The sequence below is a fragment of the Cyclospora cayetanensis genome, unplaced genomic scaffold (assembly GCF_002999335.1).
Source record: "Cyclospora cayetanensis isolate NF1_C8 unplaced genomic scaffold, CcayRef3 CcayRef3_contig_103, whole genome shotgun sequence".
NCBI lineage: Eukaryota > Apicomplexa > Conoidasida > Eucoccidiorida > Eimeriidae > Cyclospora > Cyclospora cayetanensis.
In genome coordinates this window covers 1-69,067 of record NW_020312041.1, presented here as the reverse complement: position 1 = coordinate 69,067, position 69,067 = coordinate 1, and the positions used below count along the sequence as shown (strand labels likewise).

The 69,067-nt window shown below is 47.3% G+C and overlaps 6 protein-coding genes and 1 pseudogene across 6 annotated transcripts in view; 2 read left to right on the top strand and 5 right to left on the bottom strand.

The window, feature by feature from the left end:
* LOC34620123 overlaps nt 1–5,706 on the top strand; it is a 6,534-nt gene extending 828 nt beyond the window's left edge. The window contains exons 2-12 of the mRNA XM_026338413.1: nt 1–529; nt 1,147–1,392; nt 1,602–1,776; nt 1,904–2,035; nt 2,209–2,389; nt 2,867–2,978; nt 3,534–3,822; nt 4,199–4,309; nt 4,630–4,784; nt 5,175–5,304; nt 5,429–5,706. The exon at nt 1–529 is cut by the window's left edge and continues 578 nt beyond it. Coding sequence (XP_026194198.1) covers nt 1–529; nt 1,147–1,392; nt 1,602–1,776; nt 1,904–2,035; nt 2,209–2,389; nt 2,867–2,978; nt 3,534–3,822; nt 4,199–4,309; nt 4,630–4,784; nt 5,175–5,304; nt 5,429–5,706 — 2,338 coding nt within the window. The remainder of the gene's footprint in view (nt 530–1,146; nt 1,393–1,601; nt 1,777–1,903; nt 2,036–2,208; nt 2,390–2,866; nt 2,979–3,533; nt 3,823–4,198; nt 4,310–4,629; nt 4,785–5,174; nt 5,305–5,428) is intronic.
* Nucleotides 5,707–15,700: 9,994 nt separating this feature from the next.
* On the bottom strand, nt 15,701–19,250 carry LOC34620122 (cilia- and flagella-associated protein 91). The gene is made up of 6 exons (XM_026338403.1): nt 18,818–19,250; nt 18,348–18,649; nt 17,027–17,172; nt 16,538–16,787; nt 16,182–16,433; nt 15,701–16,018 (listed from the first exon to the last, which is right to left on the bottom strand). The coding sequence occupies exons 1-6, from the start codon at nt 19,248–19,250 to the stop codon at nt 15,701–15,703; spliced, it is 1,701 nt and encodes a 566-aa protein (XP_026194188.1).
* A 4,370-nt stretch (nt 19,251–23,620) lies between these two features.
* LOC34620120 lies at nt 23,621–26,352 on the bottom strand. The gene is made up of 3 exons (XM_026338391.1): nt 25,660–26,352; nt 24,710–25,531; nt 23,621–24,568 (listed from the first exon to the last, which is right to left on the bottom strand). The coding sequence occupies exons 1-3, from the start codon at nt 26,347–26,349 to the stop codon at nt 23,621–23,623; spliced, it is 2,460 nt and encodes an 819-aa protein (XP_026194176.1). The 5' UTR covers nt 26,350–26,352.
* Nucleotides 26,353–34,601: 8,249 nt separating this feature from the next.
* On the top strand, nt 34,602–40,418 carry LOC34619887. The gene is made up of 6 exons (XM_022733161.2): nt 34,602–35,070; nt 35,383–36,195; nt 36,690–37,553; nt 37,666–37,865; nt 38,468–38,570; nt 40,156–40,418. Exons 1-6 carry the CDS (start codon nt 34,602–34,604, stop codon nt 40,416–40,418), a joined length of 2,712 nt encoding a protein of 903 aa, XP_022587286.2.
* A 959-nt stretch (nt 40,419–41,377) lies between these two features.
* On the bottom strand, nt 41,378–45,637 carry LOC34619886 (putative DEAD-box ATP-dependent RNA helicase 43). The gene is made up of 10 exons (XM_026338373.1): nt 45,235–45,637; nt 44,992–45,125; nt 44,503–44,781; nt 44,252–44,384; nt 43,832–43,986; nt 43,466–43,590; nt 43,140–43,300; nt 42,611–42,842; nt 41,958–42,243; nt 41,378–41,548 (listed from the first exon to the last, which is right to left on the bottom strand). The coding sequence occupies exons 1-10, from the start codon at nt 45,635–45,637 to the stop codon at nt 41,378–41,380; spliced, it is 2,079 nt and encodes a 692-aa protein (XP_026194158.1).
* A 10,709-nt stretch (nt 45,638–56,346) lies between these two features.
* Nucleotides 56,347–59,223, bottom strand: LOC113147524 (annotated as a pseudogene).
* A 2,379-nt stretch (nt 59,224–61,602) lies between these two features.
* LOC34619884 (katanin p60 ATPase-containing subunit A-like 1) lies at nt 61,603–65,895 on the bottom strand. The gene is made up of 8 exons (XM_026338354.1): nt 65,797–65,895; nt 65,359–65,523; nt 64,959–65,018; nt 63,151–63,328; nt 62,861–62,985; nt 62,512–62,764; nt 61,891–62,096; nt 61,603–61,722 (listed from the first exon to the last, which is right to left on the bottom strand). The coding sequence occupies exons 1-8, from the start codon at nt 65,893–65,895 to the stop codon at nt 61,603–61,605; spliced, it is 1,206 nt and encodes a 401-aa protein (XP_026194139.1).
* Nucleotides 65,896–69,067: the final 3,172 nt, after the last annotated feature.

The window sequence follows — 69,067 nt, the reverse complement described above, 5'->3', positions numbered from 1 at the left end:
GCACAACTCAGGCAGCTCCCAACAGAAACCCCAGCCCAAGAAAGAGAAATGCGAAAGAGAAAAGCAAGCTTTTATTGGCCATTCGCGTCAAGAGAAGTTCAGTACCCAAAGCGGCTTGCAAGAAACACAAAATCATGTACAACCGGCGGAATCATGTCTGCAGCCCCAGTTTCTACTGCACTCCGAACAACAGGATGTTGTGCAACATAAGAACCTTCAAGACCATAATTGCGTGCAACTCACAAAATATAAAGCGGCGACCGAATACCCACTGGAACAACAGCGAATTCAGGCATACATAGGCGATTTAGAGATGGACCTTCAAGCAAACGAAGAGCTCGGTGTCCACCGTCGCAGCCTCCCAATCAAGATCCCAAGGCATGCGGATACTGAAATGGCTTCCATGGCTCTGCAGGGGCATGCTAAAGTAGCAACACTATCCGGAGGGGTGCATTCGAGCGCGAGAAGAAGCACAGAGCTCTTTGACAGTAAAACAGCCACAGCGCTCCAGAGCCTTTTTGCAATGCAGGTGCGCTCAATCCATCAAGCTTTTAGGCCTATCCTTATGCTACGTAGATTTTATTCATACAAAACGTACAAAAAATTTGATGTTCCCTTTAGAATCAGGGATGTGTGGGGGAGTGCAGAGAGGAAGAGTTCCTTCTTTGTCTAGAGCACAAAGTGACGATAAAGAGCTTGATGAGCTTGAACAGTGCTTTCTACTCGAAGATGATGCCTTTCAGTTCGAAGCCTTCGAGCGTATCGCTACTTAGGATGAAGTCGAGCTCACCTCGATATCGATTTGCTGTAGTTCAGCTAATAACACCAATCGCTGTATCGAGTGGTGGCTCTGGAACCGGTAGTACAGCACACATTTGTCCAGCTACTCGTCTCCACTGTCAGTTGTGCTTTAAACGTCGCAGAAGAACGCGCCAATAAACTACACTGCATTGATTCCCTTAGAACTGTTGCAATTATTCGGCAAAATATTACAACTGAAAAGGCTCTTCAGGGGTTTCAAGTAAGTCCGCCACGTGCCCTACGAAATGCGCCTTCCTCTTTATTGTGTTAGACATGGAACTTAGTACATGGTCGATTAATTATGTAAAACAAAGAGCTTGAAGTGGCATATTTCATAATTCATAGGTGGCTCTAACGAGTGAAGAAGTGGTAGTTGAGTACCAAAAAGGTGCGGTGGAGGACAGGAGCCACTTGGCTGTAGACGATGGAGGAGGGAAAGCGCAAAAAGAAGAACGCTTGCAGTCTCAGAGGAAAAGACTCTGCCAGAACGCGCAAGCCATACACAATAGGATAATGCAACAAATAAAGGAGAAACTTGAGCTTTTCAAATCATCAAGGAAGCATGCTCAGCATGAGCACAACGATAGAAGGGTGAGCTTCACCGTATGGAGAGGAGTGGCGCGTTGCGTCAGGTGGTGATTCATACGCCGTTCGTATAGTTGTGAAAGGTGCTGGCGTAGCGCTGCTATTAAGAATGTATCTTTCCCTGGTTGCATTAGCAATGCCCCATACAGGGCATTCTGAAAAGTGCTACTGCCAGAGGTGTGCTGTTGAGAGTAAGAAGGCTTTCAATGCTGCAGGAAAAAATGGAATGTGCGCTACAATCATTTCAAATACGGCTGGAAGCAGTTCTGCAATACCGCCGACTTGAACTACTAGGCTCCTATGGTTTCTTGAAGCGAGACTTTCATGCAACAAATTACTCTTTAAGGGCTAAGATCCCTAGTGCAGCCAGACAAGCCATTGGCATTCAACGTAAGGCAAACGGACTTTATTTTATGATCGAATTTCATCGTACATGCAAAGCAACCATTCAAGGTGTTAACGGGTATCCGAGCAATTCTAGTTAGTTGAATGGTAATGGCTTCCTTTGTCGCTGAAGGTGGCATTGATGGTCCGAATTGGAAGCTAATGCCACAAGCACTGCGCATACGCCTTGATCTGTGTCGCGCCGTGAAAGATGATATTCCAAGAGGGCACTACGTGATGATGGTTTCGGTATGGAACCGATTGGGTGAGGAACTGTGTCCCTTCCGTAGGTGTCAATTTGCATCAGTACCAAGCTCCACTTAAACGTTTCACTGGCGAGATGTAGAAGAAAGGCACTCAAACACGTTACGAACTCTTCGATACCAACAGGCAGGCAGAAAATGTAAGCTTCGTATGTGTAGTGGTTTCTGGCGTTAGGAGGCCACAAGCTGACTTGGACCTACCTCAACCAGTATGCGTCCTCCTTGGAGGCAGGCCAGCAAAATGACGGAGCAGATCTGAGCACTACCGGAGGTGCCAAGGACATCTTAGCTACTAGCCCTTGCGCTGTTTCTGCACCTGTGGCTTTTGCTGCAATGTATTTCAGTGAATGCCTCAGGTCAGTATGCAATACATTGTGTGTCGAGCCACAAAAGATAGGTGCTGCACAATGCACTCACTTAACTGAATAGTCAAGATATTTTTACAATGATGATCACGAAGGCCTTACGTTTCACCAAATAAGGTTTCATAGTATAGATGACAAACAACAATCAGTCCAATATCGCTCACGATTCACTCATCTTGAAGAAAAATCCACGGGACAAGACACAAGTACACGCCACTTCGGAAGTAGGAAGGCATTATTATGCGTGTGCCATGGGATATCGACACTGCTCCTAAATTCTGTCGGATCCTCTTACAATGCAGAGGACTAGCACAGAGGAAAAAAGATATGCGATAGAGACATGCTCGAGTAAATGAAAAACGGATGGACAGCCTTGAGCAGCTGATGGAAATGAGCTCGCGAATGGCTTTGAACGGGATATAATTGAGTTGCTACAAGCTTCCGGCGTTTGATGGAGCCTGCGTACAGGTTCGATGAAACGCTTTATTTGAATTGTCCATCTGAGGCCGACATTAAACCGTCCATGTGCTTGATATTTCAGCTATATCTACTTCGCGGAGCAGTGTCACCCGTAGATAAGGTGCGCAGAAGGAGCACTATGTATTATTTTTCGAATTGCCGTACCTTGTGACCAACAGTGCACTGCGATATCTCCTGGAGATGCGAAGTAGAGGCCCTGCCATGCCATTCATACAGTTCTGCTCGGCGAGGTGGATTTACACTGATTTAAGCTTGTTCGATTTTAAATTTCGACCCCAGCACTCACGTGCATGGACGAGCGACGCTTGATTGTGTCTACATGAATTTGTGCGGCTGCAAGCAAGTTACGGAAAGAAGCAGGCAGCTGCCCTACACTTTATGTATATGCCGCTTCTAGCGGAAGATTTTGGGTTGTTGAGAATCTCTGCTGCTCAGGTAGTGGCTTGGGGGGCATTTCCTTTGGTCAGTGCCGAATGGCGCGTAGTAGAAGGCTGCTTCAAGGTGCATCGGATAGTTCAGACATGCCAGTGCCGGAATTCAGAGAGGCCTTTTCCTTGATTTACTTGCAACTGCTCAAGGTGGAGTGCTAGCATGCCAAGAAGTCCTGCCTAACTATAGATACGCTAGCATGGCGCCTTTAGTTGTGTGCTGGCAGGTGCCCCTGTTTTTGGGTGAAGTGGACACTTCAATCCAGCGCTTTATGGACATAGAGGACATGCTTCGTACTCGATTCGAGAGATGGCTTTGCAACCTATATTTTCGTGTTGTACGAATACCTAAAGAAGTAGACGGCTTCCACGAGTTTGAGGTGCCCCTTCAGTATACGGGACGGATGCTGAATATCCCAGACGAATTGCCCCTCCCAAGGGAATCCCATCATGCCTTTTCTCTCCGTAGCAGCCGCAGCAGTCACACCGCCCATAATAGCAGTCGCAGCAACACAGGTAAAATTAGCCTCTTGGTATAGAAGAACATCTACAGCAAATTGCGTTTCGCTCCTATGCCATCTCCGTATGCATGTCGACCCCTTCGGACAACATTTTGGAGTGGGATTGGTCAGGGTGTGATTGTGCTCCTGTGCGACCCAATTCAGCGAGCTTGTCTGCTCAGCTCATCGTGCGAAACATGCAAAAAAAAATAGATATCAACGGTACTTGGAATCCCCGATTCTAGTGGCTCTCTAGACGCGGTTTCGTGATCGGACCTAATTTTTGCTAAAGGGGACCATCACCTTGCCCGTTGCAAAGCACCCCTCACTGATAGGCTTACTAGAAGCACTATGAAGCTCTCGTATGCCAGTGCAACATCGGTGCGTGACAGGACAAGATACTCTCGACGAAGAAAGGCAAGCCCGTCGCCGTGCACTGAATTATGGAATGCAACCATTCTCCAGGGCAACGGAGCGGGATCTCGCCTCATTCCAGTATTCAGGTGGGATAGTCCTGAGCTAAAGTATAGCATTACGAGAGCTTGTCTATTGCGATACACGGAAAGATGTGCCTAGGAGTGGACCAAGAGCGGAGTGCCTTCTGGAATGATTTTTGCAGTAATAACTGAGCAAACATTACTTCATAAAGGGGTAACACGACGAAAGCTGCGGCATATTTGCAGCGACCTCCTTGAAGAATACTGCATATCTTCCGATATGAAAGAGATAAGTGAGATAAGGTCTAAAAGCTGAAGTGCAGAATCGGTCCTTCGATGCGCTTAAACAGGATTTTGCAATTACTATTCCTGGCTTGTGCATTCAGGTTTAGCGGGCGCGGCTTTGTTGTTTGCCCTTGGAGCGTTGTGGTTTGCCGTCTTCATCGCTTTGTTTGGTTCGTGGATTTTCCTGAAAGCTTGTGGAATTCCGGTGTACAGCGCCGAGATAAGCGGCCTCTATATCCGGTTGGGTTACGTCCAGGTGGGTTCCAACAAAAGTGGTGGCTGGAACACTACTGAAGTTTTGATGGAGATTGGTAAGGCTCCAACTAGTCCAACAAAGTCTGTGAAGTATATGATCCGAGCTAGTGCTCGTATTGTTGTCTTTGACCTATAGGAAAATCATTACGCAAAATAGCAGCTGTGAGGAGCTATAGTACCACTCTGAAAATGCTAGAAATGCTTATTTAGCTGTGCAAGCAAGCAGCCATCTCGTATTCTCTGCTCGGCGCAGTGTTCGACCAGAGAAAGCGACGACATGGCGCCCGCTGAGAGAATATTTCTATGGTTTTCCCTGTATCATAATCCTTCTTGACCACTGCAACGCTTTTGCGACAGAGTGTTAGTGTGCGAATCCGTCATTTTTTTGCAGGAATTGCTCTCGTTAGGAGCTGCAGTGGTGTACGCCGGAAGTGGCTTCCTGACTGCCCTACTCGTATTTGCAGTGCTCTGCACTGTGGCCAGATCGGCACACTGCCTTATCGGACGATTACCGAATGCAGGTATTTCGAAAGTAAACGCTGATGCGTCTTTATCACAGCACAACCAGTTGTCTCAGGCGAACTCTAGCACTGAAGGAAATGACACCAAGCGGGTTCTCCGTTACATATGGGTTTCTGTTCGCAGCTTATCGTTTCATGGCGCCTTTGGGAGTTTGGATTTCGCTGTTACCCGTTCTTCTGGCGCTTATAGAGGGATTTGGGGGAGAATCGGCGGGTGTGACGTTTGCACTGCATAATTGCTTTAAGCGAGAGACTGGTTTTGGAGCTCTAGGGGTCGCCCTAACGGTCATAATGGATATAAGCTTTGTTGCCATTAGTTCCATGGTGAGCAAACCACAGCTAAAGGTGCTCTCCATATTTGATGCCTTGCATGGGAGGACTAAATCAATGCAGCCTAGCTGAGTTATACACCCTGGTGGTGGATGGGGTAACTTCCGAAAGAACAGCTAGCGGCTAATAACGAGTCCTGTCCATCTAAATCCCGCCTAACACCTAATTTATCCTGCATATTGCTGTCTGCTCACATTATCCTGAAGCTTTTCTACTACTATGCAGTAGCAATACACCACAACGGGCGCATTCTGGACTCGCATCGAAGACTGACTGCTGAATCGTCAGCATTCCGATTCCCCCGTGACACGCAAGTGTCCGAGCAGTATATGAAAGCTTGTTGCTACAATGCTAAGCAGTTCATTGGCCTTGATGGAGAAAGCCGTCGAGTTCAAGTTACGCAGCTTCGAGGCAAGCAAATCTAGCCACAGAAGGGTGAACGCCAGTAAGCAGGACAGGGTAGACTTGCATTGGTGGATTGTATGAAGAAGCAGCAGGTCGCCTGCCCTGCAACTGCTATGAGTAGGGCACTGCTTATATTCGATGCTGGTGCAACATATTGTCTTTACGCATATATGTTTTTTACATTCTTTTCGACTACCGCACATGGGGAAACCACATTTAAGCAAAATAACATGTGGGGTTTATCATACATAGTCCAGCGCTGGGCCATCAAAGACCGTGTACCATTAGCTTAGTGATCCTTTGAATGGTGTTCATCCATCCATACAGCGCAAAGAAGCAATGCCTACCCATGGAAACACGTATGGAACCAACCTGAGGATCTTGTGACAACCTATGTAGCAATCTTCACGGTGCACCCAGTGACAAAGCAGCAGGCCATCTACAGACACTTCTTGAGGTCCGGCCATTCAGAGCACTGAAGCTGCAAGCAACATTAACGCGAATAGTTATTGACGGAGATTAACAGAAATCGGGCCATGGGGAACAGCTTTAAAACAGTGGCCTTAGTTCTCTGTAGCACTCTATCATCTGCTGTTCCACTGTCAGATATTTGTTACTACCCGATGAGTAGTTTGCTCTGTAGGACAGCGTAAACTACTTGCGAATCGCCGCAGTTAAGGAACACTGACTAGCGAATCCTCGAAGATGTGTATCCTGCAGATATCCAGACGGGACGATAGATGAACAACTATACAGCGTGCCGCTTACCCTGGAGTTTTCAGAGTCCTGTTGTCCATCCGAGGTCACACAGTTCTCGTTTGACGAGACGGGGTTCATGCAGCATCAACCGACCAAGACTGTTCTTTCTTTCGACGAGTGGCGATCCAGTAGATTTGGCAATATGCGCCCAACAGTTAATGTAGGTGGTCTTAGGAAGGCGGTGAAATGCGAGGACAATGAATGTATAGCTGCGGAGAGCGAGGCATCTGGTTCAAGGCATTATGCTCGCAGCATCCTCAGTATTGATGACCAACAAGCACTACCATCACATATCAATGCAACTCATAATTGCCAGCCGTTACACACATGACGAACGAAGTCGGATTATTATGCAGAACATTTTCGTCAATGGATGTCACGGAAAAAATGGAGTAGTCGTGACGACCTAAAAGGAAGGGAATCATGCATGGACATACCTCGTTCCAGCCAAAGCCCGGTGCCTTGGGTATTGTTCCAGTTACTCAGTCTTTTAGCATGCAGTGATCGCTGGTATATCACACAGTATTGTCACTGCCAGTACTCGGGCCCGCTGCAGCTAGCCACAATCTATATTTCCCAAATATTGCATCGCATGCGTCTGGCGTGCGTTAGTCGTATTAACAAATGTACAATGTCAGCTATCTTTTTCACTAATTATAGCTGCCTTTACCCGAGGATACATGCCATTGTATGACCACACTTCCAGAACCGCCGACCTAAGTTTCCATCAATAGTTTTAAGTCGTGCACTATCCAGAGGGTGTTCAAATGCCTGCCCCCTGGATGACCTGCAGATGCTGCAGTGAATATGTCGGGTAAATGTGCACTTGCTTTGCCAGTTTATAGCCAGCTTTGACAGTTAATCCTTCAGGGTCATATGCGACTCCAATGAGCGAGAGAAGCAAAATCTGGCCTGTTTGGGTTGTGTGATGGCCCTTGCTTACTGAAAACGGTGATTCGGAGACTCGCGCACATAGTGGCCAAGGTTTACGTTAGCACTTCAAATATCCAAAAAATGTAATTTAGGGCGCAACATGTCTCGTAGAGGTTCATTCCTAGGCCTTAAGGCGTCTGTAAGCTCTCAAAACCTTCACAAAGCTTAAGTCATGAGCCGAACTTCACTGCCACTTTCACCTGAGCACCGCGCTCCTCTGATAATCTCGCACGCAGTCTGTGGATACCACCTATGAAGTTGTCTCTTTAGCCGCTAGCTCGGTACCCTTACTCGAGACTCTAGGGAATGTGGTGTTTGAAAAAATACAAGTGGCCCGTAGTACAATATCACCCGTTACCTCAGCTGCTGGCAACTTTTCCAAGATCTTTACTTATGCTTTCAAATCATGGGCAATAATTTATCTGTCTTGCCTGATTAACCTCTCCAGGCATTCCCTTACGCGAACAGAATATGCGAATTGCATTCTCACCAATTCCCGTTCTCGTTTTCCGGGAGTAAAATGCACGAGCTTTAAACTTCCCCATTTACTAATGGCATTATTAGCTTCACCTCTACGCTGAACTTGATCATGTTCTGGATAAAGAGGAGGTTGCTTTTAAAAAATGACCAGCAAGGTAGTTCTTTAATGGAACACTTCTCTTCCAGAAGTCTCCCTCCGTCCTTAGCCCTGACGTTCGAGGATGCCAGGATTGCAAACGAACACAGTACTTACTTTCGAAGCGCTTTGATGAGCCGCGTGCCTAGTCCTTAATGCCATAAAAGGCTATGGATGCATGATGTGCTCTTTCGTTGCACAGATGTTTTGACTTCATGCATAGGGTCTTTGGCTATTTTATATGTTTCACTAAGATGCGAAACTACACAATAACGCCTTAGCTTACTAGTATACAGGCTGAAGCTGATAGCTTCCACTTCGTTACTTTGCGGCATTGTGGCGCAGAGCTTATCAAAGAACACCGCAGTGCAAATCTCCAATTAAACCACAAGGTGCTTACGTACTACTTCGCCAAATAACAGATTGTGCACAGTCCCATGAAAGATTTACTTTGTGCAAACACATATTGGAGATCGAACTAGATTAAGTCCGCTGGAGGGCTGCTTTAGAGGCTTTGACAAAACCTATTGGGGCAGCCCAGGTAACACACGGTTGGGTAAGATTTGCTGACATGCTTTTGACCCAGAGCAAACTACTGCGAGCAGAGAGCTTCTAGATCATGACGAGCTGGTGACTTCCCTTCTGTCGGAATTTTCGCTTACATCTTCCAGCCTCACCGTTAAGCTCATCGGTAGACGGTTGTTCGTGTGATGTAAAACCTTGCGCATGGAAAATGTTCCCAAGACAGGGCCGGAACTCCCCGATTATCGACAAACATCTGCTTACGGAGGTCTCCTGTAGCCTTTTTATATCCGATATTCCCACGCGAAGCTGAGCAGTCAGCCAGCTGGAACTGCCTGAAGGTTTTCTTCTTAGCCTGAGTTATGGCAAGGGTTTTAAGCTCTTACGGAGTGGTCTATATATTATTAGCACAATTTCAGCCTATATTCTTGTTGTCTACGCTTGATGAGCCCCCGAAATTTACGGAAGACGCTTGTGCGGGCCGAAAGTGCGAAAATGGGCTGAACGGTATGGGCTGACCTCTTGACGGTGCAGTGGATGATTCTACCACCAGAAACAGTAGTGCCCACTTACCTCCGGCTGCGATACCCTTTCACATTGGCTGGTGAATGTAGTGCCAACTAAATAAAAATTAAGCTCGCAATAGCAGCCTGTGAAAAATCGTATAGTTTCTAGAGCACAGCGAGCTCAAAGAGTCTACTTGCAAGTCCAAACGATCCAAACGCCAACGGCTGCCTAGCTTCCACGTTCATCCATCTAACAAGTTGTCGGATTACAAAAATAGATTTGTTTATCTGGTGGGTGTGCATCCATGTATTAAGATACTGGTGAGTACATCAAGCACCCACGTGAATTCTTAGGGTTGCGCCCTTCGCAGGATTACCGTAACAGTGCACATATCAAGGAGAACTGAAAATCACCCCCTAACCTTCTCCAGAGCTTCCCATCTACAGATGCTAGGTTTGTAAGACATCTTCATTTGGCGAACTTGGTGCCTTTTTTCGAGGAAATCATAGCATCCTCGTAGCCTTGTGGTGCTTCCTTTCCTCTTACTCTGCACATGCTCCACAATACAACATAGCTCTATGTCCTGGAATCATACACCTAGCATATATGCTTTGGAAAAGGATGCCATCTTAGCGTTGACTCTTTGCTACATACTAGAGACACTGCAACATTGAGCATAGATACTAGGGGAGTCGGTCGTATTGTGTATCTAGAAGGTCTTCTGGTATCAGAGGTGTGGCAATATACAGATGTCAAGCACGCCAGCAATCTGCCGGCCTGGTTGTACAGAGCTTCCACCAATGAATATTTGGTTGACATCCGCATGCACTCAACTGAGCATGTGGCTGTCCTGCACGTTAGCTGCATGTTTAACAAAGTAGTCTGGACAGGGCTATACGGCTACGCTAACCGGTGGCCTTGGATATCCGAGGCTCTGGATCCACATCATGGACTGTTGAAACCAGACTTGTTTGACACAGTGCTTCACACAAAGAAGCGTTTCGCAGCTCTTTGGCTTTGTTGGCCACATGGGCTTGTCTGCAGGACACAGGGCCTGCCCTGTCGAATATAAAGCAAGGAAGAACAAGGCTTGGTCCTTCCTCTTACTTCACAGTTCTTCGCACTCATTTCGGTGCCAGTCATAAATCGCTTTCTTTGTCTCCCTTTACCCCTCCAAGGATTCTTACAAGAACAGATTGTCCTGTTTTAAGGCACCATATGAACACTTACTTGAAACGTTGAGTGGACAGTGACTCATCGCTCTTTGTGTAATAAAGTCGCAAAGTGTGCTGCATGTGCTTGCGGTGCAGTCTGCGTTGATGCTGCAGAGCTAGTCCTTAGTCATGTGCCTCGAATCGGTCGCCTGGAGTCACTAAAGCTGACAGGCTAGCCGCTTGTCAGCAGCATGGCACCATCCATATTCCAGAGCTTGCTGATTACTGGAAAAGAAGAAGCAGCTTGCGGAGCAGAATAAATCCGATGCAACAAAGCGGAGGACAGCTGCACACTGCGCTAGTATCCACACAGCGAGCAATGCAACAAAAGGTGATCTTACCCATGAGTGCATTAAAATGCACTCTAACGCATAAATCGGTGTAGCCTGTAATTCTGGACCGGGGGCAAAAGCTGTATGTGGTGTGGCCACGCAGGCAGCTGTGCTACGGCGATGGCAACAAAAGAGCAAATATAACGGAGGCACTCATGCCAAGATCGACGATAGTGTGGAGCATTTTCAGGCACTTTCTATCGGAACACAAAGCACAATAGTGAGTTCGAGGTATCTGCGGAGTGTAGTAATCGTCCTTCTTTTGTATATTGCTTTCAGACCCAAATTGTCAGCATCACGACAGTATGACAGTCAAGGGGAAAGAAGTTGCTGCATGACTACCTCGACTAATGCGTCACAGATATTTCTTGGACTTGACTCCAGATGACCACGCTTTATGCAGCCGAGCTCACGGATAGTACGGAACTTTGTCGTTCCAGCATCTCACTTTTGATGAGTCATCGCGTAAACTAATGCCCTCAGTTGTTTCATCCAGTCTGGGTCTGACGTCCAAAAGCTGCAGTCTAGCAGATCCTCCAAGCCGCATGCTTTCGTTGAATTCCTCGGCTGGAGTAAAATGTTGAGCGCTAGTCGTCGAGAATTTTGGGGATCAAAGATCTTGGCTTCTAAAGCAATCGCGATTCCGCGATACGCTGCACCATATCAACAGCGTGACCATGTACAAGTCCATTGACTGTGAGTCGGCCAGTAGAAAATGCTGCAGGTGCATTTACTTTCAGGATAGCAATGACCTACCCATGTTCTCGTAACTGACGATGCCAGAATAGGCCCCGGCCAGAGGCGACTGTGTTGCTGCTGCACAAAGTAATTTGATACTAACTTGTTAGCCATACTATTTGGATGTGTATGCTGTTGGAGCTCTGAAGATTGCACTTCTGCTTATCCATGCAAGTCCCGGTTATTGGAAGGCTAGAAGCGAGCAGAAAAGCATGCAGCATTAGAATGACACCAGTGAAGACTTCTTTATCTTTTGTAGTCCCCCCGTATTCTCAAATCGCCTTTAAATGTGCCACAGCAATTGGTGTCTTTAACCCAAGGTCTTTCTAGCCCTGTCAGATAGAGTAGTGTTTGCTTTGAAAAAAAATGAGATGATGCGGTTGATATAGCAGTCAAATCCAACAGGGTCTCCCAGAGTACAAGCTGCCAGCCAAGGTTGCAGTTAGGCATGGCCCAGGGCTAATAGCCTTGGGCACTTAGAGCCGTCCATCAGCCTAGCCGGTTAGGACATTACAGCCGACGTTGTTTGGTCTGCTAATCTTGGACGCAGGGTTACGCCATCCTAGACAATCGGACAAGGAACAGCGCGTATCTGGAGCCATGAGTCAAGAGCTTAATGGATATCTTAAGCTATCCGAAATTTCATGGAGTGTGCTTAGTTTGGTACTAAGGTCCGGCAGAGGAGGTACTCAAGCGTATTATGTGTACACACGCTACAGAGGATTTTGCTAATCTGACCAGCCCTGTTACATTTTCGGTGCAACCGTGGGTACACATTTTGGCGTCAGGGCATTAAATTAGAAAATATTTCATCCCGAATTGTCTGGGTGAAAGCAGACAGACACGTTCAATTGAATCAAAAGGTAGTTGCTTGCCGACTACATGTTTGGTCGCCGTTTCTGGGATCTCCCTCTACACTACACACGAACATATGGAAGAGAGTATCGAATACGTTAGCCGATTAGCTGAAAACGACAGAATAAATACTTTGAGGTGCTAAAGCTCGCTATACTTTCTCTGTATTTCGTATACTGCTACGAATTCTCTGTGCGTGTGTCCTTTGCCTAATGGGATATGTAAGCATCAAGCCAAGTCCCAGAGTTCTTTACGAACCCATATGCTAAACATTATTGGCTGACAGATAAAGCATAGGTACCAAAAGGCCGAATGATGGCGCTTTACCGGTTTCGATAGAAAACATGAAGTTACCTCGACAAAAATGTGTATTATTTGTGAGCAGGCTGCCACGAAACCTCGATCTCGGAGTGAAATTGCGCTTTGATATCTTAATGTCATAGAAAACCAAAATCAGTAAAGTGTATTTTGTCTAGAGAGAGAAGGCTAAGCTCATTTGAACGAGATTCACGCCAGATGGAGATGCGTCATGACAGCACCTTCTAGCAGATTACACGCACTGGAGGCTGGGCCTCTGCCTCATGGGTAGTACTCAAACACAGCTGAGGAAGGTCCTAGATAATGAGTCCATAAGTTTACTTGTCCCTTGAACTCCACCTACTGATTTTCTGGTGCCCTGCAGTTGCTTTCAAAAAAATCACAAAGGTGCAGACAATCCCTTAGAACTCCTTTGGGACTGCACTATTTCGTGCACTGGGCAAACGAGCGTGCACCGGTGCTCTTATTTGTGGGTCCTTCGATGATCTGCAATTACATGCTTCTTGGTCGGACTCGCAAAGTGAGTCTGTCTAGGCTAAGCTGGACAAATAACTAAACATCAAGCGTAGATTCAACCAGCAAAACTGGAGCTGTCAAAGCATTGGCGTCCATGACCCATTTAGCTGACTAGCACCACCCAACCTAACGTAACCAGACTGCATTTAGATACACTTAGATCAGACTTCTGGTGTCGCAACTCTAACTTATCAAGATGTTCGATTGATACTGGACAAGTCACCTTTGGGCTGGTGGGCCTAGCTCTTTGTCGTTGCCTCACACGCTTATATGAACCTGTTTTATAAGCTGGTGGAAGGCTAACCCAGCGTCTTCTGACTTTGATCTCAGGCTGCAAAACACGACTCAGAAAATATTAGCAATATTACCCAACGGAAAGGGCAGCAGTGCATTTTAAACATTTAGCAGATTTTGCTACTGTTGTCCAAGTTGCCACTACAGAGTTCACAAACGAGTGCTTGAAAAATCGCTTAAACAATCCCGTATTGCTACGTTCATAGCGACGGCAGCCATGCGACCATCACAAGGCTTTGTATTATTTCCTGCAAGCCTTGAAGGGTTTTGAGAGGATTTAGCTACGTGGCCTGACACATATAGCCCCTACTCTCGATTGTAGATTTCTGCGGGAGCTTCTGCAGCCTATTTCGATTGACGTATAAGCTACAGCATGCAATACTGTTGTAGGGCTTGCTATACGGTAATTCGAATATTTTCCTCAACGGAACAAGACGCACATTGCTCACGACTTCTGGAGTGATGAGCAGAGGCTTGTTAAGGAACACTGCCAATTACGAAGCATATCCATATCTAGACCAAAGCAATTTTTTTCACATTGCGCTTTACTTCAGGCACCTTCATATGTACTTTTGGCAGTTGTTATATTTTTTGTTCTCTGAACCACGCATATTTAGAACGCACAAGAAAGTGGTATGCATTTGAACAGGAGTTACGAAGATGCAGGCTGCTAGTACCCAAAGTGTAGCGCTTGCACTGAACCAGCCTCTGATGCTGAGCCTCTTTGCTGACACGACCGGTAGTGGTTTTGAAGCCTTTAATTGAATTGAGGAAAAATCAAGCTTGTGTTGTTAAAATACCAGTTCCACTGAACATCGCACTGCAGCTAGGTAATGGAGCCTGCTTCAATTCTTTTTGCAGAGAAAACAAGAGGAACTCAACCAAAGCCCTACCAAGATGGTGTGAATTAGCTCAATTTCAGGGCAGTAGTCCATTTTTATAGAAAGAGTGGATAGAAACGCCAAAATGGTAACCGTAAAGGAGACTGAAGATTTCAGCCGCAATTAGTCCCCCCTAATCCTTTACGCAACTGAACTCGTTTGCTAATTTCTGAATGCCAACTCGTCCAAATAGTCTAACGGATGTGCATGCTCTAAAGCTAATTTCCCAATACCCCCAATTTATGGCTAGAATCTTGAAACTACGTATTTGACAGGCCCGCGATAGCAGCTCAAGTGATGAAGTAAAAACCATGATGAACAGACGGTACTCCGGACTGCGATAACTATGATGCGAGTAGGTTTCGCGCATCGGTCAATAATTGCCACATGCAACATCGTGGAGTGTGTGCATTCCGTCCCATCGCATTTAGAAGGAAGGGACCTATTTTACTTGGTATTGCGCAGTTGAAAGGGCATGCAGGCCCTTTTACCACCTTAAGAGAAGGTGAACTGGCACCTTTAAGCGTGGTCTAAAACTTTGGGAGGAGGCCACTCGTTCTATCAAGCACGTTGAACGCCAGATATACGTACGGTGCCCCACAAGCTGATAAGCACAACTGCCTCATGAAGAGCTGCCAGATGCTTCTGAGTACGGGACGACGCATGGTTATCAGCTTTCAGAACAGAAGCATAAACTGAATCTAGGGATTCACATTCACATGGCTGTTTCAGTACTCATATTCACTTGCTCAGCACAAAGTCATATACACTATGTTTCTACCGAGTGTCAAGATAACACAAATCGCAGAGGCTACACAACAAAAATCCTCAGCCCATGAATCAGTAGAATTTGATCGCACTGCAAAGTGAGTTAGAGTCAAAAGTTCAATGAATGTTATTCTGTCACACCACGGGACTAGTACAGCAAAGGGCTAGGCATGTGCAAAGTGGCTTGCGTTACTCCACTAGCCATCTAGGGCACGATCACGGTTTTATGACTTTGAGGGGAAACATATGGCGCGGAAAAGTTCAGGAGAGGTAGGAAGTCTTAGGCCTTGCTCAACGAGCTCCAGCATGTCTTCCAAAGTGTACAATAATGAATGCGTGCGTTTGCACCGCCAGAAAGTCGTCATACAGGTCGCAATCTCCAAAGGACGAAATTGGAAGCGTCTACAATCAGGAGTTGTCCTGGTTATAGTGGGAGTCGCCGGACGGCTGCAGCTCAGTGGAGCCACCAACTGGTACATTGTGAAGTTGATTCGGTAGGCAGCACAAGGCCCTCGTAGCAATCTCTTCTACTGCAGCGCGAGATGCCACCCGGTGCTTGTGAGCTTCAAGCTGCACTTCCCTAAGTCGGCACTGGTTTGCAAGCCGTGGCATAAGAAATCCCCTCACAAGACCCTCAACAATAGCATCAGCCTTCTCAGTGTATTCTTGAAGTTCATCAACTGTTTCGGCGAGATAAGCAGAATTTGTACATACCTCCACCAGTGCCTGAAAACAGCGAAGCGCCAAAAACACTCGCACCCAGGAAATACTATTGATATTCTCAGCGTGGGACTCTCAATAACCTCCGAAAGACAGTACTGTACCTTGCATCTGGGTTTGATTGCTAGACGACTGCCTGTGTATATAGCTACATCCACATGCTTCTTACTTCCTCCAGTGCGTTTGCCGCTCCGGCTTTCTCAAAAATTGCCTGTAGATAGGAGTCTACAGTCTGGTTGTGTATCGAAATTGCTTTGCGAAATACTATGTTTTGCCTTTCACGAAGCATTTCCTCCGCTTGTCTCGTGCCAGATTCTTGCGCCTCGCGCAGTCTTCTTTCCCTCACAGCCAAACTAACCAGCTCGGAAACTCGCTGCACCTCTTCCATGCGCCTCTGTTCTTTGGCTAGTTCGTCTAAAACCTGCATTAGACAGATACTAGCTAGGAGGGTACCAGTAGGTTACTTTTAAAGTAAATTCTAAACGCTTTCTTAGCAGCAAAGGCAAGCTATTGTAATCAGCCCACTTCTGCGATAGCAGCGCCTTGTGCGGAGGCCATAAGGGCCTCTGTCGCCTCATAGGCGATCTGTTGATCCAGGGCGCTTTGTTGTCGGGATGGATGGACATCACGCAGCTGCTCAGCTGCACGCAGCATTGTTACAAGGTCAAGGCTCTTTTCTTTGCCCTTCATCATCAAATGGGACCGAGTAGCTCCGCGCAGCAGCTGCTGCAGCAACAGTACCGCCATGTCGTCTTTTTCCTCTTCTACTGGTACCTGAGGGCTTCTGGCTCACAAGCACGAGCTCCTGAATTCAAGAGTTTATCGCTTTAGTGGGTTTGAATGAAAATGGCGAAAGGCGTCCAAGTGTGACCTCACTATTGAGAAATTGTGCTTTTGGCAGGGTACTATGCCGCGCGTTTTTGGGCGAGGAGCTTTACTGATGGTTTTCTTGTGTATAGGCTTACCTCAGCCACTCGAGGTGTCTCAGGTCGCGTTCTTATATTTCGTTTCATGAGCCTCCGTGTAGCAACTGACCCCCCTTCTGAGGCTGAGGACGCTGGGTGAGCGACTGCAAGGTCAATCTGTAGCTGCTGTGGCGCCGCACTGAGTAATTCAGTTGCCACTTCTCTTTGGAGTTTCTCAGCCATGCGTTTTAGCGCCTATGATGCAGCAGTACAGAATGCATGACTTAGTAATGAGGAGCTTCACAGAGTGCATGACTCAATAATGAGAAGGGTCACGCATCTGAGGGTCTATATTAACTTGCTGCAGGTTGCTGCCGTGTTGCCTTTGCACGCCCTGCATTCGGCACACTAGTACATTTGGATTTGTCCTGCGGATGATTTGCTTTTCACAAGAATCTATTTGCTTGCCACATTATTTCCAAAGCAACCCGTAAGACGTTAAGGGACACTAACTACCTTGGAGTAAATTAAGCTTTTGCGGCCTCTAGGATATGCCACCTCAGGCTGATGAGAAGAAATGGAGCTCTGAGCTGTGGAAGTGTAGTCTCTGCGAAGTCTCGTTTCCACCATCCCCATCGCCACAAGGCTCTGTGTGCAGCAGAAAGCGAAATATCCTCTTTGCCATTCTCATAGACCAAGCGGCATCATTTGAGGAAATATGCTTCATAACACAAGGGTCAAGTCCATTCCATGGCGGATGCCACATTCTATGCTCGTGCTAGTTAATGAGAGTAGATACGTAGTTTTTCAAAGAGGAGTGCTCGAAGATATGCTCGTGATCTACGGATGGAATGCCAGGATAGGTACTTGCGTTTCGAAAAAAGTTTACCCCTGACTAAATAGCTGAAAGTGAGGAGTTCGTGGTAATGTCTTGCCTGTGTATGTGCCAAATGCTCAGCCGACAATGAGGTGAACAGGTCTGGAAGGCAGTGACCATCATTGGCATGCGGTCCAAGATCCAGGAAGGATATGCCGGTCTTGAACTTATTTGCAACACATTGCGGCTTTGCCAGAGCATGCATGAATTCATTTCGGCTCTTCCAAAAGCGGCGTAGTGTCTTTAACCGGGAACACTCAATACGCAGCTGCCTGTAGTGCGTTTGTTCTTTGAGGAACTTATTTCTACGGCGGTATGCTGCTTCACTCTTGGCTTGTAAACTTCTGGCGCGCATATGAAGGGCAATTTTAACGACTTGTAGGCGTTTTTCCTGTGCTAGACAACAATGCGACAATGGCGCTCGTTTACATGAAAGACGAAGTGTCGTTACAGTGCGGGAAGAGCAAATTAGTCTTAAGCTGACGGTATAGGTCCGTCACTGCAAATGAGGTAGAACTGTAACTGCTGTTCCCGCCCATGTAGTGAGGCGTGCCTGCATCTCGCTTATATCTCTTTCCCTCTGTGCCCACTTGAAGCACTCCTGCTGATTCATCAAAGTAGTGCGAATGGCGAGGCAGAATTCGTCGGTGGGAGGTGGTAGCACTTGATCCAGTTGGAGCTGCATATGCAATTCTTTGATGGTTCGGATTTCCTTAGCTGTGGCTGGAAGGCCCCTTAACCAGCTGAGCTGCGAAATGGCGAGCTCGCAAGGCTTCTCCTCACTACTACAATTAAATTCAGGGGAGTAGGGGTCTGTCTGAGCTTCCTGCTCGCGGTATAACGATTGTAAAGCGACTGATTGGGTAATCGGGCAGCGGGAGTCTGCATTTATCAGCGGCGCCCCACCCAAACGTGCAGCTTATGCATTGAAGCTGCGAAGCAGAATTTCGGCTATGGCCATAAAAAGCAGGCTGCCGCTTCTCCAGACAAGTACCAGATTGACTATAGAATATCAAGGCTTACCCTTCTCCATCTCGCATTTGCTCCATTCCTCTGTTTCCTTGAGTGTCGCGTTGCGCCCCTTTTCTTCATCAACGTTTTGATAGAGAGCAGCTAAAGCACCAAGGCAATGGCTGTTAGACTGCGGTTTGTATCTAAAGAAGAGCAGCCGTTCTGCTCCGTTGACGCCAGCTTTAGTCCGGATAAAAGCATTCCGTTTCATAGCATCAATTCCCCTGCAGGCCGTTGTTCCCGCATGCTCATGTAGACAGCCTTCTAGGGCAGGACCAACATTAAATGCACCAAACAAGCATGAATGCTCATTGTCTACGTGGTGCGGCAAAGATATTACGGGGGTTCTTTGAGTAGGCAGGGTATCATCGTTGGTGCTGTAGACTAAGTCTTGCCTTTTGACGGGCCCTGCTTGTCGGGTGCTGCCAGTTTCCACGCACGCCATAGCTTATATCTAGATTAGCCAAAGAGTGTTACCAGCGGCAGCCTAGCAAAATGCGCTATCGAGCCAAGATAGAAGCTGCGGTAGCTTCTATCTCAGGAACAATTGAAAGTAGTCGACGCGCAGCACACTGCAGTACTGCCAGACTATTCACCTGATAGTTCATTAAAACTTAAATGGTGTTTCTATCTATAACAAGCTCAGAAGTATACAAAGATTTTCAGTATATTGTCATAGCATTCCTTGCAAATGTTTGGTCACTGCTGAGAGGACTCGGCAAAAGGTGACGCAATGGGTACTAAATGGCATTCTGCGAGCTATCAAAACTCCTGACTTCGCAAAATCACAAGAATCCACACATTAAGAGCTATCTGTGCCTATCTTGGCCTAGTTACGGTATAACATTTTAGCCGGATTTCATACCGTGCGCGCCTGGGGCTGCAGGTGCGGCACAGGCCAAGCAGCATTGAGAGCTTCAACGCTTTCAAAGTATCCTGCGGTGCCCTATTTAGGAATGAAAGCATGTACTCATTCAAGCAAGAATTCGACAAGGCATATGTAGTAAGTGAGCTCATCCAGAACCTAGCTCCTTAGGGAGAAGTAGGAGGAGCGAAACTAGCATGAAACTGCACTTCCATCCGGTCGTTACCATAGAGATTGCGCGTAAATTGCATTGCGTACCAGTGCACATTAAGAGCATCTACAGAAAGGCCCTGACCGTGAGCCAGGGGTGTTTAGTGCAATTTGTTACTCAAGCTGAGGATAGCTTTCAGTAGAGGCGGTGCAGCATCACGGTACCCAAATGCCATCGAAGCTCGCTTACCTTTCTCCATTTGAGAGTCAGAGAAAATTTCTTGCATCTCTGAGTGACTTTTTGCGGTAGAAGAGTTCTGTGAGGCTGGACACTCATGGAATTAGTGTGGGCTTACACTTTCGTCACTAGTTTGAGAGCTTGACACGAAGGTATTTGATATAGATTTTACATATAAAAGAAAATTCTTGCCCCTAAGCTTCGAGAATTAGAGGAGCAGGGCCTATGAAAAATCCTTTAAGAAGCCAGAATTTCACAGCCGTGGATGATTGCACCCGTGCAGGCAGTTCGACGCCCTGCTTGCCACATTTTCAGTCTTGTGTGGCAGAGGCCTATATACATGCTAGAATATGCCCGAGTTTTTTGGCTTGATGCTGCGCAGGGTTTTTGCATCTGGGTAGGTTCGATCCTGTAGCGGGCTAACTTCCTACGACACTAGTTCTATTTAGCTAGGAATTAAGGGAATATTAATTATTTGACTTGTCTGTTTGCATATTTTATTTCTTGCAGAGTACTCTTATCTTGATGTATGAAGACTCAACGTTGTATGCGTCTACGCTGGGTGCCATGTGCAAGTAGTTATAAATAATTTGAGGGCTCTGTGAGTGCAACTCCGCGCATCACAGCTAGCCCTCTACCCTAATGTCAGAAAATTTGTCGGGTCAAGACAGGGGAAGAAGCGGACTCTTTTGGAAACCACTCAATAGCAATATATTGTCTGTATGCAGTGTGAGTTTATGTATTTTCCCACGGAAACTTGATAGGGAGCGCTTCAGAGAACTCAAGGCCAGGAAGATATGTTAATTTGCATCCGTAGTGGGAGCTTTTGGGAGTACAAGAATGGTGTCATGAATGCCCAAATTCTCTCAGATTTTCCTTTATATTCAATTACTATTGCCAGCGGAATTCAAAGGCAGCATGCATGATAGGGTGAGTGGATTACTGGTATTTAAGTTGCTTTGGCTAATGTAGGGTTTTTAGTTGCCTCACAGGCATGACGAATCCTTGCGAATATTCCAGGCAACGATGGACACTCACCCGGAGAGTCATTTCGAAGCACTTCTGTATTCCTTGGCTATCTTCTCTACACCGCCTTGAAGCTCGATGATTAACGAATATCCAGACACAAATATGGTAGTTAGCTATCATCTCTATGAATACTAGGCATAGTCCATTAGCAACGAGGTCACTTGGACTTGCCTTTCCTATTGTCAGAACGAGTCTCCTTGAAGTGGACACAAAAACTGGTTCATGCACCGGACGGATTAGTTTCAGGCAAGCGATGTGCTGAGGCACATCGCTAGTGTGAATCAATCGGTACAACGGCGCGCAAGCGGTCTGCAATGCACCAGCGGTTCCCTGATCCTAATGGTCAAAGCTATTCCCTGCGGTCTGCTTGAAGTTAGGCTATGCTCTAACTTGATTCATTGGTGCAAGCTTGCCTGTCAAATGTTATGATCGATCATTCGTCGCTGCCAGAACGGTACAACCCTTTTCTACGAGCACTATGAATCAAGAAATTTGTTGCCTACCGAGGGCTTTATTACTTGTCGCTCCTGCTAGTCCTTATATGAGTGATGCTACTGATGGTTCGCAGTAGCTCCGGCATGTCTCAGTTCTTCTCTTTGTCAATAGGCACGCATGCCCGAAAGGAAGTTGGGCCTGGTGCTCCGACTTTCTGGTGGAGCTACAAACTATGTCGGCACCAGTGCTTGGAAGAAGATATTCGCAGCAATGTTGCTCCCTAACATTTCTTTTGTCTTTGATTGAGAGAAGCGCTATTATTGCTATTCCTCTAGTGGTAGGAAAGATCTGTTTGGTAGTCTACGATGCGGTGATGAGTTCTAGTAGGCTCTCGCTTCTGCTATTGCCCACCTGTGATGGATATCGGCTCCTGTTACAAACCAAAGCGTTAAAACAAGGTTTCCGGCTTACTTGGAATATACAGGAAAAAAACAAAACAATCCTCGTCAAACTGAAAGACCAAAGGTTCCTTTGGAAACGAGTGCAAGTCCTCCTGAAAGTCACACGCTCCAAGGGGTTAAAGGGAGATAAAACCTCGGAGAACTCGACTGGCTTAGTTGCACAGCTGTGGAGGGAGCTATATCAGCTCAAGATTTTGTCTGACATTGTGCCTCAACCTTCAAGTGTGGGCACAGGTGATCCAACTGGGTGTATAGTCCGAGGTCGAGATGTATGGGTCAACTTCAGGTTCCTACTGCATCCGGATTACTATGAAGCTAAAAGAAAAGTTAAGACCCTCGTGTGCTGTGTTGTCGGAATCGTAGTGAAAAAATAGGGGCTATGCGCTCTCCTCAGGACACTTTGAGCTCCAAATACGATGAAATTCAGTCTCACAGCGTACAACATTGAACGGTTGCTTTGCCTGCATGCATACACATGTTCCTTGAAGAGGAATATGATGTCTACACAGTATTAAAAAACCTCGGTGAATGTCTGAGAAGGATCAATTCGGGGTGTATCAGAGTATTCCTGTATTTGGGTCCTCTGGGGGGCCATAGAAAGCTCTCAGAAAGCATCTTTTTTTGCTGTCTCTAAGTTAACTACTTCTCCTGCGTAGGCTACTTTGATATGCCAAATATGACACTTGAAAACTAATCTTAGCCATTTCTCCTTCTATATCTTATCTATCATTTCAGCAGGCTGTATGTCTTCCATGCTTCAAGCACACCACAGCCCAGTGCGGCAGCCCTTCGATGCCTTTCCTTTTGTCTACAAGACTGGATCCATTTGGGCTCCTCCCAAGCCCAATATACTCATTCAAATTTGGAGTTTACCACTTGAACCTGCCGAAGATGCCAATCCGGGGATTTTTTTCGAGGTAGCTTGTAACGCGGCTTCCCGTTCAGGGCGTCATGCTTCCCGAAGTGAAAATCACCACGCATTGCGTGGATAATGCAGATAGATGTATATTTATATGGATCATCCAGCAATACGTACAAAAAGACATGCAGCGTTTTGTCGCTCTCATGCTAATCCCCAGTTCTGTGTTCCATGCACAAAAAATGTTGCAGCGGCCGAGCTTGTTCTACCCTTTGATTTTGTAGCACTGGAAGTTGTTTGCTGACACTGCCATATTCCTCATACACATATTGGCGGCAAGCGAAACAGAGCTGCGGGCTCAGACGAACAGGCTCTTGTTGACTAAAGACTTCAGTGCATCGCTGTGCTCGCCAATCTCGCAGTGAGCATCCCTACCCCTCCTACATTAGTGTGCAGTAAACGATGGCGTGAACATACCCTTCACTTCGTTGGCGGCTATTTTCATAGTGCTGCTGACGTGTTCGCTCTATATTAGTGAACAGTAAACACTAGAAGTAAGCCAGTGGCCGCACAGCGCAAGGCTTTGGTCGGTGCAATACCAACGAACAAGGTATTATTCACAAGTAGTAAATGTGTTCTTCAGTCTGTGATCTGAAAACTGAGGTGAATGGTGCGATGTAGCTGATTTTATTTGGAGTCATCACATTCGGAGCAACTGACCCAATTTGCATGCAAACAATCAACTCTAGCCAGAGGAACTTCACAATGGCACACTGTCTTAACTTGGGCCGCAAGTGATATCAGGTTCGCTGAAGGGTATGAGCTCCGTGCGCTTCGCCATACGAAGTGCTTCTGCGTGAAGCAGCTGACCAACGAACGTACTACTTACAGTGTCCATAAATAAGACCAGCTGCTCTACCTCGTCACTTATGACCTGCCCCGCGATGGCGGCGTGCAGTGTCCATACTCCTCCCACTTCATCACCGATGTACCGACATTTTTTTCCTTCCTGTTCAAACCTAAGTAATGCTTCTTGCAAGCAATCTTGCTGGAGTAGTGGTTCCTCTATTAGCAACACCTGTTTTCGTGAGTTCCGGAAAGCTAGGATCCTTTCTTCAATTGCAACCTCCAGAGTAGGCTGTAAATGCCCCCTTGACGTTCCACGTATAGCGCTCTCCATTTCAGTGCCAGTTTTAGACCCATTCAGCCCCCGCTTGTGGATTTCTTTGGACGCAGTACCATAGGCATAAACTGGAAAAAAACTTAGCTTCCTTTGATGCGTGTTTTGGTCGTAAGCATCTCTGTCCCGCTGCTCATGATCAAAAGACATCCTCTTCGATTCTCCCACATTTTTCAGGGTTGCCTCAGCTCGAGACTCTGCTTCTTGAACGCGGAAAATGCACTCAAGCATGTGACTGGGTATAGCTTCATTCACTCGAATCTGAGGCTCAGCTCGCCCAAGACACTCGATACAGCAAGGCGATGGAAATCGCTTTTCTTCAAATAGACCAATCGTATCGTTTTGACTTGTCCAGGTAGAGGCCTTTAGTAAGGTTATCGGGACCTTGTTTGACAATCCCGTTCCGGGACTGGAAGTTGTGGGCAAACTGAGCCAGCGGTTCTCCAACGTGCTTTTAGTAGCCTGGGGTACAGGTGCGCAAATGCATAGTGAATCAAGTATCCTTGTCCGAGAATGTTTTGGGGGCTCTTCTGGTTGAGCGTTAAGCTGAGTTTTTCATGACATCAGCAATCGTCATACTACATGCAAGCAAAGAAAGCTGTCCAGCATATTGCAGGCGAACATTTCGCCTACAGCCTCAACAATGGGGACGAGCGAAGCTAAAACAATGTGAAGATCTCAGCCTACTGATTTATCTGCATGGATGTGGCCAATAATCTTCGAACACTCCTTAGTTACATGTTTCTTCACTGTTTTCGGCGGTATGTCGATGTAACCAAACCTACGATGCTCAGCACTGGCTACTCTTTGGCAGTGAAACTGGCATCCATTTGATCTTTTGTCATTAAAACAACAAGATTCCGAGCGCAACTTGGCTTCATGCTGACTACAGTGTCGTTGTCTGTGGCGGCGCCACAGTGCCTTCGAGCAAAAGTCTTTTGAGGCTTTTGCATCTCTTCTGCACTCTTGTGCTTCGACTTGGCAGTGTACGTAGCATTGAGCAAATTTATGTTGTGCCGCCTGTTCCAAAAAATGCCGCACTTCTTGGAGCAGTTGCCAAATTCGCGTGGCACTAAGCAACTGGCCCTGCTGCTCCTGTAGGAAAACCAATAGACTAGCAGTGCCTTTCGCTGTGCCTTGTGCAGGCCCAGTTCTAAGCACTTCAGCTAGCTCGATTAAAACACATTCAAGCCAGAGTTGGGTCTTCGGATCATCAGACCTTCGCAATTCTACGGGGGGAGATTCAGGGATCTGGAAGGCAAGCTCGACCAGTTTCCGTTGAATCTCATCAACTCTCTGAATAGTACAGCTTAAAAGATTAAGCCACCCCGTCTCAGTTGTTTGGGTATGCCGAGTTAAGCTGTTAGTAGCATTAGGAGCAGAATAGTTGGCTAGACGCAAGGAAGGAGTTGTGGATACAGCAGGTAACGCAGGACTGGCAGACTCGCGAGGAGAATCCTTTGTTGGCTCCTCTTGCAGGAGCTCACCGATATTTCCTGACGCACATCTCTGCAAGGAACAGCATATTGGTTTCGTCCACCGAATAATTATAAGGTTAACGCTTATGAGTGAATCACCACAAAAAGGTTTTGCCATGTGCGGAGCGTGTCGATAGCAATGGGGTGTCTGGGACCTACCTTCCCAGTAGCATTCTCGTGCAAATCTCCCAGCATTGTTTGACGCTGGCTTTGAAGCTTTTCAAATTTGACTGGTTGTAAGCTTTGCGCTTCCCCCCTCTCTTGGACAGTCCGCTGGGCGACTACCCGCGATTTTTCTGCCACCGCAAAACCCTGAAGCTGAACCGGTTTATCAGCCACTTCCTTCTTAAATATATATTGAGTGGTGGTCTTCTTAAGCATACTGCTGTGTTCGGAGGATTTTCGGTTGTGACCTATCGTCTCACGAAACGTCGGGCCTGAGAGTAGTAGTTCCGTTAAAGATGCTTGTCTCTTCCAGGGCTGCTGAGACCTTGAAAGAGGCCTATTGCCGTGTTTAAGGCCTGCAGCTATGCTGGTATTGCGGCATTCACGCAGTGAGCCGAATACTGTTGAGCTACCGGTATGCAGTTCAAAGGCGTGCTGTTCGGGCTCACTAAGTTTCCGCCGCTGCTGCACATCCCTTCGTCTCTCGTCTGCCTCTAGCTGATCAATTTTCAGGGTGGGATCGAAAAGGCCAGGGGATATCCCACTTATCTTTAGGCGTCCAGGCAAATGGAACGTTGCGGCAATCGATCTGGATGTAGCGGAAAAAGACGTTTTCTCACTGCGATCTCGGTTTCCAAAGGCAGAATGCACAGTTGTCCAGTGGAGAGCTGGAATACCCTTCATCTTCCGTTGACGCATTATTGGCACAGATGGTTCCGACTTTCTTGAATGCACTGGCCCCTTCATTAATGTATCAGAGCAGTTGAAGACCCCTCTCTGTGAGGCTCCATCTCTTGTAACTGCAGTGGTGGCATTCCTGGAAGAAAGGGCCATACTTGCGTACACAGGTCCTGAACGCAGCCTATAGAGTGTGACCAACTAGTGGCGTTTAGTGCGAAGTGCCTGCGTCTCGGCAACTCCTTTCTGCCTACGCAATGTGAATTCTGGCTGCCCCGATGTTTTTATGAATCAATAAGAGGTCATATATGGAGGGAAACGCTCACAATATGTTCTTGTAGATCCATGGCTGTTAGCAATATTAGCAGCCTAGCTGGCCTTTGCGCTGACTAGCATATAGGCTACATGTCGTCAGAAGCTACGGATAGTCGACCAGTAGGCATGAGTGGTGTGCTTGCACTGAGTGCAACGCATCCTTGGCGCGGGAGACATCCCTGTGGGCCCTCAACGTAGATGCGCTTATCACCACAATGCACACCAGCTTAGAGCTGAATATGAGATAAGAACGCGTGTGTGACTGCAAATTTCATTGGCCTTACAGGCATACTACTGGCATAAAATCCTCAACTTGCTAGCACTGCATGATGGCTCATAGGAGAGTTGGCGCCAGTTTGCCTCACCATGCACGGCCTCGCCAAACCAAACCACCAGCATTTATTAGTCTCTCGAAAAATATTTTTCTGAAAGCAAGAAAACATTGAATAATCATTTATGGTGTACTCAGAGCTTTTGGACGGTCAGTGGCACCCACCGTAATCACGGACATGCACAAAGTGGAGTAGTGGCTGGTTCCGCCCGAGGTGACCTGCACGAGGTTCGGAAAACATGAATTTGTGTAAACTAGGCACCCACGTATTGCTTAAAATGACTAAGAGGATTGCGGTGTACCTAAATAGGCTCAGCTTGGCCGAATTCAACAAAATTTTACAGGATTGCCACTCTATAGCGAATGGCTTTCAAAGACGTTCGGCTTGGATTCCAAACTTCGTAGCCCAGCTAGAAACATGTATGCACTATACAATATTTGACGTTATTAGGATACAACTGTTCGTCGAACACTTCAGTTGTCTGTTGTGTAGTTTTTAACCAAATTATCAAGGCATTTAGGGGAAATGCAAATCTTGCGCACACTAAAAGAAATATTCAGGGAATACCTCTAGCAATATTCTTGAGAATCCTTGCATCAACGAATCCCCAACTTTGCTCTATCTATATCATCCTTAACCAAATTATCAAGGCATTTAGGGGAAATGCAAATCTTGCGCACACTAAAAGAAATATTCAGGGAATACCTCTAGCAGTATTCTTGAGAATCCCTGCATCAACGAATCCCCAACTTTGCTCTATCTATATCATCCGCTGAAAGTGCGTACCGATGCTGTACCGTTTCGGAACATGGCGTGCCCAGATCCAACGGAACAAAAACTTGCCGACACAAGCGCCGAAGAAAAGCTTACATAACAACAGCTACGGGCTCAAAGGTTGAGCCCATAAGCAGGTCAGTCTATTACATACCTGCCATACACACGGCCTTGCCTGTCGCTGGACAGCTCGTTGTCCACCCACGCAAGCTGACTCTGGGGGGTTGATGCACCTAGTCAACAATCATATCTGCTTATGCCTGACCGCGTGATAGCCAAACAAAGTCCCCGTGTAATGAATACTGTACTGTATTGGTGTTTTTTACAAGTACAACAAATGAACTTCGCGGAGCTCTCAACTTGTGGCTGTTCTCAGAAGCTAGCCAAATAATCACTACTGCGCAGGGCGATGGACCCACAATCGTCAAAAGGCCCTACTTGGCTCTACTGCACCCTCAAGAGGCGCTTCAGCTCCAGAGAAGGTAGCTCGTTTGTTCTCCTAGTGCCATCTTGCAGACAGGGGAGCCCCCAACGGACTGGTTCTTAGATAAGCGCTTACTGATAATTTCGGTGCCTTCCCAAGCCTACTGAACACGCTGGGGCGGCAAGAATGTCCAGTGCGGGCCGTGTGTGCGCATTTGGCCAGTCCCGACGGTCTATGCACTCTGATTGAGCTTCCTACTGTAGAGCTTTATCTAAGGTCTGCGTAAGGAGACGTCATACTAAACGAAAAGTTGGTAAAATGTTGGTTAAAAAATTGAAAGGTCCTTTTTTCCCCGGCGCACCACTACGAGCTTCCGACATCAGGGCAGAGAGGTAGCTAAGGTGGCATGTTGCCGCACACTCTAAGTACACCGAGCATTTACAGCTGGATGCACAGAGCATTTGGCGCATATGCACACAACAGTACTTGCTGTTGTAGCGAGCTAAGAGTAGTCTGCAGTGAGCAGGATATAAGAGGAGCCAAGCCCTGCCAGAATGTTCAAACAAAGTCTTGATTGCTTATATCTACTGTACATATGATTCACACGTTCTCGTGTTCCACATCTGTTCTTCAATACCATAGACGTGCAGAACAGCGGGGGAGCTTGCATCGTATCACCACTCCCCAAGCAAGCAGAAATAGAAAAACAGTGCACGAATGAAAAGCAAAATGGGTATTACCCCTTAAAAAGAAATGGAAGGAGAACCAGACACAAGCACTAACCAGCAACAAACGGGGGACCAGGCGAAAGGTAGCTCTACGGGAAGAAGGCTCACTGTCGTCGAGGCGCTAAATGTGTATGCCTTATGCTACGACGCAACGAAAATAGCGTAAACGGACAAGGGAAATGGAAATTAAAGGGGGTTTAGCAGGTCTCTCGCGCCTCGTTGAGCAGTCTCTGTGTGCAAGTGCAGCCGCTGCATGACTGTAGCATAGTCGATCTCCAGCTCCTCATAGAAATATCGCAGACAACATACCTGAGAGGCCCTGCGCATAGTTTGTGTACAGAACACCTTAGAAGTGGCCGGGCGAGCCTTCAGTAATTGCGCTAGATAGAGGTAGCTATTAAAAACAGAATAGGCGCTGGAAAAGGCCACTTGCCAAGGAACTCGAGGAATACAGTCCATGGCAACTAGCGTCGCTAACTAAACAGAACGGCAAATTCTTCCACAGGCGGCAAACTCGGCAGCCGCTCCTCTTTCGACCACTCATGGTGATGTTGCCTCATAGTTGCCTCAATTTATCTCCTCGGCACTCCATGATCTTCGAATTCAGCACGTAAACGACTCCCCATGAACCATCCACCAGTCACCTGCCTGAGCGGCAGATTCCGCTAATAATTCGAAGAGTCTCCGAATCTCCTCAGGAAGCCAAAATTGTCAATTCCGTTTTGCTGTCGACATCGAAAAATCGCTAGCGTAAAATGAGAGCAGTGACCCGTCTGAAGATTACAAGCCCTACCCACCTGGAATGGATGTCTTCGTCTGGTCACCTTCAGATGCACTTCGTACAGCCTGGAGCTCCACCGCGAACACATCCTTAGATTCGAAACATACAGCCAATCGCCACTCTTCATAAAATCCGCTCCTGTTGTTTCTAGTCAACATTGCGCATACATTCGTGTGCACTGGCCAGCTGCTCTCTGATCCTTCCGCTGCAAATAGTGGCTGCTGACTCCGGATCACCAGGTTTAAGCCTGCATTGAAGAGGCGCTCCTCAATGTAGGCTGGTGATGCAGGAAAGCATTGGGTAGACAAGTGCATTGTTGTATGATGTGCCCGCTCAGCTGAACAAAGAAAGGCAGAGCAGCCGGATTTTTAAAAACTATCTAGCTGCATATAATGCAGAAAAGTGCAATTGGTACGTTCTTGCAACTGAAATGCAGATCCTGAAAGTAAGCCAGCACGATCTAGCAAACTTCGGATCCCCGTATAAAAGGATACTTTTTGAGGGGTCTGTGGAACTTCTAGTAATGCGTTAAGAATAACTGAGCACTTTCTGAGAACTGGCAGAGCTGAAAAAGCGATGAAATGGGCATATTTGCTAAGTCGACAATGTCGTAGGTGGTATCCTGGCACTTGACGTCTGACAGTCCACCAACAAGGTCCACAGTCAACTCACTCCAAATTCTTTCGATCATAGGAGGACTTTATGAAAGGCCAGATTTGCCATAGCGGAGGAGTTGCCAGTTGTTGAGAGTCTGGCATGGCGGCGCATACTTTTCTGCCGCTGGTCGCACCTCACGAGCATTTCCACTGTAGTTTAAACCATTCCAAGTGCCTGCAAGAGAATGCTCATACGCTTTGCGCAGAGCAGCACTGCGGCACGATGCTAACATGTAAGGTTGACCGAATCCTCGTTTTCGTTTCGGTTGAGCCACATTTGGCCATTCTGAGCACCATAGAGCCTCACGTTTTGCCATTCACGTTTCTGGAACTACAGGTAGATGCTTTGGTATTGAAGCAGAAGGCTCACCCAAGTTAGGTAGGAACTGTCAATGATTACAGATAAGTGCGGTCTCACTGCACAATCGTGAATCGTTGGGACGCTGCAAGAGCGCGTTGTTCACCACGCTTGTGACGGCCTGTGTATAAATATTGCCGGAGGTGTCCATATCAGCTAACAGCCCTGGGACAATCATGGTTTCAAAACTCTGCTCACGGCGCGTGAAAGCCTGATGGTTGGTCTGGATATGATAATGACCCCCAGCTAATGAGTGCTAGCATTTTACCGCCCCCCACAACGTCTCATGGGATTCATGCTTATCCATGCTGACAACAAGATCAAAAATGCGTGTATTTTATCACTCCCTGCAACAGCGCATGATTTTCGTTTTGCCCCCCATGACTGCGGTTGCTTGGTGTTGTTGAGGCAATGAGAGCAGAAAGCAATAATTTGTTGTTTTTGAGGACCCATATGTTCTTAGGGGTAGACTAGCACAGTGCTACATTGCGTCAGCTGTTAGAAAGAAATAACTTCCTAAATCAGGCAGCGCAAACACCTGTAAGGAGGCCAATAACATTTCTTCCCGCGGCGTCAGCGTCCTCTATCCGGATAAGAGTGCGTTTTCTTTGCTGGACCAGTCAAAGGAGCAGGTATCCTATCGCAGGAATGAAATTTTTGTGCTGAAATGCAAGTTTGAAAGCTACGCGACATTTTTCTGGGTGCCCAAGGGAAAAGGCTACAACGTACCTGATTCACTGTTTGCTGGATCTGGCTTAATTCCGGTAGCCGAAAGGCAGTTACCCAGAAAAATCTTTTTTTTCATTAACAATTGTAATACCTGCGTTTTGGATACGCCGCTGTGATCTGGTACAACGCAATGGTCGTGCATGCGTGCTGATAGAACCCGATCCCAAGTACAAACAGCTCGTCGCTGCCGTAGACTTGCCAACCCTTGTCTTCTGCCACTAATCAGCAAACCCAAGTTTAGGGACGGCGATAACGAGCGAGCAAGAGAAATGCACATTTGTGGTGTCTCCTCTTCGAATTGGTCCCCTTCACATACAGCGCCAAGTAATGCCAGCAGTGCTTGATCATGTCGCTAGTATTAGATTAAATCCACGCACAATGGATCCCTTGTGAGTTTTTAGCTACGCCTTCATACTCTCTTGCCCCTTCAATGCACCGCACTTTGCGCATCTGGCCTTCCATTTCCCTTATGCACCTTCTTTCTTCCCCAAACAGCTTGCTTCCGCTGGGCTCAGCCACCCTTGTACAGGTTCTGTGCCGTTTTGCATGCGCTGCATCTCCGAATTAGATGTCCGAGTTTTTCGCAACAGGAGCAGATGCGGGTTCCTTTATGTTCTGAGGTCTGGGTCCAACCTTAACTGTACGATAGTCTCGGCTGACACAGCCCGGATAAGCATAGATCTAAAGTCCTGACGGCGCTTTTCCCCCTCGCCTAAAGAGGTATTATCTGCGGTCATTTGATCCTGAAGCTTCGAATAGTCTATCTTTTGCAAAAGCCCCATTGGTCGTTTGTTTAATCACTCAACTGCTGCCAACCCTGTGACTAGCTGGTGTGACCCTTTGAGAAGAGTTGATAGGTTATTGTTGAAGCACTTGTTCGTTAACATTGTGAATATGGGAGCCAAAGTTTTAAATTTGCTCGATAGACCGATCTACTAGTCAAATTGCTAGTTCAGCTTTCCGAGCTCGCTTAAGGTACGCTGTCGAGCCGATACCGGCGTAAAGGGATGGATCAGGCGTATGTAGAGGCTTGAAGCGTAGCAATCTCTAACAGTAGAGAGCTTCCTCCTGAGAGAGATGCCGCAAGGGGCACCCGTTCCTCACCTTGAGGAACATGCACCCAGGTACGTCTCCAAACGGCCGATGAATTCTTCGAACACTTGCCCACACGCTGTTGTCATCCTTTTCTTGTTGGTTTAGCTCGCCACTTATCGACGACTGGTTGTCTTTCAACCGGCTCTGCAGTCACTCCATTCACACTGGTTTGCAAGCTGGTGTCTGCCGCCTGGACAAGCTATACTCCACCGTCAGCTGCCACCGACAGAGGGCTGCCCCCCTTCCCCGAACGTTCATTAAGAAAATCAGGTTATTGAGTCCCCGGATAGCTTAATATGTACAAGGCACCTGCTTAGGGAATCCTGACGTCCCACTACAACCATAGCTAGCGAATAAGAGGGACACAGCTGCATGGAACTATGACCAACTGTAATGCTATTACATCTCAAGTTTCCGTAGGGAGGCAGGTAAGTCAAGATCAAATGTAAACTTCATCGATGGTTCTTAAGTGTTTTCAAAAGGGAACCCCATTTCCCTGCCCCTGCACCTCCAAGTTCTGATATGAGGGGAGAAGGGCAGCAATAGTGCTCGTAGCTCTACCTTCCAAGCACTGCGGGTCTTCACAGCTAGTCCCATGCAACTCTCACATGCATATGATATTGCGTCTTCGTGCATCGAGCTTAGAGTACACTGCAAACAAAACAAGCCATAATAGCAGCCAAACCATAAAGTTAAGTCTTTACTTATTTTTAGGTAATATATATTGTGTCAGAAGAAGTGTTGAAGCGCAGTTTAGCCCGCTCCTTACCGAGTCTGGGGCTGTCTGGTAAGGAGACCTTTCTTAAGCGTTACATCCATTATGCCAGAGCCCAGAAGGGTGCGGGAAGAAAAACGAGGATGCCCTTGCACAAGAACAACTAATATTCTTTTGAGTGTGCTTCTGTTGACTCCTCAGCTCACTGTCTGCTTAAAGGAACTTTGGATGAGGCAGTAAAGTCAGTATCCTTTATTATGACATTCAGCTAACGTTGTTACGCAACACTTACCAATTACTAAAGTCTAGCAAAAGAGTTAGTTCTTAGCTAGTTTGTATGCAAGTATCATCAGGGTAGTGGAAGGTGCTTTTGGACAACTTGACGCGCTAGAGGGAATATGTCTCCCTCATGTGATCATTCTGCACGAGATCCCCCTAAGAAAGACAAACAAGAAAAATGCAAGTAAACGCAGCTCATTGATGCAGGAGAATCAGCTTTATAAAAGGGGGATACACACGCGTCTTTTACCGAAGACGGTCAAAAACTAAAATCGACCCACGGCATTACTTAGCGAATAAGCCAGAGCAAGAAGATAGGACATTTGAGTGTATGAACAGCTCCCTCGTTTTAAGGTCTTACTAACTTGTTGAAGCTAATGTCAGTCCTCTTTTAAGTGCATACTTAATTCTGGGGCAACTCTGCGCTTTTCATCCGCACAGGGAAGCATCTACTGCCGAGCCCCACGAGCCACCACCAGTGCAGGGCAACACTAGCTTTGAAGCAAGGGAGGATTCCTTTCGCCTCTTATGGATGCGCTTTGATAATTCACGTGGTTCAAGTGGAGTTCTAGTTTAGAAGACGTTTCTTTGCGGCATTTTTGTGTGCCTTCGAGTCAGTGGGCATTCACTGGCTGTCGGATGTGGTTTCAGCTCATGCCAGTATCTACGCATGCGGGGAGTTTTCGTTCTTTATTAATTTTGCATGTCGGCTGGTTTCGGTCTCTGCACTGCAGCAGCTTGAAGCTGGAATTCCTACTGTCTCCATGGTGCGGCGTGCACCCTACAGTCCATGAGTATTGAAAAGGAAGACAACTATTGACTTCGCAGGTTCCCCCCCCCCTTTAACAGTTTATGACTATTTTTACGACCACGAGACCATGTTGTTATTGGTTGGACGCTCTTTGCCCCGTGGGAGTGACAAGGCTATCGCTGTCTAGCCACACACTGTGCATTGGCTCACGACCTGGAGTGCCGCTGGGACTACTTTCGGTCCTTGCCATTACTAGGCTCAGCACTGAGAACAAATAATTTTACTGGGGGCGCCCAAAATTTCATCTTTGGCGCCTCGGGAATGGCGAATCTGCTTGTGCGTTTTGCGGCAAGGGGTGTTTTTTCTGTGTCTCTGTTTTTCGTTTTCCTCCTTCCGTGCATCTCCTCCTCACCTTGGTCCTCTGGCACTCTCGCATCCTCCAACGCAGCCCCAGGCACCACTACTGTGGTAGAGCCGCAGAATGGCCAGCTTGTCCAGCCATTCCACATGTACGGGGATATAAAGAGTGTAAATGAGGTGGATCTTAAGGCGAGTACGAAGTGGTTGAAGCAGCATTCTCACCTCTCTCTGTTAAAGCTTGCCCTCCCCGCAACGTATATGAGCACCCTCACGGATGTTAACACTTCAAAGTACGCGGGCAAAGTGGAAGCGCAAGACCAGGGAGTCCTCAATCAGCTTGAGGACGGGGTGAGGATATTGGATGTTAGACTGTGGCGAGGCACGAGTACTGAAAAACAGACAAATAGGCAAACCTCAGCATGGTTCACAGGTATGCTGCGCAACCAAATAATGTACAACATGATACTTTGAGCCTAGGAAGGAAGCAAAGGGATGTTAAAGGTTTGGGGTCAGTTTTATTTACGCCTGCAGTTACTCCTTGCTTTCGCTTGCTTGCGTGTATAACGACTGTGCGTTTAACAACCTATGTGGCGAATGGTGTGAATGCCCACAGCCGCTGTGTCGTCCGCCCTTCGGATATTTGAGAAGCGTTGGGAGGTCTCACACCATATCGTGTAAATCCTCAAATTCAAGGCGCCATAGCATGTCTCCATGCGCTGATTGCCCTATGGTGTTTCTGCAGAGGTTCCGTGGCGCTTGTCCGATGATATGGAGGTTTTGCGCAGCGTTGTTAATGCATCGTCTACCGGAGGTCTCCCTGCTGCAGCGGAAGCGGCCCTAGAGGTGCATGGCAGGACAGAACTTGCTGACGGTCTGTTCAAGCCTGTGCGACAGTTCCTTAGAGAGTCTCTAAGCGAAGTTGTAGTTGTTGTCTTTTCAGCGGTCAACGGAAATGTGCACACCAACCGGAACTCAATTGCCAGTGGCTCCGAGCTAGGGGAGTCCCTTACCCATGCAGATAAACAACTACAGACCTTCTTGAAAAGTGGACTTCCATACAGTGATGAGACTGACACCAAGATTGCCGCCAATGCCGCTCGGGCCTCTCAAGCGGTGCGGATGCCGACCAATTCGGCGTATCGCAGTCCCCTGCTCGACAGTTTTGTTAAAAAGGACGTCTCCTTTTTCGATTTTGCAGAGATAGCTTATTTGGTTGACACTTATTGGGGCCAGCTGTTGCCCCGACACACGAGCTCTTTTGTAAATGCGAGCCTTCAGACACGCAACATGCGCGATAGTGCGAAAGACGCTGAAGGGTTCAGGCAGTGGCAGCGGAAGAAAGGGGAGGCGCTGATGAAGAAGAGCATAGCTGATCTTCGGGATGCTAATATCCGCCTGTTGCTGTTGGTGGATGACCCACTCCTTGCTTGGTTCATTACTACCCGCTCTAGGTCTCAGGTCGTGGCGTTCGTCAAGGCGGATCATTTGTATGATGTGTCTTTTAAATCGGAGGCACAATTTGCTCCCTGTGCTACTCCCCATGTCTCTTTAAGCGGTAAGAAGCATTTTTATTCCAGCTTCCCAGCACACGGACCCACGGGCCCACGACATTTTATTTTGTCTGCATCGCGTGAAGGCTTCCCGGAGTCGGGACTGGGGTCTGCGGTTTTTTTCATCGTGAATTGGTGTTTATTCCATTAATTCAGGCACTGCGCCTTCATAAATTGCGCCCGCCTCCATTGTGGTTTCCTGTGGTGACCCTGGTGTGCACATATACCCATAGCAGATTATACTGCACAGTTTGAAAGTTCTTTGTTCGGCACAAGGGCACAAAGTAGCTATACGAAAGAATTTTCGTATTCTTCAATTTTCCTGCGTCCATAACTTTGCTTCTCATGAAAGCGAAGCATGCCTTTTGTGTTACTTTGCGATACGATTGGCTGCCCAATAGATATTTGATCTTCTGGTTTGAGGAGATCAAATGTGTACTCACATGTTATTTCCTTGTGCACTGCATAAAACCATAAGCGTTCAATTCGTTTTTCTCAGGCCACCCGACAATGAGCCGGTCAATCGGTTGGCCGAGTTGCCGTAGTTGGTGCGAAGGTGTGGGTCAAAGCAAGTGCTTTGCATGGACTTGGAGGCTGGATCAGACCCCACAATTTGTGCGCACTGCTAACAGCCGGAGGGAGGGAGAACTTGGAAGCATTTGGGATGAGCAGTCAGTCGAAGTCATAGGACAGTGCCAGCTATTCACTGCAGGGCGCCGCCAGCTCTCATTTGAAGCAATTACTCAAGCGGTGAAATGCTCAGATACTAACCTCATTGAATCTGATCTTCCGTGGACACCCAAGGCGGTCATGAAAGACTTGCTAGAGTCTGTCGCTCCTCTGGTGCCGGTTGAAATTTCTTCAACCCAGAGGAGGCGCAGTATGAGGAGGCTGGCCAACGTGCGGTTCGGGCTAGACTCCACGGTCTGTATGCTAACTACAGGCTCAAACAGCGGTCATGAGATGAAGTATAACATATCCAATAAACTTATTAGGGTTTTGGTTGCCCCTCCCACTCCGGAAGTCCGGATAGAGGCAATGCCGAAGAGAGCACATGGGAGCCCTGGTGAGGTGGTACAGCAGTTCAACGCGACTCTGGCTGAGTTCCTCCAGGCTTTGCGCTCACGTTACAAGGTTTTGCAAATACACAGAGTCAATATTCGACCCGTAAATGCTTTCCAGGTTGCGAAGTACGACAAAATTCAGAGCGCATTGGAGCCTTTCGCCGCTGCGACGTTCTACGACCACATCGCCATCCTAAACCGTCAAGAAACTGCTAACTCCCGTCTCCTGGATCTTCCAGTAAGCCTCTTGTGCCTCTTTTACGAGTCTGCAAATTATCCGGTAGCATCACCAGCAGTTGGTCTGTCTAGGCTTTTTGTGTTTGTAACGTTGCATGTGTCTGCGGCTGCTGCAGCAAGGGAGTTTTGACTTACTGTTTTTAGACAGTCCCCATGGGGATTTACCGAAAACAGAGCATCATGTCAATCGGGACGTGTACGTTGCTTTGTGGTTATGCGTCATCTGCCTGATAGCAGCTTTTGGATTCTGTGTTTTCATCAGTACTTTCTGGTGCAATATCGACTTCGGTAATGCCTGTCTAAAAATGTTTCACCCCAGGACGGCTGGATCTGTCACCCCGGGGCCATCAGGGGTTTCCATGGGTAGTTTCAATGTAGGGATTTGACCCTCCTTTGTTGCATCTCCCTGAATACAATGCTTCCGTTCCCACCTCTGCGATTCCTCTACTCGTTCTTTTTCCACCCGCTCTTCGACATCTTCTCCCCCTGTATGCACCACTTATCTCGCCTCCTTGCCCCTTTCTTTCTTCCCTCCGTATCGTGGGCTCGAGAGGACGCGGTTTGGCAGCTTGTCGGCCGTTAATTTCGCACTTGCAAGGACCATTCCGTGTTTTTGCCAGTGGAGATGCTTATATAGTTAATCATTTGAACACAATGCGTTGTATTGGCAATCCAGCGTTCCGCTATATTAGAACGTGGGTGTGGAGCCAAAAGTTTGGTGTTTAGCCGTGCTGATTCTCTAGCCCGTTTTACGCTGGCGCAGTCCGCGAATCATTACTCTTGCGGATGCTTTGTGTCTCATCTGCGGAGCAATTACGACCATCACACGCGCTTGTACATGGGACGGATGCATGGCATGCATGCCCAAACAAAAATTGAGGGTCACGTTTACTAGTACAGCTATTTTTCTATTTTAAAAGAGACAGGATGCAAGTCTCGTCCGCGATTGTGTTTTTATTCTAAATGCTTTTTCAAGCTCACAGACACGCGAAAATACTTGGTAAGGCCGCAGGGAAACTGGCCATATCTTGCATCTAGATTAGCGCTCCTACGCCCTACGCCGGGACCCCCTCTCCATGGCGAGGCGCGCCTCGTTTGCACGAGGACCACATGCTTACGATTATGATTAAGTTTGGAGGCAATCACCGGTGTGCAAAACTCCACAGGGGGATGCACGCTTCTAATGGCACGTGGAGAAAGACCCAGCAAGAGGGGGGCGCTTACTGAAGCTCAGAGCACACCATGGCTTTCTGAGTAGCTGCCACGTATAGCGGGCTAAGCTACGCTTCAACGCTTTCTACTATACTAGACATTTAAGAAATAGGAAATCAATAATTAATTGGCTTGTATACTCGTATTGCTTATTTTTTGTTCAGTAGTCTCATTTCGATGCATGAAGACACTTGTGTATGCATGTGCGCTAAACGCAACGTGCATCTAGCTGTGACTGCTCGGAGTATTTAGGGGATGTAGCCGCGCCTACCCTAGCTGTCACCCCACTCATGCTCGGAACTGAAGGCAAGGGCAATTCAAGAGGGAAGCTGTTTTGGAGAATACGCGATTCTGCACAAAATTTGCACTCAGTCTGGATTTCAATGTCTCTGTAGGGAGACTTTACATGGAGTGTTACACCCTATAGGCTCTCGGCAGAGGTGGGGAAAGGGTAAAGATAGCGCTTCATTTTAGATTAGCTGGTCAGCATGAGGTAGGAGGCGGTTGGAGCAGACATTCGTGATATTTCAATATTTTGGCGTGCCACTTTACGCTACTTCCCTGTATACGTTTGCCAACCTACCATCCCTATTAGTTTCGTGAAGACAATCTTATGTTGCCCAGGGTTTCTGGATAGTTGGTTTTCTGTGGCTATGAGAGAAGCTAAATCTGGTACTGTGTAGGTGACCTTCGTACTGCATGTCCAAATACAGGGCAGCCGTAGCAATCATGAACGGTGAACGCTACCCCTTAAAGCTAAATATCTTCGGTTGACCTTCGTATTCGTGTTTTTATTATTTTTTCCTCAAAAGGAATGATAAGTAGGATCATGATGATACGAAGAGGGCCGCACCTCGGGCTCTCCAAGGTCTGCTGTATCCTGGTCTGCGCCCTCTGCGCAATCTTGGCAATGGCTTCGAGTATGAAACGTGCTACACCTGATAATTCAGTATGACACAAGAGAAAACCGAAATTCAGGTAGTATCACCTAGTATTTGTTGAGTGCCTAACCCACTAGCTCACTTCCGAAAATCCAACTGATATATTGAAGATCTTGCCCGTTTCCCGTCCTCCCACCAACCCAAATTTGCGCAGGCCACAGTTCTAAAGCTCATTGAAGTACACTAGAAGCACACCGCAATAGCCATGAAAGTGGCTACTAGCGTAACCCGCCACGTGCCGGAGCACTAAACAAATCTTTATCCCATTGCAGTTTTTGTTAGCAAATCTTTGAGGTTGTGAGGCTTCGCCCTTGTTACTATTTCACTTGGTTGGCCCAATTGCTGTATTCATTATTCATAGCCTTAGGGCTGTAGTGTATGCCTGCCGCGAAACGCCTCATCAGCACATCACGCAGGGCGCTATACCAGTATTTATTCGTAAGTCATACAATATATCTATAGAATTAGTAGCTACAAGTTTATCGAATAGGGACCGTGATTTTGCTTTCAGGTTTGCCTACATGGGCATGTGGTGGTAAAGAGGGTTTTATTACGCAATGCGGCAAATGCATAGCGGACTCACAGTGTGAATCCGGGCTTTTCTGCTGTCCGACTCTGAGGGTCTGCATGCGCAGCAGAACAGACAAGTGTCACAAGCCGTACAACGTGTGCAACAGCGCCTTCAGAACTCGCAGACCTGAATATGCAGACGCGGTCACGTGGGCCAGGGAATGCGAGGGGCCTTCGATCACAGAGTGGCTAACTTGTCCTTAGACCCACTTCATTTCATTAGTGCTCGCTAGCGCACATATGTTCCACTATCTCTTGGGGTCAGGGAATAAAGATCATTCAGAAGAGCACCGACATTTCTTGACACAAGCCAGGGCATGGCATCTCGCGTGTGTCGTCCACTTTGCAACAAACACTATAAGTAAGGCCCGTTAGTCTCCGCTTCTAACAAAAAAGAGGGGTCTATTCACCAGATCTATCATTCAAACACTGACAAGCTGGAAGTGGACTAAACGACCCAGCCCCCATAGGCTTGCTGCTTTGAAAATGAAGCACCTATGCACGCCACACTTCTAAGCTCGGCAACAAGCCAGACAGATCGTTTGCTCTATTCTTCGATGATTAATCTCCGATAGCTAGCAACTGTCAAAACAAACGGTTTTACAGGTGGCAGCGCGGCAAAAAGCTTCCTTTCTCTTGCGTCTGCCACCGCAGGGGCTGCTGGACGCCTGCGGGTCAATAGGGGACATGCAGTAGTCGAGAGCAGTACTGAGGGCGTCAAGCGATGAATTCTGTACATAGTGTTTTGCTACATCGGCTTTAGTGGGGAGGAGCCATCACGAAGCCGTAGCATGTTTGAAAATCCAAATTGAAAGTTCTAGTAGAAACTTCGATTTATAATTCATGAAGAGAAAGATTTTGAATCCCTCTAAAAGAAAAGGATTGACTTGGTTTTGCAATTCCCAAAACATTAGGTAGTTACAATTACAATGCCAGAGTCGACCAAAAACAGACTTTTAGGGAGCGGAGTTGTACAAAAAAAATTATGTCGTGCTACCTCAGCATTATCCTTGTATTACTATTCAGGTATCCTCTCTAGCAAGAGTTACCAACGCTAATTAACGCCAAACAATCAATGACTATACAAAGGCATCCTGAAGCTTAAGCTCGATCCCAGTTAACTGCACGTGAATCGGGCGGGAGATAACCAACAAAGAATGGCATCACCACTCGCCTCCGTACTTGCCTGTACCCCCGTAACGGGAGCCAGATGTTAAGTAGTCTTTTCCTGTGGAACCCTGAGTTTGTCGCTTCTGGCTTTCCAGCTTGGGACACTGACCGATACGATGACCCAAGCCACCACAATAAGCGCAGCCTCGAACACCTCCAATTTCCTGCAGAACGCACATGTATGTAAACACAAGTACGAGTCACGCATATGGTGTCTCATATAACATTAGAACAAGAATGCATCGGAGCGATATATATAAAGCCTAGTAACATATGTGCACAAAAGATACAAACGGCAATAAAAAGCATCGATACATTTTCAAATACAAGCATAAACGCAAATTTCAGCTAGTTCAATAGAGAAACTACAGTGCGTTAAATTTGATAATGGACACAAGAACCATATAGCACCGAGAACAATTCAAAGGGTAGCATTCTATTAACTGGTACGCCGTTTGTACTGTGTACATTTGAATTTTCCATGAGGGCTTCTGCAGAAACCGCCTTGCTTGCCATTTACGAACATCACTAACGCTAAGCTAATGCGAATATATACGACACACAGGTGCTGACCTTGAGGTTTAACCCCCTGCTGTCTAGAGCGTCCAGGAACGGTGGAATCCTTTGCCCGGCTTCAATGAGCAAAGCTTTGAGGTCCAGCAACACCGTTTCTTCCGAGTTCTTGTTAATGAACGTTGTGGCAACACCAGTTCTGCCGCAGCGCCCCGTGCGCCCTATCCGATGGACGTAGTTTTCTATCTCCTTCGGCATGTCAAAGTTGATTACATGCTGAATTGCAGGGAAGTCAAGCCCCTTCGAAGCAACGTCTGTTCCAACCAACACGTCCTTCTTCCCTTCTCTGGAGAAGATAAAACAAAAATCCAATGTAAAAATATGTGAGAAATCTATGTAAACGATGCGTCCAGCCACGCATCCAGCAAACAATATTTCGTACCATTTGCATAACCTTTAAAAACGGTAACATACGTCAACAGCCGCTTGCGCGTGAAACAATCCTAGAATGCAGCTGCTGTCAAAGTGTCATTCAGCACGACCTTACCTTTTTTGAACATAAGGCAACTTCGTTTGCATGTAGCCTCAGCATAAATCAAAATGAGCGAAATCACCAGAAGTAAATGAGGCGTAAAAGCCAATACACAGATAAAAGACACTCGATACCGTGTAATTTGTAACACAATGAATAGACGCTATAGGAAAGCGCGTACTTGAAGAGCCTAACGGCTTCGCTTCGTTCTTCCTGTGCGAGACCCCCGTGTATCGCAACCGCGTCTACTCCTTTTAAAAGAAGATATTCTTGTATGTCATCCACATCCTTCTTGTTTTCACAAAACACTAGAGCCGGGGGTTCTGTCTTCTGCAAGCAATGCAAAAGGTAGGGCAGCTTGTTCTCCTGTTTTACGTATTCCACTTCCTGAATTACATCGAGGTTGGCGGCACCTGAAGAAGTAGGGAGCAACATGCCATAAACTCGAATATAAGCGCGATAGGCCCGGCGCTCGAAGTTCCACGACAGTTAACATGCGGTGGAAGTACTATAAATGAAGCACTTCTATTTAACAGACAAGATTTCTTGGAGTGGAAGCGAATTTGCCAAACCACTGCGTGAGAACATACCCGCGTCGATGCATGCACACATGACCACATACAATTCGACGATATCTCCTATGCAGGCAAGTTATGTGGATGATATTTCATTGAAATGAGATGCAGAAAACCTATGTGAAAAGCACGTACCTGCCCTGCCAACATTGACGACGATTGGATCTACAAGCGCGGACTTTGCAAACTCCTGAATTTTCCTGGGCATAGTCGCCGAGAAGAGCAGCGTCTGGCGCTGGTGGCCAAAACAATCCAACACGTTTCTTACTTCCTCCTCGAACCCCATATCCACCATTCTGCCGTGAAAATCAGAAGACAGCACATACTAGTTACCGCACGAACATGAGAGCTTCACTGTACTCGGTTCACGCAGCAGAACAAACATTGGCAAGTAGAGCTCCAAATCAGAATCTCAACATTCAATAAAATCGTGCTGGAATTTAATTTAATCTCGTTCCCACCTGTCTGCCTCGTCGAACGCAAGATAACGGCACTGGTTTAGGCCCATGCGCCTCTTATTTAACATATCCGTTAATCTACCTGGTGTTGCCACCACGCAGTGCACTCCGTTTCGAATAAACGCAGCCTGGCAAAGCAAACCCAAACACCTTCACCCTGCATCATTACCCCCAAACACAGCCGAGAACTTGTCCGCTAAACCCTGTAACAAAGCTGCAGGCCGAAATGGCGAGGCGTTGCCTCCCAAATGCAGATATGCCGTTTTCCAGCAGGTGCTCAAGACCTTGCCTCTAATGTGCCACTGCCACATGAGACGTTGCAAAAAGAACGAGAGCGGAAAGCATCAATTTCGAAAGCCTTCTATTTACCTGTTCCTGGACGCTGACCCCCCCAATCATACAGAGAGACCGTAGCTGCGGATAGCCACCGTTATGGAGAGCAGTCGCAAAAAAGTTTACAACGTCTGTGGTTTGGCTTGCCAACTCCCTAGAAGGACATACCACCAGTCCCCACGGGCCCTCCCCTGAATGTCAGAACAAAATCACGCATTGAATACACCTCTAAGCGACGCACATGCATATGTGCAATGGAGTGCTTCAGGGCCCCATGCTAGTTTTACACATAGGGCACATATCTGCATAATACGTGTGCGTACACGTAAATGTACGCATCAAAATATGGAAAACCCTGCATCTAAGGTCGCTTTTGGTTGCATCTGACATCTTTATAATATGTGGCAAACAAAATTAAGGATAGAAGGTACGTTCGTGCTAACTTTGTACCCTTACCAATGGAATATGGGGATCTCATCTCGGACTCCAGGGCTCCCATGAGCATCGGTAGGGTGAATACCAGGGTCTTGCCGCTGCCCGTAAATGCAATCCCAATCAAATCCCTGCCCTGCAGCAGCGCTGGAATGCCCTGTACTCAAAGCGCCACCTCCACAGCAGATAAAAATGAAAACCTTAGTATCCCCCTCCACCAAATTCACTCGTTCTGTTCATCAAAAAGGTTTTTTGCTACTTTACATGCTGCTTACTTGCATTTGAATTTGTGTTGGAGCTGTTATGTTCTTATTCTTCAGGGCATCTAGAATAGGCTGAGGAAAGCACATGTCTTTAAAGTTCCGAAACGGGGGAGGCACATCAGTGCCGTTAACGTCAACAAAGAAGCGCTCCCTGACCTCCTTAGCCTCTGCCTCAGTCATCTCTTGGTACTTCAAAGGCATTGTCCAAGACGTAGCCATCCTTTTTGAATACACAATACCCTTGGCGCGCTCTCGCACGCCCTGCAGGGGAGCCCCCAATGACTTGGACACCTACGGCCGACAATGGCAAAAATAAAGCTTTGGAGAATCAACTCGTATGCCTTATTGGCACGAAGTCATGCGAATATATCTCTGTTCCGCCCCGACCTGGCACAGCTACCTTGTGTTGTATACGACCTCATTGTAGAGATGTGCAATAGTGGTTCCCAGTTTGTAGCCCATTGGCTCAATGCTGTCGACATCTTCCAGAATCCATCTCACCTGTTCAAGAATGCGCTGCTCCTCTTCTTCTATTTCCTGGACAACATCCTTTTTGTTCTTCTCCGCCTCCTGTCGTAGTTTGCGGCTAGTTGCAAGGAGAGTCTTTCGGAAATCCAAGCGGGCCTTGGAAATGGCTGCACACCCGATCACGAGCCCCTCTTTGTAATGAGCACGGTAAAGCACATATAAATGGTTCTGGCTACCATTAGAACAAGTTGTGCGATGAAAAGTGGCGCGTCTCACCTGCTTCTTTTTGCTTAGCCTCCTTCTGCTTTGCCTCGATATCCGGCTCTGATTCACTCTGTCCCTGCACCCCGTCCTCCGTCTCCAGGTGGGCACTCAGTGCCTGGAGCTGTTTCCGCAGCAGCTGCTCCCTTATCGCCTTGCGCTTTTTGAGGGGAACATAGTCCTTGGCGTCAGCTGCTTCTGTCTCCTCCAGCAGCTGCTGAAAGAGAGTAACATCTTGCTCCCTCTTGGCATGCGTGCGTTTGCTGCTTCCCAGGTTTTCAGAGGCACTGGGCCCTGCCGCATCCAAAATTGAAGAAGAGACGTGCATGGTATCTCTATCACTCGTACTACTTTGGCATTTCAAAGCCCCTGCAACTGGATAGCTCGAGGCAGTCTGGGCATCCTCAGAGGGCCCCATCGAGCAACGCTTAGCCTGCTCCGGGACCGAGGAGATGCGATTAAGTAAGACGGAAAAATGGGACTTCTCTGCACAGCTCGGGCAAAGGGGGATCTACTAGGGCGACGAAGGGTTCATATACCTATGCCGCGCTTTCTGCATAAGCGGTATGCCAAAGGTCCAAGTAATGGAATTTTGAATATTTGTGGAAATGAGTTTACAGCAGAGTTCATATAGATGTGCACCGAGGAAGAGGAATACGGCTAAAAGAAAGAAAAGCAGTCTCGGTTTTCCTTCCGCGCAGTTGACACTATGTGAATAATGGTACTGTGGGCGCGTCCCCCCCATACAGGAAGCTCTGGGGCTTGAAAGTACAGCATCCCATCTTCAAAGGATTCCGAAAAGTCATTCGGACGCAATGTCCTCGCTTTGTAGTACCTCCCCACTTGTGGCCTTCTGCCTTGTTGCATGCAGGAAAAAGTAAGCCCCACGACGTAGACAGCGCCCAAAGATCCCCTAGAATTGTGGATATTTTAACCATTAAGGCCACTTTCCAGTATCATACATATATTATTTCAAGACTTATTTCTGCTAAGTGGAGGTCATCAACTTGCACACGCGGACGCATGCCAGCGCGCTGTGCCTTTTCTCGCTCGGCCCTGCATGTTGACGTACGTGATATTATGGTGGTGGCATATCAGTGGATCGTCATGAGCGATTCTACATTGTATTTTTTGAAGCGCTGTATAGACGATAGTGATGTACTCCGTAAGAAAATAGGGGGTATCACCTCTTGCTTCCCCATAGAATGATACTTTTTCTCCAAAACACAATAATAAATGACGATGTCTTCGTTAGCCCTCCAAAAGAAGCTTCCCTATCTCCTTCTCCTCAATGTTCCAGTGCTGTGACAATACAGGAAACCGCGAGTATCAAGTAGTTTGCTAATCTAATGATTTGATTTATTTGGCAACAACGTGCTACACAAACCATCTGGCGATGGACGTGGGCAGTAGCACAACGCTCGTTGTGCATGTAGAGGCCCGCCTGCAAGCCAGTGTGATACAGTAGCTTCCCGTATGGCAGAAAGCCATTAGGCGTCGACGAGGTTACTCCAGCAAGGATAGCAAGTACTCGAAGATTTCGTCAGCAAATTGGAGGCGTAACTTGCTTCGTAATCCATAGATAAAGAGGAACGAGTGGTCCCTGTGGTCTGTCTATTGAAGATATAAGCACTTCAGCGGTGGCTCTAGTCATGAAGCAAAAGTCATCTGCCTGCAGCAAATACTGACTGAAGAACCCTTATGTGGCTCCTGACACATTTCTTCATGCCGAGATTGCCTCAGCCGCAACTTTGGGCTGATCGAGAGAGCTGAAGCAATGAGATTAGCAGTAGAACTCCATACCAAGAATTTGCTTTGCTAAAGCCACAAATCAGAGGGTCAGTTGCTTTCTCATTGGTTCGCCTCAAGTATTCTCGAGGTTCACATTGGGTGGTCGTACGCTGGACAACGACTCAAATACCACACACCGGGCCGAGGGGTCTACACGAATGATAGAGCACTTCTGGTTTCAGGAGCAAAGCAGGATAATTCCTGCGTCTCCAGCAGCGAAGGAAGAGCATTTTCGGGATTTAGAACCAGTGGATATCGGGGCTGTGCCTTTGCGCCCTAGCTTACAGCGTAAATGCCAAAGTAGAACCAGAGGGATTTCGTGCTCCTAAGCAGTGCAGAACAGTCCCCCAGCAAATTACATTCTATTTTGGCATATTGAGCCATAAAACTAGGAGCTGCAAGCGCAAGCAAATAAAGTCAAAGCTTGACTGACGGGACGCGGGTCACCGCAAGCAGGCTGATCATGAAGCAAAAAAAGCGCATCAAGAAAACACACAGTTCCCCACGCTGGCTTTGACGCAGTGGAGGAAGCTACAGAGAAAAGAGCTTCTGTTGGGGGCCCACCTCGGGTCAATTCTATGCTTACACAAGCTCACATGAATGGTCGAGAATTGCCAGCATGGTTGCACACTGGATGTAAAGCAGATCTATCACCCGAGGAGACAGCGTAGACGTTCAGACTACTTGCTCACTCCTTATCACCTTCCATAAGCTCAGGCTTGCTTATGGATTGGAGGACACACGGAATGCCAAGGCTTCGGCAGCTACGTGCTATTCGTAGTAAGATTGGGTCCTAGTAGCATGGTCCAAGACTTCTGTGCCGCATCCCTGCGTCATTACATAATCGTACATATGCAACGAGTGACCCAATAAAGTGGCGCGCATGCGAACATAGCTGCGCACTAAAACCGTCAGTATGCCTGGATGCATTAGAAAGAGGCAACGCCTGGTCTTCTGAACGATGTACAGTGCTTCTATGGTGAGTGGGGTAGAGTTGGTACCTAAACAAGATGAGGCAGAGTCTCTGTGCTACCTGCTCAGCAGTTTAGTAAGGGAAGACAACTTTAAGCATGCAACTCGTCTTTGTGGCTTTCCATTAGGTCCAATTTCCAGGGACTTCGATCAAATCTTTAGCTGAGGAACAGAACGAGTGAGCGGATATCAAGGGGGATAAGGGGGGAGTGCTTATGAGCAGCTGTAAGCAGGCTGGTAAGCTGCTGGTCGTCCAGGGCATCGTATTGAGTTAGTCCCCTAGTCAGGCCCAAGCTATGTTGCGCGGTGTCGGAAGCCGGTAGACCATGAAGAGATTGAGCTGCGAGCGGCTCATTTTTTGCAAAGGAAAAAGAGGAGTTGACGAGGGCCTTTCGGCAATTCTCGGTGTGGGTGTCGAAAATGGGCAGACGGTAGCACATGTGCTTCAGCTTAAAGCCCCCAAACAAGAATTTTCAGAGTATAGGTCTCATCTGTTTTATCTTGGCAGCTGGTTTGACAAGTAGCAGGGTGCTCCTTGGCATTCGCCTTCACAAGTGCTTGCGTACGAACCCTCACTTGCTTAACGACAGGCACCAAGTGGTGTTCCACGCTCGCACTGGAAAATACAAATATACCTGTATGTCGCATTGTAATAAGGCTTATAAGGACTTTATGGCTCTGTACATGGTCGACGTCTTGTCACTTTGCCGAAGCATTCGAAAACAGCTACAGCATCTATGGGGTGCTCTTCGGCTGTTACGGAACACGCATTGGTATGAGAATGCATAAAAGCGTTAGCTGTCCCTAAGATCATTTTTTTCTTTGAGTTTCTGCTCGTCGGCTGTAGGAATAGAACCAGATCCTGCGAAAGTCGAATCAATCCAGACGTGCGCTTTACCCTAAAGCACCAGCAAGAACGCTGCGAAGTCCTGTAAGCCTGCATCGTATTCCCAGAATTTGATTTCTTGCTTTTGCTCTGATCATCGTTTCTTTAAGTAAGTTCAGGAAACGCAGTCTATGACCTTTACACCGGAGGATGGTGCCACAGCAAGAACGCTTATCGGCCGCCCTGCAACTCCTCAGGTACTTCGGCTGCTCGGTGCTTAGCGTCTTTCCTTCCATTCAGCAAATGCTACTGGCGTAGCGGTGAAAGCTTCTCGTTGCTAGCCAAATTTGATTTTTCCAAAAAAGACAAAGTATCGCTTGCTATCCTCATCGCTTCACCGAAGCCGAGCACCGGCATGCCGACCGGTGGAAGTAATTTCGTGCGTTGCGTTGAGAAGTGGTAAAATACCGGCACTACTTATGTACGCGCCATTTTGCTGCCCTAACCAATAATTGGTCTCATGCAACCTACAAAGGTTGTAAAGACTTAGGTAGCATTGGAGTTGTGCGCTGGTTTGAGTGCCTCCTGCAGTACGACTTTAATGGAAGAAAAGCAAAGGCAAGAACATAATTGCCGACGCTCTCCCGGGACACTCAAAGTTCACTTTTGTGCAACGCAAGCACACTTGTCTATGGTACTTCATAGGTTTTATCGGTGTTGGGGGAGTTGTATGCTTGTGACATCCACGCATCCGCCACTTTCACCGAAGAGAATTTAGAGTGGCGAAAGTATGGAGCTTTGGTGCTCAGGATGGCCTGCTGCTGTTCTTATTAAGGCGAGCACTTCGCCTTTTGTGCATTTCGACTTCTCTCCTCGAGGCCGATTTGCGCAACACGCATGATCATGCCTTGTCGGGCCATAATGGTATTCACTATACAATGGTAAGGCTTTTATGATCCCTCTGGGAGTCTGGAATGCGTCCTGTGGCAGAGGAGTATACACTGTCATACCCAGATTGCCAGCAGCTCAAACTGCGCAACTTTCTTAGACCTGGCCCTTTGCATGGCCGTCCGGTTTCTTGAGGGATTTTGTTTAATTTGACCACAGACTATACTGTTGGACCCCCAGAGATCAAGGATAAGGATAACACCAATGTTGCCGAAAGACTCAGATAACCTACCCATCTCATCCATTGCATCCTCCCTTTGTGTTCGGGCACTCCTCTATGGCTTGCCTGCTTTTTCTCATAATCACTGCAGAGCACCATCATGCCATTGGACAGATGGATTGCATACAATGCATTCTTCTGCAGTGTCTGCAACTCCAGGCTCACAAAAACCCCCTTGCTTAAATCAACGTTCTTCGTCGGGCTGAGCCGGCCTGTACTACATCGGTACAGTCAGCTGCTAGATGCTCTCCCGCATTCCTGGTCCACACCAGGAGCCTCTTTCCGACTAGGGCCTGCAGCTGGTAGTCCAGAGTCAGAAGCCACCCCCAGCGGCGGAACGATTTAAACGAAAGTTGCTCGGTGCAAGTGACTGCATGCGCAGAAGTCAATGCAGACAAGCACTGAATTATGGTAAGCCGAGGTTGCTTTCGAATCAAAAAATTGATTCTTGGCCCACAGGTAGGGTGTACAAAGTGCACCGGAAGGTGACCAGACAAAAACGTTGGCGGACAGGGGACAAGAACACTTGCGATCTTCTCACGAGTGATTGCCGTTCCCTAATTTATGGATTTCAACAAGGGTCGGAAGCTCTTTGAAACTATCAACATTGACTTTCTACCGAAATATAAAACTTCGTATACAATTCGCAAAATTTGCCGCCCAAGCAGACAAACCTTGTGGAGGCGGAGGATCCATACAAGGCCGTTGAAGGGATGGCTTAAACGACTATTGAGCGTCGATAACACGCTAGACGAGGCCTTCCAGTTGAATGAAAGTGACTACTGACAGCATCAATGGCTGACGAAGGGGCAGATGCCAGAAATCGTTGTCTGAGAATAACTGCAATTCTGCCTGGCTAACAAGACTACTAGCAGTGGACGGGAAATAGATCTTACTCTGAAATATCTCGATTATTGCTCAAGTATCCTCTGCATTTGAATTTAGGCGCAGGGCAACTCTTATGTATGTTGTCTGCATTCGTGCCAATGCCACTTTTTGGGACCTGAAAAAATCGACTATGCTGCATGCACTGATTGTACTGACATGCAGGTACTGCTGAATGAGGGGAGGACACACTCCTGAACTCGGGCATTTTGATTTTCTTCATATTTTTTTGAAACTCCTCTTCTTGCGCACCAGGACGATATGACATTTCAGGAATTAGCTGGTATCGAGCCTTAGTGCCGCTGCGTTTGTGGGGCTAGTCCTTGCTCGCTGTTGGCCACTATGTTCATCCCTTTATTTCTGTTTCTATTAACGCGCTAATGCCCGCTGTCTTCGCGCTCAAACTTTGTTGCGTTCTACCTGCGTTTGGATGAACAATAAGGTGGACTCCTTCCGCTGTTTTGCATGTGGTTGGTATAGACGGCGACGCACAGGTATGAAGTGTGCGAAAATGTGCTTTCCAAAGGAGTAAAACATGTGTGCCAAGCTATATTGTGTATATTTACACTCAAATAGTTTTTAAATCAAGGAATAGTAAAGAATTGAACAATGACTGTGTCTGATAGTATGCCTCGTTGATGAAGAGTGATATTTGCTGATTACAACGAAACGCATTGTTCTGTGCCTGTACTCAAGACATTACATGCGACCAGTCGTGAATGCTCATACTGCCTAGAGAATGCATCTAGGCTCACCCTAGCTGCCCATCTCCCCTTTTGGAGGTACCTCGTAAGGCGACTGTACTGCACTTCCATCTGCTTACTTTGCAGGCCCAAGGCCCGCTTTAAGCATTGATGCCTTAAAAGGCTGGCTCCTGCACGTCGATAGTCTATCAGGACCGTCAGACCTACAGATAGTCATTGCAGATGCATACTCTCCTATGGCACAGGCTAAAAGGGACTTGCGTCACTACAGTGTGTGGAAGTATGTTGCTCCAGAGTTGGGTAGATCTCCGTACTATTGCTCCATCTATTCCCCCACATTTAGGCTCAACGAAAGTGAGATTATATGTTGACTGGGCTGAGAAATGAGCAAATTTTTTTTTTAAAAAAAAGCCTCATCTATCAGTTGGTTGTTTGCAGTTCAAGCGGCACTGACGTGCCCTGGGCCAATGAGGAAGCTATTACCCGTGAGGCCAAACTTGACTTACACGAGTGCACACAGCGATAATCTTCCACTACACAGTCCCTAAGTGTTGGATGTGCATACAATTGGCTTTTTCCTTGAGGAATTAAATCGAATCTGGTGGCGCATAGACTTGATATTGCTGCTGGGGTCTGACGGAGTCATGTTGCAGCCATCTCAAAAACCGCACAAACGTGATTAACCTTAATGGCGATTCTCGGAAAACTTTTAATTGAATATCAAAGAGGGAAGCGATTGCTTGATCCTCAAGATTGATTTTGCTGAGGCTCCCCCTAGGCGTAAGTAGAATGATCATCGGGTTTGGGATTCCCACACGTGCACACCGAGAGCAGTTTCTACTTTGTCGTGCCGAGGAGGCTCGAGTACAACACACAGTAACCAATATGCTCTATTGGCAGAATCCGTTGCGACTGGTGCCCTGGCTCTGTGAAGTGATGCACCGGGGCAGCAGGGCAGCTGGCTGTCCTTGAGCTGCTCTGTCTGTTGACCGTGCAATTGAGCCTCTCAGGCCTCTTCGGAATGTCTAGGGCCCACATCCCTTCCTACTAGTAGTCATGTAGTATTTAGTGGGTGACATTCTCCAGCTTGAGAAAGGAGAAGCCGACAGCTTTCCTGGAATGGCACCCAATAAGTTTCACCTTACTTTCGTAGTGTCTGGTTGCCCCCCGATGTACATCATACGTGGAGCGTCACAGCGTGCGTCCCTGCATTCTTCAAGCACTTAGAGCATTTTCACTGAGTCGCGCATAACAAAGAATGCACAGGCAAACGGCGTTGATTTTGCTGTTTTGAGCCTAGATGTACTCCCCACCAAAATGCCGATGCGAGCACCTAAACCGAATCGCCGATTCTGCATATCTTAATTGTTGTATTACTACTGCAGTAGAAGGTAGCTATGGAGGCCCATCCAATACATGTGTGCACAAAGGTTGCCTGTGACGGTTTCTATATTGTTTTCTCGCTATTCAAGCCAGAATTCTTCCGGTCGTGTATAGTAGGCTGCAAAGATATACAAGAGACAGTGACCGTATGTTCAGGGTCAGCTATTAGAACAAGGCAAATCTTGGACATTATTGCCGCTCCATTTTACATGGAAAGTCTTTAATCTAACAATGCCTCCAGGAAGCAGCAGACGAAGCATTATTTGCCGTGATTTCGAGTTTTTAGAGACAGGCATACATGGATCGCTCGGCACTTATTTCGCCCGCACCTCTTTCTGCATGCTGGCGATAACATCTAGTTTGCGTGGATGCCATAAAAGGCAGCATGGCTCAAGCAATGTACCTTGATTGCATTTTCCCTGTGGTGATTTCACATTTCGATAATCCAACTATGAGGCTGAATCTAATCACGGATGCAAAGTAGAATAGCACTTCGGCCTGCAGGCTACTTCACGTGCGTCGGACCCCTGGGCCGAAAGGCAGATCGAAGCCAAAAAGCATATCATCCTCAGAGCCCGAGCTATGAAGTACTTTTTATATGATGGCCATTTTTTTCACTTCACAGTAATGCATCCTGCAGTTACATGGAGACACATGGCGCGGCAGCAATCCCCGTTGGAGTCCAATGCCCCATCTGGAAATTCATTATTTCCCCAAAGCTACTGCTAGTTTTTCGCCCAGCCTGAAGTGGGAAAGATGGCACAGAATAAGAAATGGGAGCACCTGGTGCTGAGCATGCAACACCGTTTGAAGCGCAAGCTATGCCTAGAAGCAGACATTCAAAGGCACAAAAAATTGCATGGACCAGAAATGCATTTGGACTCTCCGTTCTGATGATATCGATTCCACTAAGCTCATCTTCATGACTGCAATTTTTGTAGATGGAATCACCTACATGTACTAGGTCATAGGGCTTCTGCTACTGCGGCAAAAAACGTATGGACTACGCGCGCGTTAGAGTGGACCGCGTAGCACACGAACAAGTATGGGCTCATAGAGTTTCATGCTGAGAATTACTTAAACGCTACTTTGTCGACACTCCTCGCAAAGCAAACGTCGGAATACGCAAGCTTCAGAGTTTGTTCGCGCCTCAGAGCACCAAAATTCGACTTTATGTATTGCAGTCGGTTTTATTACCTTCCCACTGAGACGCATCGGATATGACTCTTCGTGCTCTGGGGCCTTTCTCAGCAATCCTTCCGCTAGACTGATTAACAATACACTTCACCATCTACAAAAACCAATTGTCAGCTTTCAAATATGTTTCTGTGCCCTGCCTACAGCAAGATTGCTGAAATATGCCATATTGGAGTGGGATTAAATGACCGTGAGGTGTGTTGGATTCTGTGTATATTTGCGCTCCTGTATAGCAGCGACTTCAATGAAATCATGTGAGTCACACTTCCCTTAATCCGGGATGTACAAGCTTTCTAAAGTAACGTTTCTGTTGACTCTTATATCCATGCAGAGAGCGACAAGAGACTGAACGCATGTCTACCACTTATATATCAATGTATGTTTATCCGCGCATGAGATTGCCTCTAGCGGGGAATACCCTGATGAGGACCGCGGTTGTTGATGTAAGCTAGAATTATGCTCTACTATATGACTTGGCGGCCATCGCATCATGAAGGTATCTGGATTCTGCACCAGTTTGTAGGTATCGTCGAAACCGAGCTGCGTGGGAGCGATTGGGGTAGCATACGCCGCTATGCGTCCAGGAAAGATAATTTCCTTTTCCAAAGTCTCCTTCCTAAATGAAATATTTCCTTAGTTGTAATTGTACCGCCGACTGGCTGCGAAGACTAATGAGTTGATCAGCTCTGGCTGGCACTGCCTCACCGAAGCAAATGCCCTGAATGGACGCTTTAAGGAATTTTGGCTGATCCATAATACTTGGCGTAAAATGCGCTCTTTGACAGATGCAGCGGACGTATGCCGTAAGCCACGCCAATCCGAATAAACGCCTAGCAGTCATACACCAATACGTTGTCGTTGAGAGAAGCGTGACCTGGTGACACAGAGTGTAGGAGCTGAGACAACGGTATTGATGCAAGGTAATCGTTTGAGAGTACCTTCTCGCTCCAAGCTTTGGCTGAGGTTCAACGAAAAGTAAGACAATGAGTGACACTAATGAAATTTCGGCCATTTACACCATTAAAGTCAGCTCCTCGGTTTCTGTAGCCTCTGCTGAACGCAACCATCGGAAAAGATTCCAGATCAGAGAATCTCGTGGGAAATGAGTGCCTGATGATGCTGGTGCCACGGTATTAGTGTAGCAAGCCATCGACGCCCACGTACACCAGGACTGGACTGGACTGGCACTTCCTTAACGTAGAAGCAAGGCAAAATCAGCTTTGCGTTTACATTTTTTGACAGTCGGGACTTCCTTGGTGGACTAAAGGATTTTGAATAAGCGCAGGCCCGCGTTTGCATACCCATTGGGATATGCAAAGTATTCGGCCAGTGCAGGCCGATATGCTCAGGGAAGCAAGTAAAAACCTGGGCGTTCGCGGAGTACATCTTCTTCCTTTGAAATGGCTTGTAAGTGCGCCCAGAGGTATACACGATTAGAGACAATCATTCAGCAACACTCTGCACCCACCATTATTTGCGATCCGTAACAAGGGGCAGCCAATGAACGGTCTAAAAAGCACATTATGGCGAGTTCCATTTAAGGACTTTTGGTAGCAGTATTCGGTATCGCCACGGCTGCTATCAGAATGCACGTGTTATCACGGCGCTCATTATAGCCCATAAAACAATGCTAAGGAAGCTTGGGTGATTGATTGTTACATTTGAAGAAGTCAGCCTTACAGAACTGCCACCTGCTATGCAAAGTGATGAGCAGGTAAGCTTAGATGCACGCCGACTGCTTTAGGGTCCTGCTAATGCCTGGTTCGTACACATTTCTCAGTTTCCCCAGATCCTATACCCATCATTGGCAGCAGTATCAACCAAGAACAATTTAAGGGAGCACTATAGGTATGTGGACAAGCAGAACGAATTTTCGAACGCGACGTCTCACAAATGTCCAGACGAGCGCTCCAATCAACGACTTCCCCGCGAACGAACTTTGCAGGAAGTGGTTCCCGCAGGGCAATATTCAAGTTGCTAATGCGCCACTAAGCCGCACTTAGAAAAATGCTCTGCACGCAAAGCATGAAAAAATGCACCGCGCAAAGATGGCCGCGTGTTCCAGACGCCTGCCTTCAGTCACCGGAGGCTGAGTGGAGACTCCTAGGCACCCAGTCCTAATTGATTTCTTGCGCCGCTGCAAATGGCTCTCCTACACTTCCTTTGTATGCCGGTTGGACACTTGTTCCTGTCCGCACTTTTTAAATACCGGAAAGGTTTCTGCTTCCTTGTTCGTTTGCACTCTTGAGAGTATAAGCCTCACGTGGTGGCCCAGCTCTCAAGCGTGTATCTTCATTGCAGGGGATGGACAAGGGTCTTGGATCTACAGCCTGATCCCACAGCTCTCTTTTTAGGGGCTCGCATGCAGCGTCAAACGAACTGCAGTTGGCAACGAAACGGACAATTAAATCGGTGTCTCTTCTAGTGTCACAGCGCCTTCATAGCTTACGCAGCGTGTAGACGAAATGGTTTCATGGCAGCTGAGAGAGGGTGCGCGCACGACGTCGACAACAAGCTTTACAAGATATCCATACACCAGCCGAGAGGGTTCCGTGTGGTGCGCCACTTCACCACGAGCCAAGATATGCGCGCGGTTCTGAACTGAAAGCTGATCAACAATGAGGGAGGAGCAGCCATCCATGCCCAGGCAATCTAATTTCAGGTTCCTAGTCTAGGCCAAAACATGCGCAGTCGAGGCGAACAGGAGAAGTGAGGGGTGAGAATCACCACTATCCGTAGCACTCTGCCTGGACTTTCCAAGGACCTCACAAGCCACCCTACTCAGAACACATCAGGCCTGTGCATCATAATGCGCCTCATGATTCATTGCACCACAAGGATGCTTCAGGGTCATTAATTCTTTCAATGTCACGCCACTGGCCAGCGCTGTTGGAACTCAGTGCGCTTGGCAGGACTATGGAAAGTCATTTGAAGTACTCGCTGCATGCTGCTAAAACGCGCTGGCGGCCGCGTATTTCCTGCGTCACTCACAAGACTCATCATTGCGTGGAAAGAAAATCTTCATCGATTTTCGTGGTACTACTGTGGTAATGAAGTGGTCGTAGCATGCCGGAGGACAGCTGTGCTTGTGAAGCTGCAACCCTGCCGAACCATGGTAAATGACGATACTCCAGTGTAATAATGCTTCTGGAACCTAGCGCGATTCAAGAATGTGGAGTGCAATATTCGCAGTTCAATACCAATTGCGTATTGGTTTCCTTTGCTTTCAGGACACTAAATTCATGCATCCGCGTGAAAACTTCTAGATTCACGGGTGTGGGATCAGGCAGCCACCAGGTGAGACCTGTAACACGAATATTTAATATTGTACGTCAACTATCCCTGAAACACGCTGGTACAACAGCTAGAGAAACACTAATTTGAACTGAGCTATGTTAGTGCCCTAAGAGCGTCTTAGTACCCGGTGTTCTGTAACAATAGCGGCATCGAAAAGAGAGCCGTAGGAAGGGCGGGACCTCAAGGCATGGTCGAAGGTGGCTGTACTGATTGGCTTGTTTGCGCTGGCATTCTGCAGCTCTACCATTTGCTCCATAAGGGACTTCATCGCCAGGGATGTTGGTAGAATGAGTCGTACGTTCAGCAGCTCACACCCTCAGACTTGGAATGAACAGGCTGTGCTCCATGGCAATTTTCCTACTAGATCTTTGCCTCGATTCTGACTGATGCCTTACCACATGCCAGGGGCGGAGTTGCCCTACTACGAAGCCAGTTCGCCCTTTAAGAAAAGCGGGCTGATGTTATCTATGTAGGCATACAAAGCCAAGCTGTGTAAAAGCCTTCCAAATTCTTGTTAAGACGTCCTAAGAGGTGACAATTAAGAGGTCACTGCACAAACATCTTCCCTACGCACACACTTGAGCTGCAAATCTGTTACTCAAAAGCTTTCCACTCAAATTTTTTATTGCAAGACACAGTTGAAGTTCACAGCCTCATATCCTTCTCATTCAGCTGGTGCCGGCCACCCGACACGGCAGACTCGTTGCTGACCCCATAGTAGCAGGAAGCATCAGATGACTCAAAAAGGCGTCGAGGTTTGAATGAGGCAGGTTGCATTACATGATGGCATTGCCAACTACAGTTCTGAGAGGCTTGAAATTGCATGCGAAGCCGCTGCTGTGAGAGACCGTGCCATATATCCTCCCACAGCACACTAGAGAAAGGCTGGGAAAACCTTTTCACACCGTGCTGAACATCGTTTTAGACTATCTTTTAGGTGTGACTTTGGCTGAGGGTTTTCTACGCCGTATTGAACATCTTTCTAGACTATACTCTAGGTGTGAGTTTGGCTTAGCGTAGATTTGTGGCATCCACATGTATATCAGCTACAATTTTATTGTTAAGTGGAACTACCCGTGTAACCCTTGAGAAGTAGAACACATGCAGAGGAGGTTCTTGCATCTAAGCTCTTTTTCCTAGAGTATACCAAAATCATATATTGCAAAACAACAGATGCTATTGGATGAGTCATGATGGGTCATCCTCCTTTTGTTTCTAGAGGCTGCCGTAGGTGGTGGAACGTTGCTTGCCGGTGTAATCTTTATGAACAGTTTTAGCATATCTTCCCCCAATTTCGAGCAGAGCGCAGTTGAGAGTCGATTTTGGTGCATAAAATTCACTACTATTACATTGTAATTTGAGAACCTCACTCAAACAAGGCTCGAATGTGGCTGATATAACGGGCTTCGGCTTGTAGGGGATAGGGATGACGCACTGGAAAATGTAGGCTGTTCGAGCAAGGGCTGTAATTTACCTTCCGAATTGCTACTCACGAAAGTTATCATTACAGTGGCCCTCAATCCACCAGTTTCCAAACTTTATCAAAGAGGGCTCACGGTGCAAGTATCCCCACCTTCAAGCCTCTCAAGGAATCGACACAAGATCAACGTAAACTAAAGAACAGTCATGCATTATGCACATTAGTGGTGGGGGCCGAAACCTATTTTGCAAGTTTAAACCAGTAGGATAAGCTGTATGAAAGCTTGCCGAACTATGTTGTAGTAGCGCAACGAAGTGTAAATTGCGACTGACTCACCGCCATCAGCGCTTTCTGTGGACATTGTAGTCATGACTTTGATCTAGCCCCGTTATCTTTCTTTACTTCAGAGGAAGGCATTCTCCGAGGCTCCGTAAGACAAGCTTCTACCACTGGTGTGACGCGTCCTCTAGCGCTTGCAGAAAGAAAATCACACTCCCCAAAGCACATACAAAATCTGGATCGAGTTAGTGTACTATCCTTTAAAGAGCTTCTGCGCAAAGATACGGTAACACCGCGAGGCCTTGGTTCAAGGGAAGATTCGACAGCTACAATGAATGTAGCTGCATCTTAACACGCCGGATGGGCCGCATCAAACTACATTTACAAATTCTTACTAGACTTGGGCATTTCAATCAAAATTGATCCAAGTATCGAATGATTGGTTGGTGTTTTTGTCAACTTTATTCCATAAAGTAAATTCTGTATGCTTGTGTGTTCATTTGCCATACGCACCTGTCTGCGAGCCCTAAAAAATCCCTCAATCCTAACGGCTCATAGCGCCCCGTAATTTGTTAGAGAGTGAGCTGGAAGTGCGTTTGTAATGTCAGTTCGCCTCACCGACTCAAGTTAGTGTAGCGCTTCATCCAGGGGCTCTTTAGGGAGACACTTTTACCAGAGCATTAGAGTGCTATTAAGTGTCTTTAAAGAGAACGAATTATTTCCCCTACTGTAATTCCTCAAAGTCTTAATATGAAGAGAGAAGAACAACTAGGATGAGCGTAGCTTTGCCCTCTAGGGAATGCGGGCATTTACAGCTAGTTGCAAGTTGCGTCTATCACGCGGACGAAATCAACGTTGCGTCTTCTTGCATAGAGCGAACATCATTCTGCAAAATATACGAGGCATGAGCAGACAAGACAATCCGTCAATTCTTTCAAATTCTTGACGGATATAGCTGGTGTAAAAGAAACTATATAAATTTACCTTGAACCGCTACTGCAGGTATCTCATCTATTCAGGGGGTCTGGAACTGCTGACCACCAGAACGTCCCCCTTTGGCTTACAAAGAGAAGCGCCGCTTGTGGATAGATAAGGTGTATTGCAGCAAAGTGGATGCATAACATATTTATGTGAGCCTCAGCCCATCTTCTGTAAGGAGAGACTAGGTGCTCGTTGCACAAAATAAAAACAGTCTATGTTGGACCAAGCTGTAGTTACCTTTAGATGGACCAAAGTTAGGCAAAAAGTATGTTTGAAGCATGGGGCTTTGCCGCCCGGCTTAGCTGTTCAGTTTGTATACTGGCAGGACTTTTGTGCGCACGGTAAGGCCGTCCTGTGCGGCAAACTTTTGCTTATGGCTGGTCCACACGTGTCCAACATTTGGGCTAGCTGTTATCCTTTTACGCATGTTGAGTGCATACGATTTTTTTGGTTCGCTTGATGGGATAGGGCTTAAAACGCATAAGCCGCCGCATATTCGGGAAGTGTATTTAGAAAAATCAGCAGCTCAAGTAGCGTGTATCTCGAGGGATGAACCGGTCTGCACGACTGAGCTTTCAAGTCACTATTTTACAGGAAAGTGTCTTTGACAGCATCTTGAAAATAGCACATCCCACCGTTAGCCAAGAGAGTGTCCGGTTGTACGCGCTTTGCTTTGATGAAGAGCTAAAAGGAGGACGGGGCAGAGGGTTCAGTTCTCTAGTTATTAACGCGCCCAGGGGTCCAAATCAATATCAGGGGTGGCTCATTATGTACACTTGAAAGTTTTGCTGATCTCTATCTCGCATGACTCACAACGCAGCACCCTATTTTGCCGACTAATTTTAAGGCCTCCTTGCCCCCTATGTGAGATACGCCTTTGTTCAAGCAAACTATACCTTGGGGGCATCTACACCTGCTCGATTTCACTGTATCTTCCAAAAAATTGCACGTGCATAGGCATCCTCCAGATGCTTAGGCTAAGTAAATCATGCTGTTCTCTCCAATATATGGTGCTTCTAACTTCTCATTGAGGGCATGCGGCTGCTTGTTTCACTCAAACTGTGGGTGGCACCGTATAGGCCAGTCTGCTTACTCACCACAATCTGATGGTCCTTACGTTGCAATCAGCTTCTAGCGAATATACTCTCCTGTCGAAAAATTTAAGAGAAAACAGCTGCTTTTCATTTTACTTCAGTCTAAGGGGTCAGCTTTCATAGGCGGCCATGTATCTATTCTGTTCCCACGACACGCATCCTGCTTCCGTCAGCTTCGCAAAAATAGCCAAAAAGTACCAGTCCAGCCAAGGCAGCACGCCGATAGTGATCTGAAGATATATCAGGTTGTTGGCCAACCCCCAGGTATCGTGAGAGTATGGAAATAACGATTTGAGCAAGCCAAACTTTCTGATGCCTGATTAGGCTTTGGAAGCTTTTGGATAGCTGCAACAAAGTGCGCAGCCATGCATGGCACTAGTGCGCCTTCATGTAGATCCGAATTCGGCTGCCCATTCCACGTAGCGGAGAGCCGCTTTTGCATGGATTGAGGGGCGTATCTTCATGAGCGCTAGCTCAAAGTCAGCAGCTCCAACTGGATGCTTGGCCTGTGGTTTAGTGTGAAAGAAAAATATGTGACTAATGGCAACTCTAGGCGGCAGTATAATAGTTTAAAATCGTGCAGCCTGAGGTCGACTGAAGGTGCGTTTTTGCATAGCTCGGTAGCTTATTGCTTTGTACCCGTTGTCACAGGTGAGACTACTCTGCCTGCTTACCTGTTCTGCGCTCACTGTACTGTGATCAGATATATGCTCTGTGGCTTCATGGGAAACGACTTTTAGGATCCGCCTGAGTGGCTGCCACGCGGCCTCTCTGCACAAACTTCGAAGGTCTGCGCAAGAAAATCCCTCGGTACGCCGTGCCAATTCGTTTAAATCTGCACTAGCATCTAGCTGCAGGTAAGCGCCATTAACAGCCACAGCTTACGAAAATGCTCGGGTTCGCTCCACCAGTGACCACAGCCAAGGCAGTGTTTTCCTCACACCGGGATCTCGCTTCAGTCTTAGACAAAATGAGCAACAGTGATTGAAATGGCCGAACGTCTACGCGTCACAGTAGGATGTGGAGATGCGTACTACTTGATCTTTGAGAAAGTGTTCCACCAACTGCTTCCTAACCGTTACATCAGGTAATGGTATCAGCACCCTTTTTTCGAGACGCCGCCGAAGAGCCTCATCAACGTCCCTGAGTCACAGATGCATGTACATGTTGGTGTTTGGGGTCTTGCAGTAGCACGCGCCCAGTCTTAGTTCCCTCTTCATTATACGGCTCGCATAGTTGTACAGCACCCCAGTCCCCTCGGAGGTACAAAAAGCGTAGTAACTCCTGGAGATAGCACCATGGTGCATTTGTCGCAGCAATTACAACGATGCGAGGCGATCTTTGGCTGTTGGAGTCGCCAGCAGGCATCTTCTCTGGGGCGTGCAAGGAGGCGGAGTCCCATTTCTCCTGCCACAGGTAGTCAATCTGCTGGAGGAGCTCGGCCTTGACCCTCCTCGAAGCCTCGTGCTCGCCACACTCGCCACGCTTGCTGCAAATTGCATCTACCTCATCAAAAAATAGCACGCTGGGGGCACGAGTACGTGCCACCTGCAAAGACGCGCAGTGCTTCCGGTTAGTATGTTCACGTAGGCCTACAGCGCTCTACGTAGAGGGACAGGTTTGGGGACACATGTTTCAACAGACCTTAAATAATGCGCGTATAAGTTTTTCAGACTCTCCTCTCCACTTTGAGGTCAGAGAAGCAGCAGAACACCGAAAAAATGAAATTCCGGCTGTTGATGCCAAAGCGGTTGCTAGCATTGTTTTCCCTGTTCATATTTCATGCGCACCCCCGAGACGAACTCCTTTTCCTTCGCCACCATTACACAGGCAGGGAGCTGTGGCAGCAGATGTCTACAAATTCAAAGCCTGCGTAAATCATGATGATCATGTAAAACTCAAGCTATGTAGAATTTGGGTAAATTAAGACCGACCAGTGCCTGGAGGCCCAAAGAACATGACCCCCATGGAAGGCTCAAGGATGCCAGTCAGAATCTCAGGCATTTGCACCGGTAGTAGCACATTTTCTCTCAGCACCTCCTTTGCAGAAGAAAGCGCCACAATATCTTCAAAGGCCATTCCTGCGGGCGCGTGCAATTTCGTTTGCTCGTGCTACTTACACTTTATCGAAGGCAACTCCGTGTAGCCAAAAACTTTTGGTAGTTATTCAATGTCTCTGCTCGTACAGACTTGTGTTTGATATCTACTTTATTGCTTAGAAGTTCGGCCTCAGACTGAGCTTGGTAGAACTGCGGTCATGCGTGAGCATACCTTCTGCATGCCACAATGTCTCTCGTTCAATCACACGTAGAAGTTCCGTCTCCTGCTCTTCATAGGTGCCCACTAGAGGCCCCACTCTGCATCAAGCGGAGGGCCATGTACTAATATTCCTCCATGGCTGTGAAAATCTCAGTGTGCATCCGGAAAGCCGTTGTGCATATGGCTGTGACTGAGTTTAGGTTCACCGACACCCTCGCGTGGTCATGGCAGCGTATCTCACGGTATTTGAGGGAGAGCGCATTCGCCTGCGGGTTTAAGAGCTTGGCTCCCAAAGGCATCTGCACACGGAAAAAAAGTTCGGAAGAAAAGAAAGCTGGATTATTGCTTTTTCCTGGCTTAGCCGTGGAGCTCCAAGCATACTTGTGGCCAAACGGATCACTTTATAAAGTGCCTTTCTAGTCCCACATATACTCGTAAATGCTTTGGAGACTTTGGCTTGCCTTTCTTCTGTTGATGAGGAACTTGTAGTATCCTGAAGCTTTTTATGACCATTCGCGTCTTCCCATAAACGCCAACCCCTACTTGATTGTGATAGCCATCTTCGTATGACGAAAAGGACAGCTGCCGCCGACGATGCTTCACAGCCAGTCCGAGGCAGTCGCCGCCGACCCACAAGCTGCCAGCAAGCAAAAAACAAACCCATTTCTTCAATTCAGTGAGTGTCACAATTCCGTGGGGCTCACGATTGGGAAAGGTCGCACTTGATTCTCCGTGAGGTGGCTAGCCCCACTGGAAGAAGCTATTATGCAGAGCAGCATGGAAAACAAGGAAGCAGCAGAGCCAGGTGGTACCTTATGGTGTCAGAGGTGTAGTGTATGATGACATGAATCCAGACGTTGGGCTTTAATTGCTGAACGTCCTCAGCAACCTACAGTTGAAGCAAACGCAAACTGGCACACACAAACTGGTTAAATACTGCTCAAGATCTCAGGATTCGCTGACCTATACTAGTTTCTGTGAATCCCGTCAGCTAAGTTATGCTTCACATACTATTAAAGGACGACGCGCTACTCCAGGCACGAGACTCTCCAGCCGGACGATTCTGCACAGGACAAGAGGACTGCTGCTGCGACCTATATGGTTTAAACTCAGCGAGTCAAGTAGTTGGCCTTTGACTGATCTTTTGCGCCATCTAGCATTATGCATGGAGGAGCACTCGAAGTTATAATTGGAAAAAATGCTGTGTTGTAGCAAACGCCTATGTTCGTTAATTGCACTGCAGTGACTTTGAGGGCTGGTGAATATAATTTTCAGGAATCATCGTGTGGTTTGTCCTGTGTGCCTTGAGGATGTGTTGAGCTGGAGGCCACAAAAATCGCATGTCCCGCTGATGTCTCCAGCCTAGAACGAAGTGATACGGAATCCCACATATCTCAAGTCCTAACACAGGCTTCATGTAGCAGCTTGTAAGATAGTTGGGGCAAACACGAAGGGTATTGTTCTACCTAATAAGAGGACTTACCTTTGCCATGTCAATGACCACGTACATGACTTGCGCGTCAAATGCACCTCCTGGGGATACCTGTGTAGCAACCAACGGCACTCATCTTAGCAGAATAAAGCAAAAACACAGAGGGTAGCGTCCAAATGTGGGCCAAGCATGCGTTGTTTACTCAATAGGCTGTGCATTTTGGTGGGGCCCAGCTCCGCCACCTTGAGCTTGCTGTTTCCGCCTACGTCCCCCTATCCCCATACTTTTGCAGACTGTCTTAAAATCTTTTACACTCAATATGACTCTAACTGCCGAAGTGTGTGTTTTCCAATGGTGCCTCGAAACAGGATAAACCCGTGACGTGGTACTCCTGTTTAAACTGCGCTTGGTCTGCTGCTACTGGTTTGCATAGCCTCCGCAGGACTCTCACTTTAATGACCGCCTCCACTCCATACTGCCCCTCTTGCTTCGCTGCCTTCTCTTCCTGGGTTCCTTCGTAGCTCGCCAAGCAAAACCCAGAAGCGCATCCCTCAATGGACAGAAGGCCACGTCCGTTGGGTGCAATTAACAGTCTTCCACGCTCCGTAAGCTTCCTCTATGAGCACCCGATAGGATTATCAGGCACACTCCCACGGCCGATATTACGAGCAGCTCTTACAGTCGCAGCCCTATTTCACTTATCGAAAGCCAGGTATTTCACATTATGAAAGCTCTCTTGTGTCACAATGTAATGGCCAGTCACTTTATAGGGGAGCAGCCAAATTTCCTGCACCATGTGGCATTCTCACTGGCCCCTCAATAGCTCTTTGTTGTTAACATTAGACCTGGGATATATTTAATGAACACAGTGGCGTATGAGTGCACTTACCCATCCTACACCTTGTTGGAGATGCGGTACTTCTTGTATTTCTTCTCCCTTCCCGGAGACAGTCTGCGTTTTGTTAGGCCCAGCTGTAGTCCAAGACATTGTGGAAGGCTCTATGGCAATGAAGGACGCAGATTTTGTGGCTGAAATGCCAGTGCCGTTCGGTCGGGACCGCCCTTCAGCTGGGCCGTTGGCCCAATTGCGCCCTTGCCGCGACCAGCCCATCAGCAACCTCCAGTAAATCGCTTTCTGCCAACGATGGCCAAACCAGCCGAGACTGCTTCAAACGACTAAGCGTCAGAAAAAGTAGGAACTCCGTGAAACACACAGTAACGCGAATGCTCATCTATCTGCAACTTTACTTTTGACCTCCGCAACTGCATTGGCTAGTACAATGTGAAAAAGTGGCACTGTAACTTAAGTAGTTTCAGTGATACGCCTTCACGCCGGCCCAAAGTGGATAGTGCGCAGATTACTTGGCATCTTCTATAGGGGCACTGTTTCTCTAAATTTACACTGGATATCACAGAGAAAAAGGAACTTGGAAGCGTTCAAGCATAGTGCCTTGTTGATTGCGAGGGCACACTTGAATATGAGAATTCCAGGTTTGGGTTGGAAGCTGGCCAATTCGCTGCAGTCATGTAGGGAGCGATCGTTTTTATGGCGCCCAACATAGTGTACAACGCAAACATGAATGGCCTCATTGGATTCGATAAAACAGGCTACATCCACTATCACAGGATCAGGTCCGAAACCACAGAAGGGGAGTCGAAGATTGGGGCAGGAAGCAAGCAGGCAACCAGTTATATAGTGTGACAGTGACTGGTGAATTAGGCGTGGCTGTGGACATACACCACTGTATGGCATAAGAGCCCTCCGAATTCAGCCTGAGGTCTTTATTCAGGATACAAAATGGATGAGGACAAATTTTGTACCTAGTGCATCCACAAACTATGCTAATTACAAGAAGCAATTCTATAACACACACAGGGAGCTGCTCAACTACCAGAGCTGGACTCCAGTGAGTAGAAAGTTCATCCAGTATCTTGAAACCTGCATCAAATAAGCAAATCATGGCAAGCCTAAACTTGCATTCCTATTGAAACCCAAGTGGCGATTTCAGCGGTGCATGCAGAGAAGCCCCATTAACCTTATCTGCATTGAACACAAAATCGAACAAGAACAATGCACCTGTTAGTATGCACTGTATTAAACTTCAGTGTATCTAATGCCATAGGATAGTGAAACCGCCTGCAGTCCATTCGGGCATTGCATCTGAGTTTCGTTTGTTCAAAATCGCAGTGGCGCTTTGCTACTGTTGCGGGCTAACCTGCTTGTATGCACTTTCTACTGAACTAGTTACTTTTCAATTAAGCATGAGAAAGAAGTAACTAATTGTATTGGCGGGTTCATACTTTTTTGCCGCCGAGAAGAGACGATTCGCTATGATAAAAATGAGGCGTACCAGTGCGCTCGTCTCCGTGCAGCTAGTGCCGCGGAATGGAATGTTCTACAGCCAGTTGATACTACACTATTTATATCCGAATAAGACCTTGTAATGAGTTCACTAGTTGTTTTGGCTATTGTGTTCTAGATATTTTGTAGTGTACAGTTGGCCCAATACAAAAAGGGTCTACGATGTGTGTCTCTGTATGAGCCTTCCGGCATATAACCTTTAACAGAAACAGCTGACTTCTCTAGGGATCACCGAAGGGCCGTATGAGGCTCGAGTGCACCCTCGAGAGATGCCGCGTCGAGGTCAGTAGCGGGCAAGCTGCTCCAAGCAATATACTATATTAGTTCATCCAACTAAGAATTAGCAGACAAATGACCAATGGGTTTGCCTAGACGGATATCTTATTTATTCCAAAATAGTGTTAGCTTGCTATAGGAAGGCGCAATGCTGTGTGTCTATGCGGTAGATGCTGTGTGCAACAAGTTGTGAATGTTTGTACTGCCAAGAGAGTGCAGTCATGCACATCCTGGATGTGCTTCTCCCCTCAGGTCATTACTTCGAGAAGGAGGGGCAGGGCATGGGCTAACATTTTTGAAAGACAGTCAAAAATGTCAAGTAAAATTAAAGTATAAGTCGAGTCTGGATTCAAGTGTTTCCCTCCACAGACATCAGGTGAAGCGTTACACTTGGTAGCACACACTATTTTGATGCAGCTCTTTTCAGCTGAACCAATGGCTGTAAAGGCAGTTACATCTCAGGCGTCCCTGCAACAGTATTATATAGCCTTTCAAGGCATTTGGAATTCCATTCTTTTGATTTTTCTCCGTGCAGGTAACCTGTCAAAAAAACTTTCGCAACGGAAGTTGCAATGTGGTACAATCTATGTTTTGGGCGGCACAAAGCCACCCATAAGCTAAATTGCAGGCAGTCGCTACACCGCTGAGAGTAGAGCGCGTCTTTTGGGGCGACGATCTGTTTATGAACGGGTCAAGGAGGTCGTGTACACCAGAAAAATCTGACGGCAGTAAGGATGGGTAAGCACTCGAAGAGTGGATTAGCCGGTTGCAGATTTAGGTCGGTTCGTGGCTTCGACATAAACCGAATCAAATTTTGCTTGTGCCAAGTCTACTGGAGAGACAAAGGCTTGAATTTTGGCAATATCATACGGAGAAACTCGCGTGCCTGCAGGAGTTGCTACACTTCAAGCCTTTCTACAGGACCTGACGCATCAACTTATTTTGACACCGACTCGACAAGCAAGCATTATGAGAATTAAAAAGCCTTAAGCAAGGGAATCCAGCAGGAGATCCCTATATTGAGAATATGTAACTTTGGAGTGCAAAAGCCATAACATGGAGGATTAGCTTCTTTCTCAATGATTTAGCAGATCCGCCGTCACACAATGAGAAGGGAAGCAGCCATCAAACAACTGACCTATGGGCCTTTCACACACGGTGACTAAACAAGGTATTAAGCACAAACAAGCTTAACCCCTGCGTCCCCGGGGGAGAAATACCAGCGAACACGCAATTTGAACCGTGTGAATTTCAGGGATGTGCCAACCTGCCCTAGCCTACAGTCTAGCGTGAACAATAAAAGACTGCCAGGAGGAATCCTGGCATCAAAGCAGCCATATGCAGCGCTCCACACAACTCACCTGCCTCTAATGCGGGCCATTGGGCTGCAGGATCCGGAACTTTGAGCGCTTGAAAAAAGAAAAGAACTAGAAGAAAGTTACAGGGCCCAGCAAAGGCAGGCTGCTTGCTGAGCAAAGAAAATACACCACGAAAAATGCAAGCCTCCGACGCACGCTGCGAC

What these genes read in the sequence shown, in the direction of transcription:
- LOC34620122 (XM_026338403.1), bottom strand. Translation starts at nt 19,250, where the DNA reads ATGGCGTGCGTGGAAACTGGCAGCACCCGACAAGCAGGGCCCGTCAAA. An exon ending in GAGATATAAGCGAGATGCAG is followed by an intron (nt 17,173 to 18,347) that starts GCACGCCTCACT and finishes GCTGCATCATAG; the next exon opens with GCGCTAAAACGCATGGCTGA. An exon ending in AAGGCGCTGCTATCGCAGAA is followed by an intron (nt 16,434 to 16,537) that starts GTGGGCTGATTA and finishes TGTCTAATGCAG; the next exon opens with GTTTTAGACGAACTAGCCAA.
- LOC34620120 (XM_026338391.1), bottom strand. Translation starts at nt 26,349, where the DNA reads ATGAAGGGTATTCCAGCTCTCCACTGGACAACTGTGCATTCTGCCTTT. An exon ending in ACGAGAATGCTACTGGGAAG is followed by an intron (nt 25,532 to 25,659) that starts GTAGGTCCCAGA and finishes TGTTCCTTGCAG; the next exon opens with AGATGTGCGTCAGGAAATAT. An exon ending in ACATCCATGCAGATAAATCA is followed by an intron (nt 24,569 to 24,709) that starts GTAGGCTGAGAT and finishes TGAAAAACTCAG; the next exon opens with CTTAACGCTCAACCAGAAGA.
- LOC34619886 (XM_026338373.1), bottom strand. Translation starts at nt 45,637, where the DNA reads ATGGGGCCCTCTGAGGATGCCCAGACTGCCTCGAGCTATCCAGTTGCA. An exon ending in GAAGCCGTTAGGCTCTTCAA is followed by an intron (nt 42,244 to 42,610) that starts GTACGCGCTTTC and finishes TATCTTCTCCAG; the next exon opens with AGAAGGGAAGAAGGACGTGT. An exon ending in GCAGGGGGTTAAACCTCAAG is followed by an intron (nt 41,549 to 41,957) that starts GTCAGCACCTGT and finishes TGCGTTCTGCAG; the next exon opens with GAAATTGGAGGTGTTCGAGG.
- LOC34619884 (XM_026338354.1), bottom strand. Translation starts at nt 65,895, where the DNA reads ATGTCTTGGACTACAGCTGGGCCTAACAAAACGCAGACTGTCTCCGGG. An exon ending in TGCGACAAATGCACCATGGT is followed by an intron (nt 62,097 to 62,511) that starts GCTATCTCCAGG and finishes CATTTTCGTAAG; the next exon opens with CTGTGGCTGTTAATGGCGCT. An exon ending in GTACAGTGAGCGCAGAACAG is followed by an intron (nt 61,723 to 61,890) that starts GTAAGCAGGCAG and finishes ACTAAACCACAG; the next exon opens with GCCAAGCATCCAGTTGGAGC.
- LOC34619887 (XM_022733161.2), top strand. Translation starts at nt 34,602, where the DNA reads ATGGCGAATCTGCTTGTGCGTTTTGCGGCAAGGGGTGTTTTTTCTGTG. An exon ending in AACCTCAGCATGGTTCACAG is followed by an intron (nt 35,071 to 35,382) that starts GTATGCTGCGCA and finishes GTGTTTCTGCAG; the next exon opens with AGGTTCCGTGGCGCTTGTCC. An exon ending in GGTAGCATCACCAGCAGTTG is followed by an intron (nt 37,554 to 37,665) that starts GTCTGTCTAGGC and finishes TACCGAAAACAG; the next exon opens with AGCATCATGTCAATCGGGAC.